Source organism: Sciurus carolinensis, unplaced genomic scaffold (assembly GCF_902686445.1).
Source record: "Sciurus carolinensis unplaced genomic scaffold, mSciCar1.2, whole genome shotgun sequence".
Classification (NCBI taxonomy): domain Eukaryota; kingdom Metazoa; phylum Chordata; class Mammalia; order Rodentia; family Sciuridae; genus Sciurus; species Sciurus carolinensis.
Window position 1 is genome coordinate 140,774 of NW_025920209.1, and position 72,089 is coordinate 212,862.

Consider the following 72,089-nt stretch of genomic DNA (forward strand, 5'->3'; position numbering starts at 1 on the left):
AAGCAGTATGGAGATTCCTCAGAAAACTTGGAATGGACCCACCTTTTGACCCAGTTATCCCACTCCTAGGTTGATACCCAAAGGACTTAAAATTAGCATACTACAGTAACACAGTCACATCAATGATTATAGCAGCTCAGTTCACAATAGCTAGATTATGGAACCAACCTACATGTCCTTCAACAGATGAATGGATAAAGTAACGGTGGTAAATATACACAATGGAATATTATTCAGATTTAATATATTATGTTAACTGATACTCAGAAAGACTCAGGAAACAATATAAGAGAATTTTGTAAAATGATACTTTTAAAAAAAAGAACATGCAAAGATCAGCTTCAGAAAGAAAACACTTGAAAATTGGTCAAGAGAGTCAAAGTTCTGGTTCTTGTCCTTTTCCATGTTATGTTGGCACCAAAGCAGGTTAGAATTAAGCCTATTTAAAGTGTTTATGTTCAAATATAGATTTTTGTTATTGTGGACATAAAGATTGCTATGATCTCAAAATAAACAGGGGATATAATAAAACTTTAAAAAGTGTTCCTTCTTATCACTTTATACACACTTTAAAATTCTATTTATATATAAATTAACAAAAAGTTAGTTTTCATGTCTCTGTTTAATATCTGGATTTTTTGTGGACTTGGATTGTGCTTAGTGCATTATTCTATATCAAATTCAGTCCAATATTGTGATTATTTATTTATTTATTTATTTATTTTTTATTTTTTTTACGTTTACATAGGGTAATGATGTTTATTTTATTTTTCCCCTCCCCCCCACCCCTCCCACCCCTCCCACCCCTCCCACCCCTCTTTTCCCTCTACACAGTCCTTCTTTCCTTCATTCTTACCGCTCTCCTTAGCCTAACTCTAAACCTAACCCTAAACCTAATGCTAGCCCGTCCCACCCCCCATTATATGTCCTCATCCGCTTATCAGCGAGATCATTCGTCCTTTAGTTTTTTGAGATTGGCTTATCTCACTTAGCATGATATTCTCCAATTACATCCATTTGCCTACAAATGCCATAATTTTATCATTCTTCATTGCGGAGTAATATTCCATTGTATAAATATGCCACAGTTTCTTTATCCATTCATCAACTGAAGGGCATCTAGGTTGGTTCCACAATCTGGCTATGGTGAATTGAGCAGCAATGAACATTGATGTGGCTGTATCTCTGTAGTATGCTGATTTTAAGTCCTTTGGGTATAGACCAAGGAGTGGGATAGCTGGGTCAAATGGTGTTTCCATTCCAAGCTTTCTGAGGAATCTCCACACTGCTTTCCAGAGTGGCTGCACTAATTTGCAACCCCACCAGCAATGTATGACTGTTCCTTTTTCACCACATCCTCGCCAACACCTATTGTTGCTTGTATTCTTGATAATCGCCATTCTAATTGGGGTGAGATGAAATCTTAGGGTAGTTTTGATTTGCATTTCCCTTATTACTAGGGATGTTGAACATTTTTTCATATATCTGGTGATTACTTGTACATCTTCTTCTGTGAAGTGTCTGTTCATTTCCTTAGCCCATTTGTTGATTGGATTATTTGTATTCTTCGTGTAGAGTTTTTTGAGTTCTTTATAGATTCTGGAAATTAGCGCTCTATCTGAGGTATGGTTGGCAAAGATATTCTCCCACTCTGTAGGCTCTCTCTTCACATTTCTGATAGTTTCCTTTGCTGAGAGAAAGCTTTTTAGTTTGAATCTATCCCAGTTGTTGAATTCTTGCTTTTATTTCTTGTGCTATGGGAGTCCTGTTAAGGAAATCTGATCCTAAGCCAACAAGTTGAAGATTTGGACCTACTTTTTCTTCTATAAGATGCAGGGTCTCTGGTCTCAATATTGTGATTATTTAATAAATAATATATCAAAGCAAGTAAAGCAACTTAGTTCTATCAAGTGTTATCTGATCTGATCATGTATTCCAATGACTAATCATATGTGCATTCAATACATATTCAAAATTTGGAATTTGGGGGTATAAATTTCTCCTGCACTGAAGGTAGAATGTATATTAATTAATGTAATCTTAAAACAAATCCATCCTTATCTAAGTTAATTGAATTCGTATTTCCTGACTGAAGGACCCATTCAAGGAGGTACGTCACGGAGATGTCTGTTCATGGGCCAGTGCGAAGACATACAATATCGTTAAATATGATAACGTATAGAGACATCAAGAATTATTAACAAACTAAATTCCTTTACTACAAAAACACGTGTATATAAAAAAGAGGTAGACAGATTATAGTAATTTTACTCAATGGAATTCATCAAAGTTCTAATGCCATGCATATTAAAATGGTTATAGTTCTAAAACATAGAGTAAAAACCTTAGGTATTAAAAAGAAATACAAAGCAACATGTGTGCACATTGAATGTACACTATATTTACTTTATAAGAATATCCTAATTCTTAGGGACACATAGTAACACTTGCACAGGAGAACTGAAGTGGGAATGGGAAGTGAGGACTGATACCGAATTAAGGTCACATTATTTTTATTTACTAAAGTTTAAAAAGTTGAGTGATACACATAGTATGAAGACTTTCTGAGTTTTTAAGAATTACTTTAGGAGCTGATCAAAGAGTTATCAGTCCACAGACATAAAACCTGGTGTAAACCACTTTGGGAAATGTCAAATGGTGACATTATGGGTGACTAAATCATGCATCCAATAAATAGTATACTTAAATCAGATATGTGAGTAGTGGCCAACAAAATTAATAATGAAGGAAAGAAGCTGAATCATGGCAACAGAATTCCTCAATAGGGAGTTCAATGGAACTCAGGATAATTAACATGCACCCAAGTGGCATTGGTGTCATTCCCACAGACTTTGGGAATAACCAAGAACTTTCTTTCAAGCCCCCAGAGAATTACAAAAGCAGACTTACTTATCAGTTTTCCTTACTGCAGTTAAGTTAGCAATCAAACAGGAGAATTAGAACCTGTTTCTTATTTTAGGTGAGTAGTTGGAACTGGTCATCATGGTTATCAGATTAGCTCCAGTGATTGACACTGGTCTTCAGTTTCAACTATAGTCACAATTATGGTCAGCAATGTGAGACACTATACTTTGTCATACTCAATAATCTACTTGCCATTACTATGTTTTCTGGAATAATGAGGTGGTTTTAACACTATTGTTGTGTTTTTTGAAAGTGATAAGGGAATCTGTTTCTATTTGTTATTATGTCTACACTATACTGTTCTAATCAAAGAACATTGTAAGGAAGAATGTAGAGTGTGGATGCTGAGTGTAAGTGCCTCAATTACAAACAGCTTTCTGATAGGACTTCCAGCTATTCAGTAAACTAATATTATTATTTTCTCTTTCTGTTATGCATCGATAGAGTAGAATATGTGCCACAGCTAAATGTGGTCTACTTTCAGTAACATCATGTAAAACTGTATTGGTCACAGTGTAAATTCTCCCAAGAGCAGCTTCTTAAGGAAATATCTAAGTATATGATTTAATTTGTTAGTTGATTCTACTGCACCAGCACTACATGTTCATAAAACATTTTTAAAGGTATAAGGAAATATCAATGCTGACTACCCTTTTTTGACCATTATTAATTGTAAACATGCATCAAATTTTCATGCTGAATAATACAAAAAAATTTTAAAAGTATTGTTTAAATAAATGAACATATTGATGTTAAAATCAGAAAAACAGTTGTACATTTTTGTGTATGAGGGTGTGGTAGTAGTTCATTTTAGAAAGGAAAATAAGTATTCTTTTGGATCTGAAAATGTTTTATTATTATTATTTTTGTTGCTGCTGTCTTATGTGGATTCTTTTTAACTAAATGTGATAAGCTTGTAAAAATTTATTTCTGAAATTTTCATTTGTTTACATGTGCATTCTATTGAGTAATAAATTTAGAATACCAGAAAACAAATAAAAACAGCTAATCATGCACGTTCCTTATGATTATTTAAGACACTATGATTATCTGGTTTAAACATTTCTCCATTGTGTCCTTAGTCACTAAATTACAAAAACAAAATATTTAAAAAGAACTATCAAGATGTCCTACAGCATAACCTTTCCATTTCGAAGTTCCAGGTTGCAGTAGAGACAACCTAGAGGACTTGTGTAGAGGGCTCTAACATGACCTCAATGACATGGGAACCCCGCGGTGCACTCTGAGATTAGATGATATTCCACTGGTTTTGTGTGACACTTTCCAGTGCTCAGGAATCATTAACAAATTGCATAGCCTCTCCTCAGGGAGACTCTCAAAGGAGCAAAGATGCTCCATAAATTAGCGGACTATGTTAGGATCACATGCAGAGCCTGGAAACAATCCTCCTTGGAGTTGAGTAGCTGACCTGTTTCTGTGACTTCCCGAGTCCCAGGGACTCTTCATTGACGTAGCCACAGCTTTCGCAGTCTGCTTTGATAACCACAGTTTCTGGGCTAGTTCAGTATTTCAGACACCTGCGTTATACTCTTTGCTAAATGTTAAGTGTTTATATGCAAGTGGTTATTTGATATTTTGTAAATAGTAAAAAGAGAAACAAAAAATGAACTTCTGATAGTATTTAACAAATTAGGCAGATAGTATTTAAGAAATAGGCAGATAGTATTCAAGAAATTCCAACCTCAAGTTTCTGAGATTTTTATTTTCTTTCACTCAGATGCTCAACCAAGTTTTCAAATACGATTTTGTCATTTGTAATTAATCATATTTTTCCATAAAGTTTTCCAGTTGCCTCTTAATTAAAAGAACTATGTCAATATTTTTGTTAGACTTGCATTATCTGTTTCAAACAGGCCATGCATATCACAGACTCACTGATGTCACCGAAAATATCAATGTCATTCATAAGGTGCCACTTTTAGTTGTGGGTGAAGCCAATGTAAAATAGTGAAGCACCTATGTTTCTACAGAGAATCTCCGTCACACCATAACATCTGATTTTTTGAAATAACATCAAATCAATCATGGAATGAAGAAATGCTTAATGAATCAGTCCTTTCAAAAATGCGAAGCAGGAAAATATATTTTGCTTACTATCAAGGTGTCTTTTCCACTTAATTTTTGGGGGGCTTCTTATAACAACATTTCCCCACTCATTTTTGAGGAACACATGAATGTGTATAAATGCACATTTTCATCTCTCATTTTACAATAATTGCCAATTATTTTTGAGTTGAAACCTATATTTGCTAGCATGCAGGAGGCCAACATGGTTCACAAATGATTGTACCTCTTTAACTGTCTACACTGCCCAATTTTATAAAGCAGGTGCTTGGGGAAAAAAAAAAAAAAAAAACACTTTAAAATGTCAGAACAAACCATCTTCAGCAATTAAACAAAATAATTTAGATGTAAATAAAATCAAATAAAAAGTAATTCTGTGAAAACTCTCAACATTTTTAGAGAAACAACTAATATATTTTTTCCTTAAAAATAGGGACACTAGTATTTATTAGCATGGATTTAAAAAAGCAACCCTTTCTTTAAACGCTCAGATTTTCAGATTTGGAAATGGTTGATACTGATTTTCATAGTCACTAAAGTATGTGTCTGAAGGCATTGTCATTGGAAAATTAATTCAGAGTTCCTCTATAGGCCAAGATGTGACCATAGTGAACAGGAAAGGACATCAGAAAGCCCCTGTTTCATAAGCCTTAATTGATGTGACATAATGAGAGCTGGTTGTTTACTTTCATAAATTTCTTACTGAATTAGAACAAGATGTATTCCATACTTCTATAATTGTGTCAAAATGCATTCTTCTGTTATGTATAACTATAAAGAACTCATAAAATTGTCTATAAAATATATATAAAAATATTTCAGTGTCATCAATCCAAGGATGCCCTGGCTTTTGTAATGCAACAGCATTAAGTCACATTTTATTATATGGGATGAATAAATTAATGAGGCAAAGTAAATTTCTTTTATTTTAAATTAGTCAAAGACATATTTGAATAGTAATGATCACCAGTGATTTTTAAGTGCTGAAATCCAATATACACAAATTATATTTACGATTAACTGATCATAAAGTGTGCTACCAAGTTTGATAGCATGAAAGTAAATGTGAGCAGTAGCCTCAGTTTGAATGGATATTTTAAATATTAGTAAAATATGCATTAGCTATAGGTCAATATTTTAACCATTTTAAAGTTTACGGTTCATTGCCAAAGCATTGCGCTGTTGGGTTTGATATTCTGCTACTCAACTGAGGACTTTTCAATGATATTAATAAGGGATAAGCATTTGTAACTCTCCTGCTTTATGATGGCTCTGTCAGTCATTGTTCAATATAAAGGTGGTGAAGTCTTCAGAGATGAGGAAAGCTGTGTGCAATTCTTTTTTATGATCTGGAAGCATTGTAGAAAAATGGGTTTCAGTTATTTTCTAAATGTTTTACCGAATTCATTCCAGTTACATTTTTCATGTTTCTATATAACTTGTGTTGCCCATAAGCGGGAAGTCATATCTAAAGTGCTGATTATATTCAAGATAAACACATTTACTAAGACTACTTCACAAGGTTCAGTGCAACTCACACCTCACTCCATCCAGTTGTTCATTATTAGTGATGCTAAATTAATTCTCAGATGACATGCTAGGAATAGATCTTTTTACAGATATGGTGACTGTTTTCTAATTAATAGGACACAGATACACACACACACACACACACACACACACACACAATTAAGTTCTAGCAGGCACAGAAGACAAATACAACTTTTCATTTGTGGATCTCATATAAGCAGAGAACAGTTGTCACTAGAAGCTCGGAAGATAGGAGGAACTGGTTCTGGCATTCTGTAGCATAGTAGGGTAACTGTGGTAGACAACAACTTAATGTGTATTTCAAAATAACTAGAAGAGTCTGAAGATTCCCACACATGAGAAAGGAAAAATGTTTGAACAGAGGAAAATGCTGATTACTATGAATTGATCACTACACATTTTGTTCATTTCTCAAAATATCATATTGTGCCACATAAATATGTCAAAGTATGTATCAACTTGAGGTTGGGGTTGTGCCATGGTAGAGCACTTGCCTAACATGTGTGAGGTACTGGGTTTGATTTTCAGCACCATGTATAAATAAATGAATAAAATAAAAGTCTATCAACATCTAAAAATACATTTAAAATATGCACCAATCAAAACACCAAAAATAAATAATAGGAGAAATAGGAGGTGGGCAGAGTATGAATATCATTTTCTAAATATAATGTCCCTCTTGATAATAAAATTAATTCAGTGAATTTTATGCTATTTTCCCAGTTATGTTTTGACCTTAGTTTATATTATACTAACGATGAACAATGCTGTGGTATTTTAGGGAATGGTGTGCAATTGTTTTCTCTGGATAGTCATGTTCTCAATTAACTATTTTTTTCCATTTTCTCAACATTCAAGATTGTGTAAAAGTCCATAAGTAAGCAATATGGAATGGTCTTACTTTTTTTGTGTGTATATGTGTGTGTGTATGTTTGTATACACATATGCAGAGTACCTATGCATAAGGCATAAACATGTATATAATACAGCTGTCATATGTAAATACATAAAGTACATGTAAACATCATCATATCTCATGGGAATCAATTATTTTATGTTTATCCCCAGTATAGGTTCCCTGAGTGGCCTCAATGGACAAGCACAACCTAACATTGCTGAATGAATTCATCCTAATGGGAATCACAGAACTCCCTGAACTGCAGGTGCCATTATTTGTGATTTTCCTCATTATATACATGATCTCAGTGGTTGGTAACTTGGGCTGATTTTCCTCACCAAAATAGATGCCCAGCTGTACACACCCATGTACTTCTTCCTCAAACACTTGTCTTTCACAGATCTTGGTTATTCAACAGCCATGGGACCCAAAATGTTAGTAAATCTTGTTGCCGAGCGACCCACCATCTCCTACTCTTGGTGTGCTACCCAACTCACCTTCTTCAGCGTGTTCATCAGTAGTGAAGTTTTTATCCTGTCAGCAATGGCCTGTGACCGCTACGTGGCCATCTGTGAGCCCTTGCTCTACACAGTCATCATGTCAGAGGCATTGTGTCATGTGCTGGTGGCAATGCCTTATCTCAACGGTGTCTTTTTATCTTTGCTGACCGTCATAAAAATTTTTGTTTCTTCATTTTGTGGACATAAAGTCATCAGGCATTTTTACTGTGATAGTCTGCCTTTGATATTGTTGCTGTGCTCAGACACACATGAAAATAGACTGATAATTCTAATATTATCAACTTTCAATTTGGTCTCATCTCTCCTGATAGTCCTTGTCTCCTACATTCTGATCCTTGCCACCATCCTCAGGATGAACTCTGCAGAAGGCAGGTACAAGGCCTTCTCCACGTGTGGGTCTCACCTGACAGTGATAGTGGTGTTTTATGGGACTCTCTTCTTTATGTATGTGCAGCCTAAGTCTAGTCATTCCTTTGACACTGATAAAATGACTTCTGTATTTTACACTCTGGTGATACCCATGCTGAGTCCCATGATCTACAGCTTCAGGAATAAAGAAGTGAAAAATGCCCTACATAGAACCTGGAAAATGTGTGCACATATTCTCTTTAAAACAATATTATAGGATATGGTGACAATAAATTATGTAATAGCCAGTATACACTGTAACTTGCATTGCTTTAACATTATACTGCTGTCTCTATGGGACAGCAAGAATCAATATGTAGTTGTCACAGAACAGAGAAGCATTAATAATAATTTTCAAACCAAAAGTTTTCTGTAGTAAATGACTAATTGCGGCTTATACTTCAGATATTAATTTGTATTTATTTTAAAATCTAACTTAGATGCCATTCCCAGAAATTCTCAAGATAGCCTAAATTCTTCTCCTCTCTTTGGGTAAATTTTATTTTAAAGTCAAAGACTTTCTTTGTTCACTCTTTGTAGGTTGATCTACTACAAACCAAATACCTTATACACAAAGATTGATGCGTTCAGGAAGCATGCATTACTAACTCGCTTTATGAAGCTTAGAGGAAATTCAATGGGAAGTGACTGATACAGTGTTTTAGATGGTACTGAATAAAATGAAAATAGAATTGAGAAGTAGCAGGATGACACTCACATTTTTTACTTAAGTTTGTTAGGGAAGCCAGTTGATCAGTTGACTTTCAAAGGCAGAGTTGAGTGAGTGGGATGTATTCATAGCCAAGGGCAGACTGCTGCAGGGTGAGAGCTCCATTAAAGCAGAATTCCTTAACACTGAGATGATTGTTTCATTCAGGAACATCAGCAAAAAGATGGCTGGAGTATAAAATATGATTAAGAAATGGGAAGCAATGATAGATATATGATGTAGAACTGACCAAGTGATACCATCTAGGCTATTGTAAAATTTGTCCTTTATTCTGGTGGATAAAATACACTATGTATAAATTTTAGCTTTGAGATGCAATCTACCTTTGGATAAGGAATAGCTGGACTACTGTTAAATAACAGACCAGAGAATACTGAGGACTGAAAACAGAAAATCCTGTTGGAATTTATTTATAACAGTTTCAGAAGTGGATACAATCTTAGGCCAAGTTTGGAACAGGAATGAAAAGGGATGAGAATCTTGACATTAAAAAAAAAAAAATTCAGTAACATTTGCACACCTTGATGTAGGTGTGAGAATATTGGCAAAGAAGACTATTTTTAAAAGAATATTTTCATGGTGTACCTTGATATATTTTGAGTATTTCTTTCTGCTACCAATCAACACAGAGAAATGGAAACTTAGTTTAGCCTCCCAACAAAACAAGAAAAACAAAAACAAAGCAGAACAAACAAATGAACAACATATATCGTACATTTATTTTTAAAAACTGACACCAGGCAATTAAAGGCAGTTTCTTCAAATGGTAAAAAACAAATGAAATGAGTACTGTTATTTCTTGGCTTAAAAATGTCTAAGGGATGACTAGAAAAATACTGAGCTGAAGATACAAAGTGGAGAGCCTGATAAGAACAAGCCAGTTTGAGTTCACAAAATAATAATAATAATAATAATATTAATAATAATAATACATAATGCATCAGAGAGAGAGGGAAAGGGCATCCCATTTTGGGATAATCATCTTCAATTATTCATCAGGTGACTGATTATCACATGCACACGGCAACCACCAAAGATTGAAGAGAACTAATCTAAACATTGAAGAGAGCAGTGTCCAACACTCATAGGCAATATGAAAGGGGGAATTACATATAGCACTCAAAAAGATTTACTCTGTTAGAGCAGTATAATTTGCCCTAGAATAATCACTGCTCTAGACTCATCTAAGAAATCATGAAAGCAATATCCAAAAGGATTAACTTGTTTCCAACTGACTGACAAAGCTCAATTATATTTATAAAATATAGAATCATTCAACATACACAATTAATAACCACAAAGTGTTGGACATATTTTATTATTTTCAAGCATATGAAGAATCTGGAAAATATAAAGCATGCTGAGCCAAATAATGAAACATAACTGACCAAGGGAGCTTGGGATGCAGCTCAATATACAGCACTTGCCTAGCTTGTATGAAGACCTCACCTAACACACACACACACATACACACACACACACATAAACACACACGTGACCAAGAACTGACACATATTACTACTACCAAACAAAAGTATTTAATTTGTATGACATTTATACCTCCAATATTGCTAGGTAGAGACACAAAGGATATTAACAATAGAAATTGAACTGTGAGGGATAAATGTAGAATGCACAAGAAGAGAAGTGTATATGGTATATTTGCAGCAGATTAAGTGCTGTAGAAGAAACATAAGCAAGCCTAGCCTGTCAATACAAAAATGAAAATGTCAAAATGAAACCCAGGGAGCTAAAGGAATGTGAAGAGAGAGGGGAGAAACTATATGCTGGTTGACAACTTCAAGCAGCTGAGCACACTTGTAATTTACTTTCCTGAGAAGACTAAAATGATTTAACATAATTATAGGTGACAGTTTCATAAATGTTAAAAATGTGTGTGTATGATCATATCACAATGAATTCCACTCATTTGTATATATGTATATATATAAATACATACATATATGTGTATATATATATATACACATATATATGTGTATATATATTTCACTTATATACATATGTATAAAAATATATAATATACCAATTCAAAAAAATAAGTAAACAGAAAGAAGACCAACAGAGTTGAGGAAGGAAATTGAGAGAGGGCAAAGAGGCGGCAAAGGGGAAGTACCTCTAACTTAAATGGTGTAAATTATATTCTATGCATATATGAATATGTTAAAGGGAACCCAGTATTATTATTTGAGGATCTATTTGACTCTTTATATTTATATGTATATGGATACACCAATATTTGGGCCATACACATCTGCAGTCATTATATATATATATATATATATATATATATATATATATATATATATTTGGATTGCTTTCTTAATATATATTTGTATTGCTTTCTTAATATAAAGTGAACATTTTCTCTTCTGATTAATTTTGACCTGAAATCATCACACTTCTCAATACTATCATCTCATCTCAGAATTAGAATTTCATCAAATGAATTTGACAAAATTCATCATATTAAAAATATTGAAAAAGCTGGAGAAACTAGGGATACAGGGAGCTTACCTCAGCATTATAAAAGCTATAGGACAAATTCAATGCCTATAGCACACTGAATGGAGAAAGGCTGAAAGCCAGAAAAGTAAAAGTCAAAGTTTTCTGTATACTGATGACATGATCCTATGCAAAGAAGACCCAAAAACTCCACCAGAACCCTTCTAGAACTGGTACACAAATTCAGAAAAGTAAAAAGATGCAAGACCAACATCAATAGATGAACTGCTTTCCTATGGTGCAATAATGAATATGCCGAGAAAGGAGTCAGGAAAACTCTCCCATTCATAATAACCTCAAAGGAGAAAACAAAAAATCTTCGGAATAAATCCAATCAAGGAATGAATGACTTCTACAATGAAAACTATAGAACACTAAAGAAAGAAATTGAGGTAGAACTTAGAAGATGGAGAGACCTCCGATGTTCTTGGATAGACAGAAATAATGCTGCTCAAAAGGGCCTTACTACCAAAAGCACTATACAGATTCAATGCAGTCTCCATCAAAATACTGAAGACATCCTTCACAGAACTGCAAAATGGAATTCAAAACTAATTTAGAAGCATAAAAGACCCAGAAACCAAGACAATTCTGAGCAAGAAGTGAGGCAAAGGTTTTACAACTCCTGATCTCAAGTTAGGATACAGAACCATAGTTACAACAGCAGCATGATATTGGTACCAAAGCAAACATGAACAATGACATAGAAAGAAGACACAGAAAGAAATCCACACAGATGCAATCATCTTATACTCTATACAGGTGCCCAAACTATACTTTGGAGAAAAGAAAACATAACAGGTGGTTTTGGGAAAATTGGATGTCTTATGTAAATAGATTCCTGTCTTTTACCCTGAACAAAAGTCAACTCAAAGTTGAAATATTGACATTCTTATAGCTCACTCAGAGACTTTTGAAAGCACTGCTTCCTTTTGTACCAAGATGGATACTCTTTTTGTTCCTTTATCACATAAGAATTCATTTGTGCCCACATTCTTAAGTCACTGTAAATAACAATTATATACTGTACATTTCAAAGTTTGACAAAAGCACTTTGAAAGTTTTCACCACATAGAACTGATAAATGATTTAAAACATTATTCAATGTACATATTATATGGTAACCCATTAATAATGTGCAACATTTTATGGTTTATGTACCAGTTAAAATAAAGGAAAAAAAACTGTAATGTTCCAAACACTTTTGATTCCACTCCTGGTGCATTATCTTGCTTCCTAAGCTGCACCTTTGACCTCATAGGGAAGCCCCTCTGAAAGGTTAGTAGAAGAGATCAATCAGGTGTGGGTTAGTGATTCTTCTACCCACCTGATAGTGGGCAGCTACAGTGTTGCATCAACTTACTGGAACATCTCTAAAGGACAGTCATGAAGAAGAATCTTCTCAGCATGAGGAACATTGGGTAGAGCACTTTTTCTTGGAAGGGGAAATTGACAGATATGTAAGTGTATATCAAATCAAGTATGGTAGCACAGATGATAGCCTGGATGATAAAAGACAGAAATAATTTCACTTGTAAATTATAGACAACATAATGTGGACAAGAAATACAGGGATTTAACTCTCCGAAATAGTAAAAATAGGAAGATATTGGTGTCTCCTGTAAATACACAGCAAAAGGTGAACTAAGCAGAGAGGATTTTGATAAGCAAGTCTTTGGCATGACCTTCTCTATGGATGTCAGTTAACCTCTTTCCTCAGGAAAGAAGGTTCATGAACACAGTAGTATTTTAAATCTCAATATCGTAAAGACTCAGCCATAGTAGTAAGTAGGTGGGAACACCTTGAAGGGCTGAGGCAATGTTCTCCAGGAGAATAAATATGATCTGAATCAGCCCCAACATATGGTGCTTCTTTTGAGTAGACAGAAAGCAGTGGTCCAGGATTCAAGAGATAGTAACATTCATTATTATCCCTTGTGAACAGTAGCAAAATGTTTGGATCACATTCCTATGCTTTTATGCTTTAGTGATCAAGAGGTCTTAGATAGGGAGGAAGGAATTCTTCCCCTAGGAGATAAGGCAATTATTCCAATGAACTGGATCTTAAGACTCATTTGACCACTTTGGGCTGCTCATACCTTTGAATGCACAGGCAAAGGAATAAGTTACAATGATGCCATGGTGATTATTCCTGACTTCTAAGGAGGAAATGGATTCCTAATCCATAATGGGGGTAAAAGAATTGCAAAATGGAAGACATACCCAAAGCCTTCTCCTCATATTATAATGCCTGTGGTAATATGGGAACATATTAAAGTCAAAAGATAATTCCAACACTTTAATATGAATAACTACTAATATTCCAGACCTTTCATAAGTGAAGATTTGTATAACCCCAATAGGGAGGGAATCACCACCAGTTGAGGCACTTGTGGAAGACAAAGGGAATATTGAATGGTTAACAGAATGTAATTATAAATATCATATACTATAATTTATTAGTTATAGTAATAAGGGTTGTGATTTCCAGGAGTATTTCCTACTTTTCTTGTGATATGTGTGTTTACAAACACACATACACATATTTTGAGGCAAGTATCTGTTTTCATTAATTTTGTATCCCATTATCATTCAGTAAAAGGTGAATTGCCTTATATCCATCCATATTTAAGTGATGTTAGCTTTGCATCATAGTACATTAGGTGTGGGATATAGGTGGAAAAGCAAACATAATGGAAGTATGTTACCTCATCTTCTGGGAAAGGAATTCATGGGTTTTGAGTTGTAGGTGAGATTGTTAAACCATCTTAGGCAGAATTAGGATATTGGTATTGCCTTTAATTGGAGACAGAGTATGTTTTAAGAGGTTGCATATGGGAGTCAAATTGATGTGAGGGTTAATTTTATGTATTGAGTTAACTTGGCTAATGAATGCCCAGGTTGCGAACAAAATTGTGTTTGGATGTGTCTGCGAGGGGTTGTTTCTAGAAGATATAAACATTTGAATTGTTAGACGATTGAAGTAGATAGCCCTCTCTAAAGGGAATGGTATCAATTCAACTCACTGAGACCCTGAGTATAGCGAACAGGCAGAGGAAGGAACGTCTTGCTCTCTGCTTGAGCTGGGTCATCCATTTTCTCTTACCCTCAGCTATCCTTCCTCCCACCCCAAAAGCTTTTCATGACTTTAGTCTGAGTCTGAACCTGCTAGCATTGGCTTCCTTATTTCCAAGTTATAGGTTTGACTGGAACAAGACAGGCTTTTCTGTATCTCTAACTTGCAGGCAGTGACTCATGGGATTTCTCATCCTCCAAAATTGTGTGAGCCATTTCCTCATTAAGACTTCTCTCTCAATGCACATGGGTTCTGTTTCTCCAAAACACCCTCACTGATACACCTGTGGATAAAATTGTCTATGACAATTAGGGAACAAGTTCTAGAAATTCCGGTAAGCTCATTTAGGGATAAGCAGCAAATTGCTTGTCATTTATTCAGGGCTTCTCAAGTCTCAGAGGTTAAAAAACATCTATAAAATTTTCTCAATAGACCATGTGAGAAACATTTGACAGAGCCAAGATAGAGATTTCATTACAGGTAAAACACAAAATGTTTCACCTGATGCCATGTTTTGGAGATATTTACAAGTTTTCAATAACATTTGCAAATTTTAACTTTAATTTGATGTCAAAACCATAGCAAAATATTATTGTTCATTTTAAACTCTGTGATTTCCACCATTGAGTAGTGCCTTAGTAGAAATAAGTCCTTTCCTTTTCTATTATATTAATATGTTCATGTTATCATGAAGGTGATGAGCTAAATGCTCATAAGCATCCTTGAAAAATCATCATGGTACTACTTAAAACTCTTTAAGTTTTATTTGAATAATTTTATCTCTGACAGAGACCAAAACTGAGACCAATTGAAACATAGCTAGGGTGTTTTATTTTACTTTATTTTTTTAAGGTCAGGCTTATAAACCTGAAGGGATTCATTTGGATATCCTTTCCAATAGTTATTAATTACTCTATGTTTTTTTTTTGTGAGACTTTCAGAATATTGTCGCATTTAACGATTATTTAAGTAGATATGTGGATCTGCTTCTATCTTCACATCTTGAATAGTATAGAGGGAGTGTCTATCTCTCATTCAGCTGTGAAACAACTGGGAGGAGTTTTTTAAGTATTCATTATATTTTAATGGGACAATACTCAGAATGCTCTGAAATTTGCACAGCGATGTGACAAAAAGGAAATAGAATATTTTAGAGTATAATTTTAAAAATAGCAGTGATCAGTAATCATGGGAGATAATAATATATGGAAAAGTAGTTTCTTTCATTTCATTGAACTCCACAATCAGTAAGAAATAGCACTTTGTGCAATCTACTATTTTTTTTTTTTACTTTTCTTGCTTGCAAAACAAAAACAAAGAAAAGCAAGCAAAACTTAGATTTATATGTTATTTTGTTGTACATACTGCAGGTTTTTCTAATAATGTAATCTGACACACATTCCCAGATTTATTTATTTATTTATTTATTTTGGGCAGGGAGGGGTGGTGGTGCTGGCGATCAAACCCAGGGCCACACGCATGCTAGGCACTCTCCCTCTGGGCCTTGTGCCCAGCCCCCCAGATTTCTGATATAGGAATGGTGTATTCATTAAGGATGGATAGTATAGCAAGAGGTCTTGGGCAATATTTTAATTGATTTAGTTCAAGTAACATTTAATGAGCTCTATATTTAAGGTGATAAAATAGTGAATTATTTTTGCTTATAGTTAACTACAAGATTTCTGTTACTGCAACTTTCATTATAATCAGTATAATTTCTATTTCTTTCTCTACCTTCATTTATCTCTTTGGAATTATTTATACATTGACTCATTTAATTTCTATTCCTTCCTCTCAAAAATTATATATATATATATGTGTATGTGTGTGTGTGTGTGTGTGTGTGTATATACCTATATACATACATATATACATATAAGCACATACATATGTATATGCACAAGTATTTACACATGTATTTGTATAGATATATTTATATGTGCCAATATATATGTGTGAATGAATAATAAGTTCTAGGTAACTTATGTTACTTGCCCAATTGTTAATTGGTATATAAATAAAATACAGCATCAATGCTATCTGCATACTTGTATATATTCTGACATGTTCTTCCATGTAAAGTCAAATAATCCACACTGTGATGTTTTCTTATTAAGACACCTATGTGATATCTATCAATCATATTGAAGCTGAAAAACTTGTGGGCCTAAAGGCTTTCACAGGCCTCTCTTGGAGGAGAGGTTTCTATGCATTTTTGCAATACATGCTTGATAATATTTTATATCATCAAATTGAATATCTCATATTATCATAGATAATGCATAAATGTCACTGAGATAGAAATTATATAATTGACAAATACAGCACTATAAATAGTATACCTTTACACATATCCATAATGCACTAATTTGAAAAGCAATTAACAAGTCAAAAGAATCACTAATTGCACTTTAAATTATTTGAAGAAATTTAATCAAATTTATAGTCAATAACTAAATTGCCACAAAGATTGTTTATTTTTCCAAATATTTATTGAAATATGTGTATTTGATGTATTAAGCATGGGGTAAAAAGGAATCATTATACCAAAAAAATAGTGAGAGGATAATATAATAAACTCAAAATTTAATTTTGTGTTAACTTTTAAAATATATACATATATCTCCATTTACATTCTTCTACCTATCTGTATTATTGGGGTTTCTCAACAGTAGTCCTAATGATGTTTTGGGCTAAATATTGGATATAGTAAAATGTTTTACAGTTCAACTGCCCTCTAACCTTTGGGTACCAATTGCAGACCACTACAGAGGTGGAACAAGAAATATGCCTAGAATATATTCCTAGATATTGGAAATAAAAGCAGGTCAAACGGAACCACCAATCTGTCTGTGTGTATCTATAGTACCATGTAGATACATTTTCAATTTATAAATGTGCTTATTTTCAAATATCATAAATTGGGGAGTTAGGGTATGTCTTATTTACACAAGCTTACATACCAAAAATCTCCCAAGTCATAATTTAGAGGAGTTATTGACTGTGCTGATGTCTGTATCCAAATAGGTTCTGTGATAATCTTTGATGGAAAAGCAAAATCTCACATTGGTGAGTGAATTCATTCTGATGGGTATCACATCGCACCCTGAGCTGCAGGCTCCACTGTTTGGGCTCTTCCTCATCATCTTTGTGGTCACTGTGCTGGGCAACTTGGGCATGATCATCCTCACCAAGGTAGACCAGAGCCTGCAAACACCCATGTACTTTTTTCTGAGACACTTGTCTGTGACAGATCTTGGTTATTCTACAGTTGTGGGCCCCAAAATGTTAGTAAATTTTGTTGTGGATGAGAATACAATATCCTATTTTTTGTGTGCCATGCAGCTAACTTTCTTTCTTGTGTTCATCATTTGTGAACTTTTTATTCTGTCTGCAATGGCCTATGATCGCTACGTGGCCATCTGCAACCCTCTGCTCTACCCAGTCATCATGTCTCAAAGACTATGTCAAGTGTTGGTTGCAATTCCTTACCTCTACAGTATATTTGTTTCTCTTCTAATCACCATAAAAATTTTTGATTTACCCTTTTGTGGCAACAAGATTATAAGTCATTTCTGTGACAGTCTCCCCTTGTTATCTTTGCTGTGCTCAAATACACATGAAATTGAGTTAATCATTTTGATTTCAGCAGGGTTTAATCTGGTTTCATCTCTTGCGATACTCCTGTTTTTTTATCTACTCATCATTGTAGCCATTTTCAGGATGAACTCTGCTGAAGGAAGGCACAAAGCTTTATCCACCTGTGGATCCCACCTGACAGTGGTCATAGTGTTCTATGGGACTTTGATATTTATGTATGTGCAGCCCAAGTCCAGTCACTCCTTTGACACTGATAAAGTGGCTTCCATATTTTACACTCTGATCATCCCCATGTTGAATCCCTTGATCTACAGCTTGAGGAACAAAGATGTAAAGTGTGCCCTAGAAAGGATGTGGAAAAATTTATGTAATATTGTTTCCTAATATTCTCAATATGATTCTTATCAATTTGATTATGGACATAAAATTTTAGTCTGTGTGCATCCAGAGTCAGTGGCAAGAACAAATGCATTCAACCATATATCCATGTGTGGTCATATATTCTAGATTCTTTTACCTACTCTAAAATGATTGCTTTTAAAAAACAGCAGTAAAAGGACTGAGGATGTACCTCAGTGGTAGAGCACTCTCCTATCATGCATGAAGTCCTGATTCAATCCCCAGTACTTAAAAAATGAATGAATGAATGAATGAATGAATGAATGAATGAATGAAATGGTAACATATATTTACCTTCCCTGAGAGAGGTCAATGAATACATAATATGTATAATATGTCAGTATGTAAGTCAACATTATAGCACAATGGAATGTTCCTTGTGAAGAAAGCAAGCAAGGGAAGTGAGCAGGCTGAGTGGGCATACTGGACAGTAGGAGGTGCAGAGAGAAGTGGCAAGAGTTTCTGTGCATTTCTTACCCATCTTAATAAAATCCAGGGTTGCAATTCCACCTGTGTGTATGTGTTGGTATACATATAACTCCTTTCTCTTTTTTTCAGTCTTTGCCAGTTTTACTGGGGTATTTTGGAATTGTACCTGATGCAAGATGTTTACCTGTTGGGAAGAGTTCAAGTATTCATAGGAATTTGCTCAAATGCAACTATTCTGGATGTTGCAATTCCATTCTGTAATTGAAGTTCTCATTTCCACATATAAATCTATTAAATAGATACATTTTGTTTACCAGTAATCTGTGTGTCCTCATAGGCACCTGAATTTGTTTCAATCAGTCCACTTGGTTGGCATCAGTGGATGTACCAATTAAGGAAATATTTTTTGGTCATTCATGGAAGCCCTTGGGTTGGTACTTTTTTCTAAAGTGATTGTTTCTCTTTGATTTATGACTGTTTGTTTTCATGGATTGTAATATTTTCTTATTCTTGTAAAGCAAAAGTAATTATCATTGTTTTAATGTAAAGTTCCAGTTTTTCTCAGATTTTGAATTGAAAAGATGATTACATGATACTGTATTGTTTCCCTTTCATTGGGTTGCTATTTCTCTATGGGGATCAGTATCCTTCATGCACTACATTTTCATGCACATTCACAATTTTTCTGCATCATTTGATCATTTCACTTGTAAGAAGCTCAAGAAAACATCCCATACATAGATGGCACTTGAGGATATTTCCAATAAAAGTAAGGTTATGTACATAAGAGAGGATAAAGTTTTTTCCATCCAGAGTTGCTCCATACCATTGTCCATGTTTCCCCAGATACATTTTTCCTGTTTTCATTTTGTGTAATAGTTCTAGGACTTTATTGAATTTATCAGTTTGAATATTTGTTTACATCACTGTAATGAAATAAAAGTTTTCTGTGTAGCCAATAAAATTCGATAAAATATTCTTTTGGAATAACATTTACAGGTGTGTAGTACCTGGTTATGTGAGCATAATATTTTGAAATGGTTGATGCAGTTAAAATTAATTTCCAAAGTGGAGGTCAATACAATCTGTAATAGTAATGAATCATGTCTTAATTAATTTAACCTTCACATTAGCTTCACAGTAGTAGGTATGTCCTACTAAAAGTTCCATTTTTCATGAGGTTAAAATAGAGACTGAGAGTAGGGTGAGAAAATTGCCAGAGTTCACTAAGCTATTAGGGATTAAAACCAGCTTTCAAGGTCATTTTATCTCTCTCCACCTTATATTCTCTTAACCATCACTCAGCACTGTCTCTTAATTTGCTTCACTACTGTCACTTGGAAATGACAGAAACTAATATCTGACTTTTCCGGTGTCAGGTCAGGAGGACAAAAGGCAAAAGGATGAGTAATGAGTACCACTGGTGACTACAGTATATCATATAATCATTCCCATTTAGTTCAAAGTCTATGATTCAGCCAAATATGAAACAAACATAATAAAAATAACAGCACAATAATAAAAACAACACCAATAGAAAATGATACAGTACAACATACATAAAATTATTGGTGCGACATGTACATTGTATTAGGCATTGCAAGTAATCCAGGATGATTTTAAATATATAAGAGTATATGCAAAGTTTATACAATCATATAGGTTGGTGATAAGTTGTCAATACTTTTTGTTTACTTGAATTAAAAGAGTTTGTGTCCTCACCATATGCACACATACTCAAAAAAATTAAAGTAGTACACATAGTCACAATCATTAGAAGTCACTCATTCTATTCTATACAGAAAATAATGATATTCAAAAACTTTCAATAAAAGATTTATTATCTGTGTAAGCAATATAGGACAAAACAGTAGACCATTAGTTACTCTGGGTATTGATTGACCATTGGTGTAGTTAATTTGATGTTCCTTGAGTTGGATGTAAGAAAGTGGAACCCACTATTACATATTATTTTCATAAATATAAATAAATAAAAATAAATTTTAGAAAGTTGGACAAAGGAACTGAACAAGCATAAATCAAATAAGGCATAAATGGCCAATAATATATGAAAAATACTCAGCATCAGCAATTACTATGAAATGCAATGAGAGAGTAACTCATACCTATCAATGGTTATTCCCAAAAAATGAAAGGTAACAAATGTTATAAGGACTTGGACAATACGAAATTCATATATTGTTGGTAGAAATGTAAATTATTACAACCATTATCAAAAATGGTGAGGAGGTTTCTCCAAAAATCAGTGATAGATATATCATATGACCCAGTAACCCACTTCATATATATCCAAAGAACTGGAATCAATATGTGGAAGGGACATTCTACTACTGTGGTGATTGCTGCTTTATTCACAATAGTCAAACAATGGAAACCGCTGTGTTTATCAGTACATGAATGAATAAAGAAAATGTGGTATATAAACATGAGGGAATACTATAGAACTTTAAGAGCAGGAATTCCTGTAATTTGGGGCAATATGAATACATCTGAAGGATAATATGCTAAGTGAAATAAGCCAGGCACAAGAAGACAAATAACACATGATCTTACTTAAACTTGTTATCTAAAGAAGTTGAACTTGAATTCACAGAAGTACAGAGTAGAAGAATGGTCATCATTTTTATCACTTTGTTTCACCTTTCTGTACCCCATAAAAATGCAATTATAATTTTTCAATAAAACAATAGTAATAAAAATTTCATTAAAACACACGTAAATGAAGATTCATTTTAACAATACTGGAGAATGAATAAACACTTATATCAAAATATCCAGGCATTAATTATAAAAATAAGAAACATATTTTAAAATGTACATTATAAATCACTGGAAAAATGAATTATCACACAGGAAAAAATGAGAAGGATACTCAAAATTATACTGAAATTATGAAATTGGTGGTATGTATTTCCTAAGAAATTTTGTCAGTGTCAGTAACTAGATTCTTGGGTTTTAACAATTACTTTGGAAAATAACAGGAAACTGGAAAAAAGATATAACATTTGTTCACAGATACCTGACTTTGTGCATGGGACAATGATCTGTGAGAGAAAGGGTACTTAACTGGTTCCTGACATGGGTTAGTGACAGGACATAAAGAGACATCAACGATTGTATTTGGATGAGGACACAAAGTCAGAACCAGCCAGACTAAAGTGCCTGAAGCTGAGAATGGAGTGGGGTCAGAGAAGAGAGTAGGAAATCTGTACTGAGTCTCTTTGAGACTTTGGATGACCACTAAAATACACATTATAGTGTAATTTCATAAAGCAAATTTTGGAAGAATTATCAGGAAGAGAGAAATTTCCAGAATCTTTGTGATGAAAATTACCAGGTCACATAGGATTAGAATGTATTTGCATTCTGGCAACTGATAGTGATGCAGTTTAATAGTAACTTAGGACATTCCCAAGACTGCTGCAGACTGAAGAATTCACCCAGAGGAAAGCAGTCACTAAACCCTATGTTAACAGAGTTTAGCATTAATCCTCAAAGTATGTATAAACTGACATGCTAATAAATAAACTGTCTGCCAAAACAAAACTCTACATCTTCTAAATAAGATTTGACACTAAGGTAATGAATGACTTCCGTTTTACAACTTACATTTTGAGGGAACTTATTGCTCAAGACCATTAGATAGAAATTTCACATGGCACCCATATCTTGTAAAGAACCAAAAGGCAAAGTGTGTGACAATCACAGCCACAGGAAAATTAAGAATGAATCCCAGACAGGATACAGAAAGAAAAAAGTAATATATATTATTATATTATTATTATGTCCAATTCCCTGCCCCTGGAACATGTATCACATAGGAGGAAGGTACTAGAAGCCTAGAATAGAAGAAAATATCAAGTGATATTTGCATTAACAATCATAGTTAGTTATTATTTATTTATCTCTTGCAGTACTGGGGACTGAACACAGGTCTTTGTGCATGTAAGGCAACTTCTCTGCCACTGAGCTACTTAAGGAGAGTTTGCAATCTCAGGCACACCATGTTAATTTCCTTCTCAAATAAAAATTATAAAATGATCAAATAAAATTGACATTCATAAAAAGGATGTATAAAAATACCCAATGTTGGGAGAAGTCCTAGTTCTTGGCTGGCAGCAGTGAACATCTCAAGCGTGTAAACTTGCAGGGAGGAGCCTTTTGCTTCTCCTACCTAGGAAAGTAAATAACTGCCCCAAGTTGACTCAGTGTTACCAAGGGAACCTGGTAGTCTGATTCCCCGTGGCACATTGTGATTGGGTAAGAAACCTACAAAATGTATAGCTGTTCCTGCAATAAACGAGTTTGCAGGCTACTCGCCACAAGCCTGCTTCCACCCAACTCCCGGAGTCTGGATCTTGACTCTGCACCCTTACCAGCATCTGAGCTAGCCTGGCACAGTAGACAAACTACAACCCACATCTCCATAGCATATCATAATGTCCAGTATAACATTCAAAATTTTTTGATATATGAACATACAGGAAAATTAGAACAAGGTTTTCTGTGCAAACAAAAGCTGACTTTACATTCTGTTCCTCCCTTCTAGCAGTGTTCAGTGACCCTAGACTCTTAGCTGAGGCTATGTGAGCTTTCTGGGGCCTGTAGTCCATTTATGCCCTGCATCAAAATCTATTTTGCACATGTGAAAGTTTGGGGTGGTGGAGAACTTTCTGCCACCTTTAGCAGAAACAAACTTCTCTTTTACATCCCTGCGAGATCTGTGTCAAAGAAACAAAAATGAAAGTTGAAACAAAAATGAAAGTCAATACAATACGACTTCTAGAAGAAAATCTGAAAAAAACTAGTTTTAATTACAGTGCATATAAAAATTTAAAGAGCAAAAAAAAACAAAAAATAAACAACAAAAAACAAAGCAAAACAATGTTAAATGGGCAAAAGTTTAGTAATTTCATAAAAGACCACAAATTAATGAACAAGTATCTGGAAGGCTATCACCATTGTTTGTTGTTAGTTATAAGACAAATAAAAATTCAAATCACAATGAGATATTCCCTTGCATTATCTCCCATTTCAAGTTTAAAATCCAAGAATACACTTCCTCTATCAAATATTTGCAAGAACACTGAGAAAATCAGAACTTGATACTTCACATTTGTTGGTAATGCAAATAAGTTTGCAAAACTGAGGGTTTCTTCTAAAATTGACTTTAACATAATCTAAATTCAGTGATCCTACTTTTAGACTCATAAATATAAACATTATTACACATATCAACAAATATACTTGTGTAGGAGAGTTCCCTAATAACCCAAAACTCAAATACTCATCAGTAAGAGAACAGTTACAGAAATATGGTACATTAGTAGCAAAACAAACTTGTGGATGAATTTCAAAAGCAATATACTGAATTAAAGATGCCAAATCAGTAGTAAGTTTTGTGAGATTTTACATGTATAAATTTGAGAAGAGTTAAAAAATATTTTGGGGAAAAGATCAAAATGTTTGGAGGGATTAAGATATTAGGAAAATTTCCTTAGGTTGGAGGCAGTGTTGGGCATGGAGAGCATAAAATATGAGGAAATTTTTTTCCTTGGTGTTAAAAATTTTCTTTATCTTGATTTAGGTGTCAGGTCAGGCAGTAGGCACAAATGAAGTGTATTTTTAAAGACTTCAACTTATGCAATTTAGATTCATTTCCAATTTCATGAAAATTCCTCTCAGTTCTTCTACAAATGAAAGTCATAGCAGATTTTATGTTTGATAAATTGGTACTGGACATTATCCAAAGGAAGTGAAACCTTTTCTCTGGCAATATGCCATTATGGTATCATGATCATTACAGGTTTGCCTTCTGAAAGAAAAGTCATATATGTTATTCATGTAGTATGAGGCTCTAATTCCAAATAGTCTAGACATCAAATATATGACTTCAGGCAATGAGTCATATATTTGAATATGAGAATAGTTGCATTTAATGCACAAGTATGGGGTAAGGGATATATTTTTAGCCTCATGTCTGCTGTATACTTTATCTGAGTAAGGATTTAAAATAAAAAAACTTACATTGTAGCTTTAATGTCATCTAAAATTTCATCATGACTTTGGACATGTTCATTTTACTGGTAGAAAGTCAATTTCAAAATATTTTCCATTGTTATGAATATCTTTAAAATGTTTTTGATCTTCATGAGAATGTACAGATCATTTATGTTGCTTTTCTCCTTTCCTTGAGTTGTCTCTGCATTTCTCTTTGGGGAATGGGTAGAGTGTCCCAGACTATCAGTGGGAAAATCAAGGCATTGTTCTGAATCTCTCACATGATTTAGGCACAGGAGTCTGCAAAGTGTATAATTTGTGGGAGAGGAATGGAATAGAAAGGGAAAATTTAAATGAATAGAGAAGCATTGGGTGACTTCGTATAGGTAAAAAGGATGGAATTGACTCATCAATCATCAATTTTGCTCTTTCCTTTGCCCCCTGCCCTGTATCAGAAAGGCAGAACTGGCACACAGAGAACTTAGATTCCTAGAACTGTCACTCACTGGCACGAAGTACCTCCAGGATCCATAGGCTCCAAACTGTGGGACTGTCTCTTGTCTTCCAGAGTTTTCTACCTGGTAGTCCTTCACACTAACACTGATAATAATTCAGGCTATCATATAATGATAATTCTATCCCAAATGTTTTTTGACTATTTTAAATTCTGAACACTATTCTAATTGAAAATCATGCTTATGAAATACAGTTGTTCATTGAGGAGAGGGTGAGTGTGAAGGTGTCTTAGGCAAAGCAACCTCCCCACCCTCGATCAATGCAGGTCCACTTTGTTGTTCTGACTGCCTGCATAGATTTATAAATGGCAAGGGAGTAGGTATCACAGAAATAAAGTGACAGTAAGATGTGATAAAATAAATGCTCAAATAATTCTTGTGCAAATTCATACATATCCAATCATTTCTACCTTGTTGTATTTTAGTGGAAATTATATAAAAAGTACATAAATTTAAATAATCAAAATGTCTGATTATTTGAAATATTGGCATGTTTCAGCAGAATTTGTTCCATATCTTTATGTCTAGAGCTTATACAATGGAGGGGTATTTTAACAAAGAAAAAACAAAATTATATATGTAAATTGAGACATAAGAATGAATATAAAAGATGAAAAAAATAATTTTTAAAATTTCAAGTAATTTTATAAATCTTATGAACTTTTAATACAAAATATATTTTATTTATGATATTTCAGACAAACTTCAACCTACAGTGTAGGAGTGTTCTTAGAGCACATAGTTATGCCAGAAGAGAAATTCAATGATAAATTCCATTGATTTTGAACTATATCTAATATGTGTATATTATTATTTATTATACATAATATGTAATTATTATTATACATTATATATTGTATATGCAATAAGCATCAAAATGTATTATCAATTAGGTACTCTTATATGAACCCCACAAATGCTTGTAGATCCACCCACGTGATCCTATATTACTTGAGGGTGATGGAGTGGAAATCGGCATACAAAAGAAGGTAACCAATCATGTTCAACATACATTATATTTGCATCTTTTACAAAGATATGGGATTTAGTGAGTGCATTTTTAAGCACTAGTAAAATGCTAGTAGTCATGAACTACTAGTGCAAATAAGGGACTCTAAAACTTCAGATTCATTAACTTCTTTATCTTTGCCTGCCTCTGTGACAGTATCAAAATCCTAGTCAGGTGGCAGTGGTGCACAACTGTAATCTCAGTGACTCAAGCTGGCTGTAGCAGTAGGATTAAAAATATTTGAGGAAGTTTTGGAAACCTGGTGAGACCCTACCTCAAAATAAAATTAAAAAGAAGGAAGCACAACTGAATTCCACCCCCAATACTAACAATAAATAAATAAATAAATGAATGAATAAATAAATAAATATTCCACAAGAAATCTCTGAAAAAAGTAGAAGTGCACAAAAGAAAAACTGAACTGTTTTTGTGTAATTGAAGCAATCTACTATTTCTATATTAATATCTATATGGATTTGCTATCAATGCATATGTTCAAAATAATGCTGGTATTATTTAGACTTTATATTATATCAGTGTATGTCTTTCATAAAAATCCCTGATAGGTTAAAATTGAATCAGTAGAATCTTCCATCCTTTATTTTAGTTTCAAAATGAGATGCAGCAGTAATTTGTCAATGAACTATTATGAAGAAAATTTACCACTGATTCACAAATATTATATACGTTTTTCAGCAACATGATATAAAACCTTATGACAACATCCCCACCTTTTTTTTTTTCCAGAAAACAGAACTGGAATTAATGGCAAAACAGAAGCTTACAGTGCCAACGGAATTTATTCTGATGGGAGTCACAAGGTGGCCTGAGCTGCAGCTTCCCCTCTTTGGGGTCTTCCTCATCATCGACACAGTTACAGTGGTGGGTAACATGGGCATGCTCATTCTGACCAAGGTGGGTTACACCTGCACACATCTATGTATTTTATTTTATTTAATCAAACATCTGACTTTCATTGACCTTGGCAATTCCATTGTCATTTGTCCCAAGATGCTGGTAAATTTTGTTGTGGAACAAAATACCATTTCCTTTTATGCATGTGCCACCCAGATGGCTTGCTTTATTATTTTCATCAACAGTGAACTTTCCATTTTTTCTGTCATGGTCTGTGACCACTATGTGGCCATCTGCAACCCTCTGCTTTACAATGTCATCATGTCTCAGAGACTCTGCCATGTGCTGGTGGGTATTCCATACCTCTACAGCACCTTTCAGACTCTCTTGTTCCCTATTAAGTATTTCACAGCAACCTTCTGTGGCCCTAAGGTCATCAGTCATTTCTACTGTGATGTTGTTCCCTTGTTACCTATGCTTTGCTCAGATGCACAGGAAATACAGTTGTTGATCATACTATTTTTGGCATTTAATTTGATCTCCTCCCTCCTGGTAATCCTGGTATCCTATATTCTGATTCTGCTTGCCATATGTCAAGTGCATTCTGCAGAAGGCAGGAAAAAGACTTTCTCCACCTGTGGGTCTCATCTGACAGGGGTGGTGTTATAATATGGGTCTCTACTTTTTATGTATGTGCAGCCTAAATCCACTCACTCCTATGAAACTGATAAACTGGCCTCTGTATTTTACACTTTAGCAATCCCCATGCATAATCCCTTGATGCATTGGGAACAAAGAGGTAAAAAAATGCCTTCCACAAGGTCTTTAAAAATCAACACAAGCATCATGTTTAATGTTCATTATGGACTCGTGTCAAAATAAACTATGATGAAGGAAATGTGATTTATAATATTCCTTTAATGTATCAAAGATACATAACATGATTTTTATAACTATACATAATGAAGTGATTAATATATTCATTGCCATTAAGATGATCATCATCTCATATAGTTATAGTATCTCCACTTCAACTAATTTGAATCATTTTTTTCTTAGTCAATTTAAGTGTTTGTCAATTTTGTTTATTTCTTTAAAAATTCAACTCCTAAATCTATTAATTTAATTTAAACACGTTAAGAGATTTTTGTGTCCTATCAGATGATCTAATCTGGAATCTGTTCTCTGCAGTAGGAAAGAATATACATTGTGCTTCTCAGAGATGGAAAGTTCTATATATGTCTGTTAGACCTGTCTGGTCTGAAATACAGGTTCAGGGAACTCAGAAGTCTCCAACTAAATTCAATACAAGAAGAAGTTCAAAAAGACCAATTAAAATCAAACAATCAGACATAGAAGATGAAGAATTCTGAAAACATCAGGAAAAATAACTGTTAAAAATATCCAGGGAGGTCAATAAGTCTATTGTCCATTTCTCATCAAAAATATGCCAGTCAAGGAGATAGTGGAATAATATATTTGAAGTGTTGAAGGGAAAGGAATAGTCAAAAAAATACCTTTTCTGGTAATGCTGCCCTTCATTAATTAGGGAAAACCCATAGCTAACATCAAACTCTTGGAAAAGATTTGAAAGCTTTTCCTCTCAGGTCATAAATAAGAAATCTTAGCCAAAGGAATTATGTGATAAAAAGGAATGTATAGTACCTAAAAAGGAAGGGAAAAAGGGAATGAAGGGAAGGAAAGAGTGAAAGTTTATCTCTTTGCAGATTCCATGATCTTATAACTAAAAATCTACAAATATTTTTATAAACACACACAAAGAAATTATTAGAGCTGATAAACAAATTTATGAAGTTGAAAGTCAAGAATTTCACATATACTTAACAATAATGTGATATATAATTCATCAAGCTTGGAGGAAAGGGTTTGAATGTTTTCTCCATAAAGAAATAATAAATGAGAAGACAGATTTGTTGAATCTAATTTAAATATTATGCAATGTGTATGTGTACAAAAACTTCAAATGACACCTCCTTAATATCCACATTCTCTGTTTTTGTGCATCAGGTAAAAATTTTGCCTTAATAAATTCACAAATAAAAATAAAAAATGCTTGTATAAACTATCAATTAACTAATTGAACATGATTTTCTTTAAAAGTCCTATATATGATGCATAATAACTATTTATGAGTAAACTCAACCAAGGAAGCGAAATATATGTACACTGAAAAATATAAAACATTGATGAAAGAAATTGAAAATGGCATGAACAAACGGAAATATATCCTATGTTCATGAACTTGAAGAACTAAATATTGTTAAAACGCCCATTACTTTTTATTTTATAAAAGAATGTTATTATGCCAATTAACTAATTAATTAATTATAAATGAGAAAGAAATAAAACTTTCCCCATCAAAAATTCTGAGGAAATTCATCACTGCTAGAACTGATATACAGAAAATTATAACGGGAAATATTCAAGCTGAAATGAAATGCTCCAAATCAATAACATGAGAACATATAAATGTGTAAAAATTACTGGTTAGGTCAAACATATAATTAAACTTGGAAAGTTTTTACACAGTAATGGTGATGTACAAGTTATATAACCTACATCATTACATTACTCAAAACTGAGGCTTAAGGTTAAAAGAGAAAACTTAAAAATAAGTATAAATACATTAAACTTTGCTGAATGTATAACATGAAAAGATGCTAACTGTGACATCAAAAACATAAAATGAGTGCATTGGAAGATGAGTGAAAATGCAGAACTTTTTATATGTGAGAAAACTTAGGTTGTTGTCAACTAAATAGAGACTAAATAGAGACATGTTTAATGTAAGTACTATGGTAACCACAAAGCAAAAACTTCTATTAGACATCTAAGGAATCAAGTGATAGAAATCAGAGCACCACTACACAATGCCATCAAACAACAAAGGAAAATAGCAAGAGAGAAAGAAAGGAACAAAGTTTCCACAAAATAACCAGAAAACAATTAATACAACTGATTATTAAACATTTATCCATTAAAAAGCAAGAGTGATTAAGAGACCAAGAACCTCACTTCGTTTTCAAGGATACACACAGACTAGAAGTGGAGGGAGAGAGAAAAAATATTCCCTGCAAATAAAAAAATAAATAAATAAAAATAAAAAAGAGCAGAAGTAGAAATGCTTATGTTATTAGAGTTCTTAGCCAGAGGCATGATTCTGAGGCCTGACTGAAGATCCCAACAGACTAGCTTTGGACTCCTGCCACCTGGAGAGTCCAAAAAGGGACACATAGTGTTAAGATAGGAAAGGAATTCATTATTCAGTGTGACCACACTGGGAAGTAACAGGACCCCAGTGTCCTAAGCTCTGTCTTCAGGATAGTGACGAGAGCTACCAGGTTATATATGGAATAGTCAGAAATGAGGGGCGAGAACTGTGCATAGTCGTCTGTCTTGGTCAAAAATAATAATTTTCTCAAGTGTGGTTCTTCCAGTTCCAACCAGCTCTGAGGAACTAGTTATTGCTTGAGTGGGTTCATCTGGTCTTGAAATGATTACTCCAACTTAGGTGGGCAGCCTCAGTTTCTAGATCTGGAAAATAATAATAATAATAATAATAATAATCTTAGTTCTCTTCTCTTGGTGTCTTTAGTCTTGAAAAGGAATGGGAGACATTAAGTAAATTTGGGCCCAGTTTTGACATTCCTTATATTATTAGCATGCCTATGTTAAAAACTGAGTAGAAATTTGACTCAAAGTTTAAGGTAGCTAAGAGAAAATTGAATGCCTAAGTGAGAGTCAGTGTTTGCATCCTTTAAGTCCTTTCCCACTTATAGAGTTAGGCATTGCTTAAAGATAAAACAATAAACGGAGAAATGTTTCATGGGAGATTCCATCATCATGTGAACATGGCATATTTACACACACCTAGATGGTAAAGCATACTACATACTCAGCCACATACATGGCCCATTGCTCCTAGGCTACAAAACTCCTGAACAAGTAATGGTACTGCATATTTTAAGGAATTATAACACGAAGGTGAAAATTGTACATCTGAACTTAACTAAATGGCTTCGTTTACACAAACTTTTCCACAGAGATGTGAGTAAGGTGTTGTGCAATGACATTATGAAGGGTCTGACTTCACTAAATAAAGAAAGCCTTCACATGTTTATAATCCTATGGGACCACCATATGTGTATATGTGACTGAAATGTTATGCAGTGCTTGGCTTATCTGACAAAACAGACTATAAGCCAAAAATAGTCACAAGCAGCAACAAAATGTTATTACATACTGAGGGAGGAATAATATAATCAAGAAGGTATAACTATTTTGAATATATATGCATTAAGCATTGGGAACCTAAATATATAAAGCAAATATTAGCAGAATGAAAAGAGAAATGGGAGAGCAATATAATAATAGTATTAAATTAAAATATCTCACGTTCAAGGATGGAGAGATCAGAGAGAATTTTAATAAGCAAATATTATATTTTTTAATACTCTAATACATATAATTATATTTTGTTTCCAAATCAAAACAGATTATAGTGCATACACACATAAATTGTACCCTCATATTCAGTTAAATGAAATTTATTTTTACTTAGAATAAATGTGATTCATTCCCAAATATTCCTTTAATTATTTCCTTTACCTCTTTAGCTTTTGCATTATTAATGCCATAGAACCTTACATATTTTCTAATGGGAATACTTATTAAAATCTGCATCAAAAGACTAATTATTTCTGTAACATTTTTAAAACTCTTTTATACCCACACTTTCCACATGTGTGTGTGTATATATATATATATATATATATATATATATGTATGTATATATGTATATAAATACTCAATCTTTTTTAGATTGTATTTTGTAAACCTAAAACAATAGTGTAAACAATTAGATTATTTTGAGGCAGCCTAAATTGGAGATGTATATTACCCATTCCCAAACCCCAAGTAAACTTCTAAAACTCATAAAAAAAAATTCAGCAAAGTAGAAGGACACATAATTAACACTTGTAATCAATTGCATTCATATACTCCAATGATGAATCAGTTGAGAGAGAAATTAGAAAAACCATCCCATTCACAATAGCCTCAAAAAAACAAAAAAACAAAAAAACAGACTGTGGAGATAGCTCAGTTGGTAAAGTGCTTACCTTACAAGCACAAGGCTGTGGATTCAATTCCCAACACTGCAAACACACACACACACACACACACACACACACACACACACACTTAGAAATTAATCTAACAAAAGAAGTGAAGGATATACACAATGAAAAGTACAGAACACTAAAGAAAGAAATTGGGGAAGATCTTAGAAGAAGGAAAGACCCAGTGTTCTTGCGTAGGCAGAATCAATATTATCAAAATGGCCATACTATCAAAAGTACTATCCAAATTCAATGCAATTCCCACCAAAATTCCAATGACATTCTTCATAGAAATAAAAAAATGCAGTCATGAAATTCATTTGGAAAAATAAGAGACCCAGAATAACTAAAACGACCCTCAGCAAGAAATATGAAAAACGAGGCAACACAATACCAGATTTTAAATTATACTACAGAGCTATAGTAACAAAACAGCATGGTATTGGCACTAATATAGGCTAAAAGACCAATGGAACAGAATATAAGCCACAGATAACTCACATAAATACAGCCAACTCATACTAGATAAGGCATCAAAAACACACACTGGAAGAAACCTCTTCAACGAATCTTTAACTTTAAATCTTTAAGTTTAATGTATATACATTTAAAGTAACTATGGAGAATGAAACACTCTGATATATAGAAACTTGCAATGTCTTACAATTTTTATTTTTATTCATTCTTTCCTCCTTTACAGGTCCTTTAGAATAGGGCCTGAATGATAATTTTTTTCATTCCTACAGTGAAAATCCACTGGATATTAAATAATGGATGAGGGAATTGTAACCCAAACAAGACAAAGAGATCAGACAGGACTGGATGGCATTAGAGTTCCAAAAGCCAGAGTTTAGAGTCAGTACTTGTTCCATATTTGATCATGCAGTAGAGACATTAGACTTAAAATCTACTTTAGCCTGTTACATATCTGCCTTGAAAACAAATCTCAAAAGGACCCAATTGATTAGTTTTAAATATATAACATTCTTTCAAAGGAGAAAAAAGTGCAGTACTCATTAATTTAAATATTCAGCATCCAACCAATCACACATCCTAAACATAAGAAAAAGCAAAAACTTATGACTCTAACTAACAAACATTTAAAATAGAACCCAAGACTACTCCAAGCATAATAAATAGAATCAAACCACTCCCAAATCAAAACACAATAAAATATCGGAAATCAATGATAAAGAGAAATTCTAAAACAGTCAGATAAAAAAGATAATTGCAAGCAGATAAATAAAAGATTTACCACCGATTTCCTGGAAGAAATAATACAAGTCATAATATATTGCCTTACATTCACCTATTACTATGTATCCTGCAGAAATATACTCAGTTAATGGATGTTTTAATACAGAATATTGCATAATCTTTTTTCTAGGAAATTTTTCTTTCATGTATTCATGTATCATTGTGTTAGACTGTTTTCCATTACTATAATGAGACACCTGAAATAATCAACCTATAAAGATAAGACATATATTTGAGTTCATATGTTTAGAGATCCCAGTTCAAGATGAGATAGTCCCATTGATTGGTTCCCCATTGTTTGGCTCCCTGATGGTGGAGCTGGATGGCAATGGCAGGAGAACATGACAGAGGAAATTGCTCACCACGTCACCCTGTGGCCTGGAAGCAAAGAGCAAGAGGAAGAATAAAGAAGGATTTTCACTCCCATCAAAGTCATGCCCCCAGTAACCTAAGGTCCTCCCACCAGGCCCCACCTCCGAATGATTCCACTACCTCCCAATATCACCAAGCTGGAGACATAAGCCTTTAACACAAAGACCTTGGGAAGCATTCAACAAAAACTATAGTGAATATATCCATACACACGTGTGTGACTGTGTGTGTGTCCACATGCCACACAGCTTACCTGAGACAATGATCCAAATTCAAACCTCAACATGCTAAATAATATCTTGAAGTCCTATCTTAAATCATCCCTGATAGATCAAAACAATTGCTTTTACATAAACTATTATAAACATACATACAATTTTGGAAAACACTAGTGAATGTTCTATTATTTTACCCCTACGAGTATTTGCCTATTGTGAGATAGGTCATTGGATCAAACTTGCCTAGGTAGAAAGTCTTTTGTGGGGAAAAGGAAACCTTCAAAGCTTTGATGATTCGTACCAATATGACAAATTTGAAATTAGAAAAGACAAATGTGTGGCATATTCTTCCTATAAAATATTTTTGGTATTAAAGGACCAGAGAGCTAAACCAGATGTCTAAGTGAAGGGTGATATGTGTTCCAGTTACACAAATATGTTTCAAAAGAAAAACATTCAGTAAGATTAACTGCATACACAATGAAAGGAATGAAAATATAAGGCATTAAGAATAGCTAGCGACGTGCAGTGGCACACGCCTGTAATCCCAGCCCTTTGGGAGACGAGGCCAGAGCATCCCAGGTTAAAGGCTAGCATCAGCATCTTAACAAGGCCCTAAGCAACTTGGAGAGACCCTATCCCCTGTATCAAAATCAAAATAAAAAGGTCTCAGGATGTGTCTCATTGGTTAAACTGGATTTGTTCTTCGTGCAAAAAATAAATAAATAAATAAATAAATAAATAGCTGAAACCATTGGAAAGAAGTTGGAAGGAAAATAACAACTCCAAAGTATCAAGACATATTAGAGTATTTAATATATTGTAATATTAGTACAGAAGTCAAAAATAAAGTAATGGAAAAGCAGAGATAGCACTGAATCAGAGTAATATTCTATAAATCAGTTTACTTACATTAAATACATTATCAGTATTATTTATTATTAGCATTACAATAGTGAATATGGCTATTCTGTATGGAAGGACAATTTACAGAATTTTACTTATATCACAGAAATGAAAATCACAATCGCTTAATATCAACATATTTCCATGTGCAATAATGTAATCTGCAATAAAGTAGCTGCTTTTGCCATGTACATTTTGCAATAGATTTTGTATATTCTTCAGTAGAAAGATGAAAATTGCTTTAGATTTTAAAACTAAGGCTTCCTGCATACTGATTGTGTCTGCATTGCCAAACATGAACAAGAAATTGTAAACTTCTCTAATTCTTTGAAAAAAATTCACTAGTTTTAAGTACCTGAGTTTTTCTATGATATCAGTAGCTAACTGAGGCTCTAAAACACAGACAACAATAGAAAATATGGTTTATTTTAATTTCCAAAATTAAATGTAACATTATTTGTAGCAATTTTAATAATATGTGGTCTTAATTCAATGAGAATTTGTGAAGTTTTCCAATCAGATAACCCATCATTACAGAACTGGAATGTGTAGGCAGACATTAAAGATAGACATTAAATCCATTAAATGATTTGAATTTTTTTAAAAATGATAAATATTTATGACCATTATATTTCTCAAGTCAGTTTCTGTGAAAGTTCAGTTATTCAAAACTTTTTATTCAATGTCTTCTATTGTATAACAATAAATAAGCCCACAGTAGAATACATTATTTTATTTGAATTTTTAATTAAATGGAAATGAAAATTGGTGGTTTAAAATTTTCACATTCAATTTCAGCCTATGTGTTTTAATGACTTCCCCTAGACTATTAGTTTATTTACCAAAATACAAGTCCCTTCAACATATGTTAAACCTTGACATTCAAATTGGTCCTATTTGTCTACCATAGCTGATCTGTCCAGTATAATAACCACTTGTGAATATTAAACAGAAACTTAAATTAACTAAAATTACACAAAACCTATTTTCCCATGATTGATAACCCCTGTTCAAGTTCTCAGTAAGCATATGTAACTAATGACCAGTGTTTCCTGCAGAACCAGTTATAATACATTTTCACCATTGTAGAAAGCCTTGTAAATTAGATAACCTCATCCTTTACCAATTAAATAACATTTTCTCAAGGAAGGTTTATATAAGTAGTTTTCATTTCCAAGCAGAATTAAGTATATGGAGTTTCCCATTAGAAATTTGAAATTAAATTTTATTTCTTATTCTGGTTATGGTTATCCTTAACAAAATTGAAGGTTATATTGGAAACAATTAAATGAGGTGATGTACAATTTAATTTAATTACTTGCAATTTTCTTAATAAACCTATGATTCTATCACATAAAAACTTCTGACTAGCATATCAAATACAACATAATTCAAATAGAGAAATTACTTTTACAAAATAAACTTACATGAAGAAAAATATTTTAAATGTTCACACTTAAAGGTTTCATGCTTTCTCCATGATTTCTTACTCTTTACTAAAAATTTGTGTCAATTAATAATGATATGTCCTCAAAGTTATCAAATATTGTTAAAGTATCTAATGGAAGATAATTCCAGGTACATAATTAAGAGTAAATTTAAGCAATTTATAATAAACACAAGAAACAACAAATAAGTAAAACCTTAAGATATTTTTTCTAAAGAAGAAGGAATTAGATGTCTCCCTCTGTCAATCTCTGTCTCTCTGTCTCTCTGTCTCTCTTTCTCTCTCTGTCTCTCTTTGTGTCTCTGACTCTCTCTCTCCATATATATTTTCAATCTCTAATGGGCCTTATCATAGATTGAGCATCATATGATGTAGCAGATGAAACTTTGGGAAACATTCTCTTTCTCAAGGGATTTTGGAATTCCCCATGAGTTATATCTATCCCTACAGGGTATAATTAACTAAAAGGCTTACAGACTTTAAACAAAAATGAAGCAAAATGGAGGGTTCTCAAATTTAGTAAATATAGAAACAGTTATGGAAAATAATTGAGTCAGTTAGACTTAACCCTAAGGGATAATGACTGACTATGACCAGATTAAGTACAAGCTATGTTTTATGAAGGTAAAGAAGATAGGGAACCTGAACCTACTATTAATAAGGGCTTTTAGAAGTGAGACACAAAATTAAACACACACACACTTGAGTACATGAGCAAATTTATGATTTATGGGTTACCCATTGCCCAACTGAGATGCCAGTCTACTTGTTTAGCTTAGCATGCTCAGTGTTGAAGAATTGCATCTGTCAAACTAATAGTTACATGTGGATAGTATACAGTAGATACCATATTGCACATTAGAAATTAAGGGGGTATCAAAATGATTGAACATTCATTTAACAACTAGAATTAACACATTCACAAAAACACTTGTATTAAAATATCTAGAAATGTGAATTGAATAAAAAGGAAATATGAATGAAAATTAATATTGAAAATATGAGGAAAAGGAGTAACAACCACAAGGAAAATGAGGAGAAGGCTAAACATTAGACCAATAGTGGAAATCAAACTGCAGTTCTGAGGGCTGGGATCAACTATGTAATTGGAATCATGAATTTAACAACTCTGCTGCCAAAAAAAATGGAAAAGTGAGAGAAAATATTTGTAATATGTTGTTTGAGACATTTGATGATTGTCAGCACAGTGCTACTCCATGTTAGAAAAGGAACACGTTTAAAAGATCCTGATGATGGATGGTGGTGGCACAAAACACAACAGTCGTGTTGACATGAAAATAAAAAATCAGATACACGCTTGTGGAAGTGCCCAGAGTATATGGAACTGAACGCTTCAGTGGAGTGACCTAGGCTAGGAAGTTTATTAAGAAATGAACATAGGAACTGCTTAAAACTTTGTATGATGCCAAACTGCACTTATTAATATGAGACTCTACAAGTCCAAAGTAACATCAACTTCAGGGAAAGAAAAATTACCAAGAACCTGTATGATGGGAACTACCAAACTCTAGTGAAGAGACTCAATGATGACTAAGTGCATTCAATGAGGACAGCAGAATTGAAAAGAAATGGCCTCAGAGGAGACAGTAAACTAAGCCCCACTCTTGTAGATCTCAACACTAAACCTCAACAGGGTTACTTTTATTGCATGTAAATAATCTCTTTGCTAAACAAGAAAAAAATTATGAGTCTTAATAGCCAAAGGTTTATAATGCCCAGCATCTGAATAAATATTTATTCGTATGAGGAAAAAGTAGGAAAATATTATCCATAACTGTAAGAAAAATCAATTACCAGAAAAAAGTCATCATTTCAGAGATGCTGAATTTAGAGTAAAACATTTTGAAACACCTATAGAATCATTGCTAGAGCTTCAGTATAACCATAGACATTGAACAGAGACAAAAAGTATAAGAAATAAACAAAAACTATTAGAGCAGAAGGTGATATTGGCAATAAACATTTCATTGTTCATCTGTTAAGAGTGGATTTGACATTGCAGGGAAAAATAGTGAATTCAAGCACAAGAAAATAGAAACCATCCACACTTTAAGAACAAAGAGAAAAAAGGAATCTTTTAAGAATTTCAAAATTTTACAGATATATGTAAAATACATTTCAGAAAAAAAAATTAGAATTAACTCAGACTTCAATAAAACTCTGTAACCCAGAATATGAAACCACATATTTAGGGGAAATAGTGCAGGGAGGGAAACAGGAAAGGAAGTTCCCTCCCTGGGGCCTATTGTTCATAGGCAATCCAGGAGTCATCTTGCAACTGCAGCACCTTGGAACCTATTGAAACTGAAACTCAGATCTGTGCTATTAATATTGACCTCCCCCCCTTTAAAGGCAGGTATTGGAAACCTTCAGGGACACTATAAATCTACAGAGTGGAAACTGTACTGCCTTAGATCTACATAGCTAGGTGGGAAGACACACAAACAACATGAAAACACAAGGGAATAAAGGACTCCAAACAAACCAACATGCTCCAATAATAGAATCCATTGACGACACAGTAGAAGAAATGTCAGAGAAGTGGTTCAGAATTTACTTTGTAAAATCGCTCCACAACTTAAAGGAGGGTATAAGGAGTGAAATCAGTTGTGTATTTCAGGAGGTGAAAGATCACTTCAATAAAGAGATAGAAATCCTGAAAACTAGAAGAAAACCTTGAAAGGAAGCAATCAATAAGCCAAACTGAAAATTCAATGGAAAGTATCACCAACAGACAAGACCACTTGGAAGACTGAATCTCAGGCAATGAAGACAAAATATAAAATCTTGAAAATAAAGTTGACCACACAGAGAAAATGATAAATTGTGTGCCATTCCTTCACCCAGACACAATGCCTGAACAGCAACTGCTAAAGCCAACTGAGTGGAGCTACTGTGACTACTTCTGGACTGATTAGAAGGAACCCCAAAGCAATGGCACCATGACTGGGCTCGAACTGATGATGCAAAATCAACTTAAAGGCAAACAGATGCAGAAAGAAATGTCCAAATTCATCTGATAGAGGATAAAGATTGAAGAAGAACGTGCTAAGAACTTGGTTAAGCTCTCTCAGAACTCCGTGGCTGTATAGGAGGAAGGTTCCCTGTGAGAAGCATGGACCTACGTGAAGAAAACCCTGGCAGATGAAGCAGAAGTTCATCTCAAGTTCACAATGAGATAGAAAAGTCCCTAATGAACTTCTGTGAGAACTTCAAGAAAGACATGAAAAAGTGTGACCACCATATCACTGACCTCCACAAGCAACTCACCAGTCGCTATGGAGGAGGCCCAGAAAACCCTCAAAGAGTGGCAGAGAGACCTACAGATGAAGACCCAGCAGTTGGAGATCAAGCTGAGCAAAAAGATGGAGGAGAACATCAAAAAGCCAGGAGGAAGTCCACACAGGCTGGCAATGACTTCATGCCCTGTGTGGACCTATACAATAGGGCCCAGTCCACATGGTTTGAAGAGATGGTGACCACCAGTTTGGAGTTGGAGTGGCTGGAAGTAGAGAGGGTGGAGATGATCTGGCAACATCTGTGCCGATACACACAATTGCGGCATGAGAGGGACATGTGCAATCAAAGCACAGTGGAGCCTGTGGACCAACTGCTTTGAAAAGTGGACCTAGCCACAGACAGAGAGCTGTGGATCAGAGAGCACAAAACAGGAAACATCCTATGGCCATGGAGATCTAGACACGCCTGTGTGGCCCTGGGGGAGTCCGTCTCAGGAGAGGGGTTGGGAGTCCCATGGAGAGGAGGTGGTGACTTCCATTGGGTGAAGCTGCCCTCCCATCCACTGTCCTGTCCACAGAGGAGAGAGAGGAGAAAGCTGTTGATTCCAGAAGGGTGATCTGGATGACCCAACTGGGAGATCCAAAATATGGATCTGCCAAGAAGACAGACCTGCAACTCTGCCCTTGTTTCCAAGACTGAAGTCCCCCAGACCCCATGCCTTGTTGTTCCTCTGAGAATAAACTGAGGCTGGAACATTGTGGTCCCTGTTGAGTTCCATAGGAGTAGCTTTCACACACTCGTGCCCTTGGATGCCTCAAGATCCATCCTCCAGCTTGGTCCCTTTACCTCTGGGGCTTTAGAAGATCAGGGAAGGGCTACGTCGGCCTCCAAGTCAATACCAGAATCAGAATCATGGAAAGAAGGTGACATTAGCTCAGTCTGCACCTAGAATCCTTTAAAGTCCTCTCTCTGTTTTTCTCATTATATACTGGGAGCCAAATTTGCCTTTTCTTGGCCACTTTTCATCCCCATGAGTCTTGGGAAGGCCTGTTTTCTGTTTTCCCAGACCAACCCTGCCAAAGGAGGTCAGGATGGAATTACCTCATTTAGCAAATTTGCCCCAAGGCAAATTAGCCCCAAATCAGAGCATTGAATCATGGTTCCTATCAAACCAGGTATCATCTCTGATGTCTGTGAAAATCCCAATCCACGCATTTTTCAGCTGCTTTCTCAAGGCAGTATCCACCTCTACCCTGCCACTCCTGCCCAGTCTTACTAGAGGGAGCTTTCCAAAGCTCTCAGTCAGCAAGACCTCCTTCAGCTGTGTGCATGTTTAGAAACTTTGAGAGATGGAGATGAACCAGCTCACCTCAGAAACCAAATAGGGGTCTGTCTACCATGGTGTTCTGTCCAAAACTGGACTATACTGACCACCACTCTCCCGGGTTGCTCACCATGGGTATAAGGGGGCTGGGTCAGTCCCATATGAGAGACAGGTTAAGGCAAGTTTTTGTCATCCCCCATATGGCTCCATCTGCTTATGCATGATGGAGTTTGGAATGCTGTCCTCCTATGGTCACTACAGACACTATCCAGGTGTGTCCTGCCACCTGGGTCTCTAACTCCTCTGAACTTGTCAGAGCCATGTGCCAAGCCCTCCCTTGGTGCCAGCACCCCCTGTCCCTCTGTCCACCTTCCCTGGAGAAGTTTGGGCCAAGTGTGACTTGGGAAACATTTCAACACTGCCACTGGGTTCAGCCCATCACTTCCTTTACTAAGCAAATGTGATCTCCAACATCTCAAACTAGAGAATCAGTCTGAGGGGACTGGGATGAAAAATTGGCAGAGTGAGTAAGGAACAGATTCTAGTCAGAAATTCACACTGTGAGAGTCCATCTTTCTTCATCTTTCCCATTGATGACTTTGGACTTGACCCTTAATAGGGGCAGAATTCTACCAGCACAATTAACTGATATTTCCCTCAGTTTTACATGCTAATAATGGATGACATTAATCTTGACTCTCTTGCCATCTCTTCCATTGAATCAGAATTGCTTTCTCATAGTTTATATTAGAATGATGTCCAATATACTAAAGCAAACCAGAAAAAGAAAGAAATTGCAAAGCAATATATTTAAAAGAGTAGAAATGACCCGAAGTATAATTTTTATCATTCAAATAAAAAATCTAAAAATGAAAAGAAAGATATGACTCCCTGATGATACTGGTTACTATCAAATAATTAATAATAAGTCAAAACATTGCAGAGATAAGGAACAATTTTTGAGGAGAAAATAAGCAATTACCAGAGAGAAATAATCAGGCAGATTCTGAAATGCATTTCCACTAAAGGAATGAGTAATTTTCTCAGTTTTACTACTTGTACTTTGAGGGGACATCTAGTCTAGACAACTTGAGAGCAAGCTCATATAAAATTCAGTCTTTCTGAATTAATGAATGAGAAGCAGAATTTGTAACAACCACACCACAAGGAAAATTTGGAAGAATCCATAAAATATACCACCAGACAAAGAGAAATACATATTCCATGTCCAAACCCTAATTTGCTGACGAGAAAACATGTAGGTGTGGGTAAAACCCTGCAGCCCAGAGAAGGCTAAATATGAAGGAATATTTATATTCACACTTACAGGTGAGAATTTGCATTCTGAGTAAAATCATACTAATTTTATCCTAAAGTTAAATAAATAAATGAACCGAAAACAAAAACAAACAAAAAACTTTTTAGAGTAATACATCAAAATTCAGACTTCTCCACAAAAAGACTCATATATCCAAGATAGAATCCCTAATTTCTTAACACGCAAATGTACAGGACAATTAAATCAAGGCTTTATGTGAGAGCAGAGCCTGATTCTTATTTCTCCAGAATCCTATTCTTGGGAGTGTTCTGTGACTCTAGACCTTGTCATATGGCTTCATTTTCTTCCTGGTTTCTCCTACCTGCCCCATTCCAAGCATCCAAATCCATTTTCTATATGAAGAAGTCTTGGATGGGAGGCTGTTTTCTCCTGACACCAGTTTTACAACATCTCTGCTATGTAGCACTGAAGGACAATGGAAAAGAGAACTAAATATGAACAGCAAAATGGCTTCTAGAATAAAATTCAAAGACTTAGATTGATCTAGAAAACTTATAAATATTCCAAAGATCAATCAAAATAACAGCCTTATTTAAAAATAGGTTAAAGTTTAGAAATTTTAGAAGTACAGACAAATGAATGACCAACAAGTATGTGGAAAAGTGTTCACTTATCACTGTTTCTATGTATACAATTTTTAATACAGAAATCATGAAAAAAAATGTCATTGTTACAAAGTAATCAGAGCTGGTGTCCACTAACAGAGGATTTTACTCTTGTTATGGTTATACTGAGCATTATTCAACAATGTTTGGATATACAGTGTATTACATATGTATATAATACAGATCATTGCATTGCAATTGATTTAATGAGGTATGGTATTACAACGATTGCCCAACTTAATATGATCAGCTGCTGTTTGAACTGTTGACTCATCATGAGTGAATTCAGTGCCACGATATCATGTAGGCCTCCGTGGAACTGGATAGATCAGTTTTGCTAGCTTGTTCCTTTGTTTGAGTTTTTCCATACTTTTTCCCACTGGGAAAAATGTAGGGATTCCTAGTTAATTATCAGACATTTAAAGCATATTTTTAAATCTCTCAGAAGATTTGGGCATAACGATCTGCAAGAATTACATGCTACTTCCTCAGGGAGCATCCCAGGGAGGGAGGAAAAACATAAATTCTTCCAACCCAGAGAAAAGGGATGCATAAACTGAGATGATTTTTGATTCTTCCGTAAGGTCAGTGGATAAGAAATGTCTTTGATCTTGATTACAAGGGCAATGGTAATTTCTCATAGACCATAGACACTCTTGGAAAGTGACAAATTATTGCTCAAATAAACCACAAAACATTATGATCTTTGTTAACTAGGGTTCCCTGGAGTACTCTGGTGTTTTAGAACACTAAGTCCTATGAATCAAACAGGTGTCCTAGACCTATTTGATTTGTACTAGTATTTGGAAGTCGGAAGTGAAAGTAAGTTAGAAATATTTGAAAAACTGATCACTAATCTCAATTATTAAAATCTATTAATAGATTAAATTAGATCTATCTACTAATTAGATCCACCAAAAGGATTTGCAGGTAAAGTATGGGATGCCCAGTTGCATTTGGATTTCACATAAACAAGAAATTGTAACATATAACCTACACAATATTCTTTTTTTGGGACATTACTAGAGATTGAACTCAGGGGTACTTGACCACTGAGCCACATTCCCAGTCCTATTTTTATTTTATTTAGAGACATGGTCTCACTTAGTTGCTTAATGCCTCACTTCTGCTGAGACTGGCTTTGAACTCTTGATTCTCCTGCCTCAGTCTCCAGAGCCACTGGGATTACAGGCCTGTGCCACCTTGTCCAGCCTACATAATCTTTGATGAGGGAAAAATATTGTTTTAGTATAAATATAACTGATGAAATATTTGAAAAGCAGTAGTTCAAGTATTCTCCAGGAAATAGTTTACAAATTTCAATGAGTCTCATAAAGTTGTATGCATAGATTGTAGATTTTTAGTTGTTTATATTTTCCTAATGGATTGCTTACCATTGATCACTTGGAGAAAAATCATTACACATGGAAAATACTATAACAATTTCAAGAGTTATAGAGTTGTGCAGGAACCACCAAACTTCACATAATTCCCAATGTTACCATGTCCAAAAGTGAAAATACCACTTATTTTCTTGACAAAAAAATGAGCAGAGTAAGATTCTAGACATTTTCAGAGTGGGAGATAATAGCAGATATGTATAGGCAAGAGAATAATTCTTAGTAAAATACTGAAGACTTGAGGGTGGCAGAATTGACAACAGGAGTTCGTAAACCTTTCTCCATCCACTGCATCCCACCTCCAATCTTAATACTCTGACAAGTCTCGTAAGACATTGATTTTTAAATAAAGTTGTCTAGGTGTATAATTCATATTAGTGGACAAGGACTAGACCTGAAACAACAGTGGAACTCCATGGAGACAACAGCAGACAACTTCATCCTGGAAGAAGGAGTGGACTCAGTTCAGCAATCTCCAGTATCACCCTCCTCTCCAGTTCTCAGTCCTTGAATAAGAAAGACAAATAGTCACCCAAAGTGAGCAATTCCTAGAACTGCTACAACCGCTGCACTGTGACTCTAGACTGTAGCTGCCTGTACCAGGCTGTGGTTTGGGGCATTGTGGTGAACTCCTAGAAGTTAAGACCTGATAGCTGAAAAGGTTAAAGCTGGCATTTCACAACATAATAACTTCTTTCCTGCATTTTATGACTGATTTATTTTTAAGGCAGTCATTCCTCCAATTAAAAATTATGCTAGTCAGGTATGGTGACACAGGCCTGTACTCCAAGCCACTCAGGAGGCTGGGGTAGGAGTGAGGTAGGAGGATTCCAAGTTTGAGACCAGGCTCAGCAATTTAGCAAGGCCCTAAGAAATTTAGCAAAACCCTGTCTCAAAATAAAAAAAAAAAAGATAAGAAAATCTGGGAAGGTGGCTCAGAGGTTAAGCAACCCTGAGTTCAATCCCTGGTATGTATAAATAAATAAATAAATAAATAAATAAATAAATAAAAAATAAATAAATGCTTATAGCATTTCAGCATTTCAGAGTTTCACTGAGGAAAAAGTAATCATGTCAGCAATCCAAGAGAATTAGGCTAAATCATCTGCATTATTTTAATCAGAGTAGTTCTACTATGTTTTACTGACTTTTCATGTCAATTTATTAAATGAATGTGGGGTATTATTCTCTGAAATATTTGAAAACCCAACAGTGGTACACTTTATACAATCTTCCTTAGAAAATTCCAGGAAATTTTATATTTAGTAATAACTGTTGAAATAAATGCTCAAGTAGTATAGTGCTTTATGAGATCTACAATGACCACACTATGGTATTAAAGGAAATATGGTATATAGAACTGAAAGCTCAAAGTCCTTGAATAATATAAGTCATATATTACTGTATTTCTACAATATTATATTAAAGGAAATAAAGTGTGTATTGAATTAAATACTCCAAATCCTTGAATAATATATACTATATATCTTTGCAGGAAGAGATTCAGATCATTTGTTTTTATAAGTTTACACTAACTTGAGGTTTTCCTTTTCAACAATGAAAAAAATCATGTGTGCAATTTAAGAAATGATTGTGATTATTTATACAAAGTAGAAAAAGAATTTTAAAATATCAATTATAAATGAACTAATGGTCAAAAAGATCATGAGATATATCAAAACAATTTTATTAATTAAAATCCTGGTACTTTTCAGACACTGGATAGTAGGAATGTCCTTTGAAGCCACTACTACATCACAATGGAAACAATTATTCAATGATAAATGTTATTGACTTTGAACAATATGACTAAAGTCAGTAACCCTCAAATGCAATGCAATTAACGCAATCTCCTTTAGCTGGACCCCACAAATGCTCTGCCATATTAATTGAAGAACCATGAAGAAGACATTAGAATTTAGAGAAAGTAGGCTGGACTTGTCATGGATTTCTCTGATATATTCACATTTACAAAGAAATAACATTTTGGGAGTGCATTGATAAGTGTTCTCCAGAACATTTGAATTGCATATGAGGAACCCTAATACTAATACCATGCAGTTTATGTTGTTCCTCTTTCTTAAGAATATAAAAATTCCAAAGAACACTCACACAAAAATAATAAATAAAAACTTAATAAAGAAAAACTGTAAAGTCATTTTCTAGATAAAATAAAATTTAAACTTTCTTCATCAAAACCTATATGGTCTTGTTTCAATGAATAAGTTCCAAACATTGAAGAATCTGTTGATTGTTTATACAGTATAAAAATGTGTTCTCATAGGAATTAGAAGGTTCTACTGTTGATTCTTTTTTAGTGTCAGATATATAAACTATTTTTCTCTTCCATGTTATGATTAAAATTTTCTTCCATCCTATAAATATTATTATTATTTTAGAGGACATTAAAAGAAATTGGACAAAGCTCTCTCTTTCCTCCCAGGAAAGAGAAGTATAGAGAAAACAGGACTAAATGGGCCAACAGAACCAAACCCTGCTGACTGAGTTCATTCTGACTGGAGTCTCAAGGCGGCCTGAGCTGCAGCTTCCCCTCTTTGGGGTCTTCCTCATCATCTACACAGTCACAGTGGTGGGCAACCTGGGAATGATCACTCTGACCAAGCTGGACTCCCACCTGCACGTGCCTATGTATTTTTTTATCAGGCATCTGGCTTTCATTGACCTTGGAGATTCCACTGTCATTTATCCCAAGATGATGGTGAATTTTGTTGTGGATCAAAATACCATTTCTTATAATGCATGTGCTACACAGTTGGCATTCTTCCTTGTGTTCATTATCAGTGAGTTTTTCATTTTGTCTGCTATGGCCTATGACTGCTATGTGGCCATCTGCAACCCTCTGCTCTACAATGTTACCATGTCTCAGAGACTCTGTCGTGTGCTGGTGGCCATTCCATACCTCTACAGCACCTTTCAGGCTCTCTTGTTCACTATTAAGATATTTACATTGAACTTCTGTGGCTCTAATGTCATCAGTCATTTCTACTGTGACGATGTTCCTTTGTTACCTATGCTCTGCTCAGATGCACAGGAAATACAATTGTTGATCATACTATTTACAGCATTTAACTTGATCTCCTCCCTCCTAGTTGTCTTAGCATCCTATATTCTGATTCTGCTTGCTATATGTAGAATGCATTCTGCAGAAAGCAGGAAAAAGGCTTTCTCCACATGTGGGTCTCATCTGACAGTGGTGGTGGTGTTCTATGGGTCTCTCTTTTTTATGTACTTGCAACCTAAGCCCACTCACTCCTTTGAGACTGACAAAATAGCCTCTGTGTTTTACACTTTAGTGATCCCCATGCTTAATCCCTTGATCTACAGCTTAAGGAACAAAGAGGTAAAAAATGCCTTCCACAGGGTCTTTAAGAATCAATGCAAGCATTGCGTTTAATATTCATTATGGAAGCATGTTAAACTAAACTGAGAAAGAAAGTGTTTTTTAAAATTGTTTCTTTATTTTATGCATTTAAGATATACAACAAGATTTTGATATATTTATCCATAATGAAGTGATCATCTCATATAGTTGAAATAGCTCCACTTCTGATTTTATTTGACTTTTTTTGTTAGTCTAGCTAAGGATGTGTCAATTTTGTTTACTTTCTTAAAAATTCGTCTCTGAATTTTATTGATTTAACTTAAACTTTTAAAAATATTTTGTGTCCTATGATATCATCTAATGTAGAGACTGTTCCCTGTGCACTAGAGAAGAATATGGATGCAGAATTCTCTACATGATTGTTGGTAGTATTTAGCCTAAATTATAGCTCAAAAATGAGTTCAAAAGTACACATTATAATCAGACAACCAGAAACAGAAGAGCAGACTACAGTGACACAGCCACATAGATATTTATAGCAGCACAATTAATAATAGTCAAGATATAGTGCAAACCTAGGTGCCCTTCAACAGATGAATGGATAAAGAAAATGTGGAAAATATATACCAAGGAATAGTACACAGTCATACAGAAGAACGACCTTAAGATATTTTCTGGTAAATGAATGGAACTTGAGACTATCATGCTAAGAGAAAGAATTCAATTCCAAAATTGGAATTGTTAGAGTGTTTCTCTAACATGTGGAAGCTAATTCAAAATAAGCTGTGGGACAGATTTTTTTAAAAGTGAAAGATAGAGAAAAAGGGGGGGTAGTGAGGGAATTTCATCAAAGTAGAGGAAATATCAAAAGAGTTGATGAAGGGGATTGAGAAGAAAAACAGGTATGGGAAAAGAGAAGAGCAGGAGAATGAATCTGACTGAACTCTCGTATGTGCATGTGTGGATGTGGCGCGGTGGGTCTTGGCCTCATTGTATCCACAGGACACAATGTTTTAATAAAATAAACTGTAAATGGATTGAAATGGTGTGGTGGAATGAGGGGGAAGGAATGGGGGCGGGAGCCATGTTTGGGACTGAATTGGAGTGAGTTGTGTTCTCTGCTTTCTTAATTATGTCAGGGTGGATCCTGGAGTTTTATATAACTGAAGAGAATTTTTTTAACAAAAGGAGTAGAAGATAAAAAATTCTGAAAGTATCAGAAAAAGAACTGTATAACAAAAATAAACAAACAAACAAATGGTGGAAGATCAATAAGGCTAAACTGACAAATTTCTCAGCCAAAACCTGGAAGTCCAGGAGGTAGTGGGATTGTAAATTCAATGTGTTAAAGGAAATACCACCATCAACCATGAATCCCCTATGTGGTAATTCTGTCCTTCAAAAATGAGGAAGGTTTTTTGAGATTGGCTTATCTCACTTAGCATGATATTCTCCAATTTCATCCATTTGCCTGCAAATGCCATAATTTTATCATTCTTTATGGCGGAGTAATATTCCATTGTATATATATGCCACAGTTTCTTTATCCATTCATCAATTGAAGGACATCTAGTTTGGTTCCACAATCTGGCTATGGTGAATTGAGCAGCAATGAACATTGATGTGGCTGTATCTCTATAGTATGCTGATTTTAAGTCCTTTGGGTATAGGCCAAGGAGTGGGATAGCTGGGTCAAATGGTGGTTCCATTCCAAGCTTTCTGAGGAATCTCCATACTGCTTCATTACTAAAAAAATAAAAAAAAAAAAAAAAAAAGGAAGGACCATAGATAACATTATTCTCTTGGAGAAAAGTTGAAAGCTTTTCCTCTAAGGTCAGAAAAAAGAAAAGGAAGCCTACTCTCACCACTTCCATTCAAAAGGGCACTTGAAAATATAGCCAGAGAAATTATGTGACCAAAAGGACTAAAGAAAGAAGTGTAGGGAGCTGGGCACCGTGGTGTGTGCCTATAATCCCAGCAGCACGGGAGGTTGAGGCAGGAAGATAGATAGTTCAAAGCCAGCCTCAGTGACTTAGCAAGGCCCTAAGCAGATCTAGGAGACTCTGTCTCTAAATAACATATTTAAAAAGGGCTGGGGTTGTGGTTCAGTGGTTAAGCAACCCTGGGTTCAATTCTCAGTACCAAAAAAACAAAAAAACAAAACAAAAAAAACAAAGAAAAGAATGAGTACAGAGAAGGAGGGTGAAAATTTTTTATATTTGCAGATTTTATGATGTTGTAACTAAAAGCCATAAATTGCACACACACACACACACACACACACACACACACACACACAAAGAAATTATTAGACCTGGTAAACAAATTAAGGTTGCAGGTCAAAAAATTCACATACATAAAGATAATAATGATGTAACCTATGTTTCAATGAACTAGGAAGAATGGCTTTATAAATTTTCTCTATAAAAAATAATAAGTAACAAGATAAATATGTTTAACCTAATTTGACTATTACACAATGTATATGTGCATCAAACCTTTAAATGATACCTCATTATATGTATATTATTTTGTTTTTATGCATCAATTAAAATTTCTACTGTCAATAAATTCATACATAAATTCAAAAACATTTTTAGAAGCTAACAAACTATTCAAACAACTTTTTCTTTAAAAATCCCATATAAAATAGCATAAAAAAACTACTGATAAGTAAATTCTACCAAGGAAGTAAAACACATGTATAAGGCAAACTATAAAACATTGATGAAAGAAATTGAAGATAACATAAATAAATGTGTTCTTGGAGTGGAAGCATTAAATGTAGTTAAATATGTTTATGTTCATTAAACTTCATAAATAAATGTAATCCTTATGTCTAGTAATAAATAGAAAATAAATCTTGGAGAAACAATGATTTCCCCATCAAAAATTTCTGAGTGATATAATCACCACTAGAACCGATTTACACAAAATGCTAAGAGAATCAATCTGAAATGAAAGGTTCCTAGTCAGTAATGTCATAGCAGACCAATGTATAAAATTCACTGGTAAAGCAAATATATGATTGAATTTAGAATGTTTTTACACAAAGCAGTGTTGGGTAAGTTATATAACCTACATCACTACGTAACTCATAATGAAGCATAAGGTTAAAAGAGAAAACTGTTAAAAACAATGATAGCTACATTAACATTTTTTAATTTTTTTATTTTTTACAGACTGCATTTTGATTCATTGTACACAAATGGGGTACATCATTTCATTTCTATGGTTGTACAGGATGTAGATTCATACCATTTGTGTAATCATACATGTACATAGGGCATGATGTTTGTCTCATTCCACCATTTTTCATACCCACCCTCCCTCTCATTTCCTTCCACATAATCTAAAGTTCCTCCATTCTTCTCTCACTCCCCACCTCCCACCCCCATTATATATCATCCTCCACTTATCAGGGAAAACATTCAACCTTTGGTTTTTAGGGATTGGCTTATTTCACTTAGCATGATATTCTCCAATTCCATCCATTTATGTGCAAATGCCATAATTAGAATGGGTATTATCAAGAACACAAACAATAATAAATGTTGGTGTGGATGTGGGGGAAAAGGCACACTTGTACATTGCTGGTGGAGTTGCAAATTGGTGCAGCCACTCTGGGAAGAGTGTGGAGGATCCTAAGAAAACTTGGAATGGACCTGCCTTTGACTCAGTTATCCCACTCCTAGTTTATATCCAAAGGACTTAAACTGGCGTACTACAGTAACGCAGCCACATTGATGTTTATAGCAGCTCAATTCACAATAGCTAGAGTGCGGAATCAACCTAGATGCCCTTCAACGGATGAATGGATAAAGGAACTGTGGTATATATACACAATGGAATATTATACCTTAACTTTCTACTGGATGGAAAGATGTTAACAGTGACATCAAAAACATGAGACATGCATGTGGGTGGAAGATGGAACTGCAGAGTTTTATATGAGAGACAAGTTGGTTTGTTGTAGCTGAATAGAGACTACCATAGCAGCACGTTTTATTTTACTCTCATGGTAACCACAAAGCAAAAACTTCTAGTAGACACACAAGGGATGAAGAAACAGGAATCCAAACACCACTACAGAATATCATCAAATAAAAAGGAAAAGAGCAAGAGAGGAAGAAAGGAAAAAAGTTTCTACAAAATAAGCAGAAAACAATGAACACAACTCAATATGAAACACCCATTCATAATGACTTTTTAAAAGTAAACTATCTTAATTAACCAGTCAATATGGATAGGGTGGCTGAGTGAATTGACTTATTTGTTTAGATTACCCCCAGAATACACTTCTTAGGAAATTGTCCAAAAGTTATGATTGCATTTGATTCATCAGGGATGTATTCTGAATATAGATCTCTAGTCTGTGTTTCTAACATTGATAATCTTAAAATAATGTTTCAAGTAGCATCTACAAGTTTTTATAAAGTAATATTATTCAAGCTTAATAAGTAGTGTTTTTACATCAAATCAGGTCATACATTTTGTTTCTTTTTCATTTTGAACCACATTGTATCCATAGGCAACTTGAAAGGTGTTATGCATGGTTTGAATGTGAAATGTCCCCTAAACACTTAGTGTCAAAGATTTTGTCCCGAGTTCAGCAATATTCCAAGAAGAGGCTTTTGGAAGAAATTGGATCACGAGGGCTCTGATCTCATCACTGTAGACTAATTCTTACATAGATTATATAGATGAATGGGCGAGTGGGAGCTGGGGCTTTATGGAGAAAGTGGTCACTGGCATGCTCTTAATGTTCTTAGTGAATGTCTCTTGTCCCTGGTGCTTTCTCTCTCTCTCTCTCTCTCTCTCTCTCTCTCTCTCTCTCTCTCTCTCTCTCTCTCTCTCTCTTTCTCTCTCTCTCTCTCTCTCTCTCTCTCTCTCTCTCTCTCTCTCTCTGTCTCCTGGCTGCCATAAGCTTACCGCTATCTTCTACTATTCTTTTCCATCCAGATATTCTGCAGAGAAATGCAGCCAGCTGCCGGTGGACTGAAACCTCTGAAGCCATGAGCCAAAATGAACCTTTCCTTCTTTAAATGGTTGATGACAGATATTTTGGTTACAACAATTAAAGCTACCACACACTGTATTTCTAATATGCAAGTAGGCTTAACTTTTACATAACCACAGATTGTAGTTAATGGGCCACTGAAAAAATATTTTTTGTTGTCACAATTTTCCTTTCAGCCTCACAGAGCACATTCTCCTTTTATATGTGTATATACAAATTATATATACATATATAGACACTTTTTCAGTGGTGAATGACACTTTTATATAGATTTTATGTTCTTTTTGATGTTTACTTTCTATTTCTGTGCATGATTTTCAGAAAGTGTTCCTGTTTTAAAGAACTTTTAAATTAACAAATATTATATTTTCTTTCACTTTTTTTATTTCCAAAAATTTCTTTTGGCAAAATTCAAAATAAAGCCTTTTTATTACAATTTTTGTTCTTTTTAGGTATATATGACAGTAGAATGTATTTTAGCAAATTATACATACACAGAATATACCTTATTCTATTTAGGACCTCATTCTTGTGGTTATACATAATGCAGAGTTACCCTCATCTTGTATTCAAATACAAAGATAGGAAAGCTCTGTATGATTAATTCCACTATTCTTTCTATACCTCTCTCCCCTCCCTTCCCTTTGTTCCCCTTTGTCTAATCAAATGGATTTCTATGCTCCCTCTCCAGACCTTCCCTTATTTTAGGTTAGCATCCACATATCAGAGAGAACATTTGGCCTTCGATTTTTTGGGATTGGCTTATTTCACTTAGCATGGTATTCTCCAATTTCATCCATTTACCAGCAAATGCCATGATTTCATTCTTCTTTATGGCTGAGTAATAATTCATTGTATGTATATACTACATTTTCTTTATCCATTCCTCATTTGAAGGATACCTATGTTGTTTCTGTAGCTTGACTATCATGAATTGAGCTGCTATAAATATTGATGTGGCTGTTTCACTATAGTATGCCAATTTTAAGTTCTATGAGTATAATCTGAGGAGTGGAATAGGTGCACACAACTCAACTTAAGTGGATCAAGGACCTAGGCATTAGACTAGAGATCCTGTGCTTACTAGAAGAAAAAGTAGGCCCAAATCTACATCATGTCTACTTAGGAACCAAATTCCTCAGTTAAACTCCTAAAGTGCAAAAATTAAAATCAAGAATCAATAAATGGGATGGTATCAAACTAAAAGCTTTTGTCACAGTGTAGGAAACAATCAAGCATTTAAATAGTGAACCCACAGAATGGGAGAAAATCTTCACCTCCTGCACCTCAGATAGAGCATTAATATCCAGGTTATACAAAGAACACAAAGAATTTAACACCAAGTAACAATTAAGCCAATTGACAAATGAGCAAAGGAACTGAACAAATACTTCGTGGTAGAAGAAATACAAATGGTCAAAAAATATATGAAAAAATGTTCAACATCTCTGGCAATTAGAGAAATGCAAATGAAAACTGAGATTTCAAAATAAAGTCCTAATAAAAAGAAGAAGAAGAAGAAAACCTGATTAAAATTCAAGAGGTTAACTTTCAAGAACACAGAAGACTGGAAGTGGAGAGAGAGAGAGATTCATGTAAATGGAAAACAAAAATAAGCAAGCGTATATGTTATCACAGTTCTTAGTTAGTGACTTGACTGGGGATCCAAATAGACCATATTGGGCCACCTGCCACCTGGAGAGTTCAATCGGGGACATACAGTGCTGAGACAGGAAAGGAATTCATTATTCAGTGTGACCATATGGGGAAGAAACAGGGCCTCAGTGTCCTAAGCCCTGTCTTTGGATAGCAACAAGAGCTACCAGGAAATATAGGGCATAGACAGAAACCAGGGACAAGAATTTTGCATAGTTAGGCAGTCTTGGTCAAAAAGTGACCTAATTGATCTTTACCAGCTGTTGGGGGCTGTACCATGCTCACATCAGCAGTGAGGAGGTTAGTTAGCATAGGCACACTCAGGTGATTTATCACTGGACTTATTCAGTTAAGTCCACACGCACAACGCATGCACAGGTGTTCCGGAGCGCTCCTGCTCGGGCCTGCTCGTTTTAACCCTTGCCATGATAGGGCAGCTGGCTCCTTGCCTGATTGCAACTGGCGTGGCCCCACCCTCCTCCTCCTGGAGGGAATATAAGCGGGCAGTGGGCGGGGGCACGACAGTAAGAGCAGCAGCTAGCAGAAAGAAGCGGAGTAGAAGCCACTAGCAGAAAGGAAGAAGAAAAGGCAGCAAACAGATAGAAGCAGCTTGCAGAGAGAAGCAGCAGGCAGCGGGGGAAGGCAGATCACAAAGCGGAGAATTGAGAACACACCTCTAGATCACAGATAGGTAGATCACAGTACGCGGGACACATCACTAAGAAGCATTTCAGGTAGACGCACCCTTAGGTCACAGGATGCAGGACGCACCTTTAAGAAGAAGCAGCAGAACTAAGAAGAAATAGATCTCTGATAAGTGTAGAAGCCTCTCTTTCTCTAAAACTTTCTCTCTAAGCAGTTTCTCTTACTGATAAACAAAGTTTCTCTTCCTCTAAGCAATTCTCTTCCTCTAAGCAAAGTTTCTCTTCCTCTAAGCAAAGTCTCTCTTCCTGATAAGCAAAGTTTCTCTTCCTCTAAGCAAAGACTATCTTTCTCTCAAAGTCTCTCTTCCTCTGTAAATTAGTGAATATAGGAAAAATAGTTTATTTCCAGGCACCTCCGATAAACACCTGCGCAATTGTTGCCGCGGGCGGCGACAACCAGCAAGTCTGGCTCTGCAGGGTCCAGCTGGCTCTGAGGAAATATTCATTGTTCAAGTGGGCCAGTTCCTGTCATAAGATGATGACTTCTACTTAGGGGACATCCTCAGTTCCCACCATGAAGGAATCGACCAGCAAGATTCTCTCATTCAAAACCCTGAAAATATCTTAGTCACTCTTCTCTTGGTGTCTTCAGTCTTGAAAGGAGGAGGACAATACAATCCCCAAAACACTTGTATTAGAATATCTAGAAATGTGAACTAAAAATAAAAATACGCATTAAATTGATATTGTAAAACATGCAGGGAAAGAAATAAGAATATCTGCTGGTGAAAATAAGAGAAAATTGGGAGAATATATGTGTAACATACATTTTGAGATGTTTGATGATTGTCAGCATGTTGCTATGCCATGGTAGAGAAGGGACCCCCTTACTTGATCCTGATAAGGATGGTGGTGGCACAGAAATGTGCAACATCATGTTGAGATGAAAACACAAAAATCAGGTATATATGTGCTGAAGTACCCAGAATATATGGAACTGACTGCTTCAATGGAGAGATGTAGGCTATGAAAGTGATTAAGAAATCAACATAGAACCTGTTTAAGACTTTATATGACTCCAAACTGCACTTACTAATATGAGACTCATAAGGTCAAAGTAACATCAACTCTAAGGAAAAAAAATTGCCAAGAACCTATGCGATAGGAATTATCAAATCCTAATAAAGAGACTCACTGTGCACTTAATAAAGAGACTTTAAGTGCATTTAATAAGACAGCAGGAGGGAGAAGAAATGACCTCAGAGGAAACAGTTTATTAAACCCCACTCTCATAGATCTCAACACTAAACAAGAAAAGGAGTAACATGACTAAGTAAATCAACCATCTGCTCAACACTGGATCAAAATGATTCTGAGACTTAATAATAAAATGTTTTTGAGGTCTAATATCTAAATAAATATTTATTTCAATTTATGTTGGAAAAGTAGGAAAATATTATCCATAACTATAAGATAAATCAATTATCAGAAGTAAAACTGTCATATTAGAAATGGTAGATTCAGTAGAAAAGAACTTTAAAACATTGACTTGCAAGGACTTCAAGGTAACATGGATATAAGAAAGAGACATAGAAATTATAGGAAAAACATGAATTGTTAGGGCTAAATGTACTATTGGTAAAAACCATCCCATTTTCAGTTTTTTTTAAGAGCAGATTTGACATTCAGAGGGAAAGTAATAAATTTGAACACAAGACAATATAAACCATTGAAGTCAGGGGACAAAAAGTAGTCAATACAGATAATAAACAATTGGGTCAGATCTGGAAGGTGAGGCTGGTTGGAGAGAAAATCAAATGCTGTCCTTTCCCTTTTCTCCTAAAACTCTTCCCCTCCTCTTGCTCCAACCTGTTGCTAAAGTAACCTGCCCCAGGAATTGTTCCTCCCTGCAGAGATTTGTAAAGGTTATTCACTGATAGATTCATACTGGTTATTACCTTATGACCTGGATCACTACCCTATTTGACCCTTCCGCTTGACCATATGCTTCCCACCTCTTGGTTCACCTTTGCCACTGGTTGTGTACATGGGATGGGGAGAGATAAGGGGGAAGGAGGCCATGAGAACAAAGAAAATATAAACTTTACAAAAGGGGCAGGTATCAGATATGGAAATGAAAAATCCCCATGACAATGTGGACTGGGAAAAGGGAATGAAAAAGAAGACTGTGCACTGACTGTCTTCATCTCCCGGGAAAAAAAAAATTCCATATGCTGACTGTAGACAGGGAGAAAGGTTTTATTATCCCTAAAGTGACAGTCTCTAAAAGGTAATAATCCCCTTCAGAAACAGATCCTCTGTCTGCAGACTCTCAATCCAGAAGGTTAAATTCCTAAACCCTCAAACTGAAACTTTCATTGATTGATTGAACATGCCCCCAAATCCTGACTGCCTAAGAAAAACTGATATGCTCACTAGACCACCTCACACTATAACCTGTGTAAACCCAGTCCTTTTCTTTGTTCAGTGACTCATTTCCACCTGGAAAGTGGGTTCACTGACTCCATTTCATCCCTACATCCCCTTTTCCCATGCGAAACTTCGTTCCTGAATAAATAGCTGAGATAATTCATGAGGTTCATATCCATCCTGACTTTTTGTACTAACATCAGGACACACTCACATTTTTGGATACCAACTCTGGGTCCCCTTCTCTGTGGACTAGTCTGTGTTATTATTCTTTTATATAAAGCTTCCTTGTTTCTCCAACATTCAAACTTCAGCACCTGAGGAAACAGAACTCATCCTCATTGGTAATACCAATACCACAGTAACACAGTAACAATACCACAGGTCAAGTACAGAGAGAAAAAAATGGATTAAAAATTTCAAAATTCATAAGGTGTATGTGAAATAAATCAATTAAGAAAAATGATACAAAATACTTTGTAATAAAACTTGGTAAGGCAGAAGAACGTGGAACAATATATTTACAACAGTGAAAATATACCAAATTATAATTTTTTTATCATGTTAACAAAAAAGTTAGAAATGAAAAGAATGATGATTTTCTGATCTTTCTGGTGATTATCAAATTAGTGATGATAAGACAAACTACCTCATTATCAAACAATGCCTTAGAAAAACAACTTGAAGTTACTAAAGAGAGAGAAAAACCAGGCAGATTCTGAAAAGCATTTAACAGTAAAGGAATGAGTGATTTTCTGTTTTACTACTTTGACTTTGAGTGAATGCCCAATCTTGACAACTTGCTTGCAATCTCATATAAACTCTAGTCTTTCAGAACTAATGAATCAGAAGCAGAGTGTGTATCAACCACATCCCAAGGAAAATTAGAATAAATCCCAGAAAAGATAGTCAGGAAGATGGAAATACATAGTCTGTGTTCAAACTCTAATTTGTTAACTATGAAATGTGCAGATGTGGGTAGGCCCAAAAGTAAGGAGAAGGTTAAAGATGAAGGTTTATTCATATTGCTACCAACAGGTCAAAGTTTATATTTTAAGTCAAATCATGCTAATATCTCTTAATGAACAACAATAACAAAAAAAAGCCTCTTAGAGTAATAGTAAAACTCAGTCTTTTCAAAACAATGCTCATAATATCCGTGATAGAATGCATAATTTCGTAATACACAAATGTACAGGACAATTAAATCAAAATTTTATGTGAGAGCAGAGCCTGGTCCTTATTTCTCCAGAATCCTTCTATTCTTGGGAGAGTTCTGTGGAGCTGGACCTTGGCATATGACTTCATTAACTTTCTGGCTTCTCATACCCATCCCAAGCATCAAAATTCATTTTCTGTATGAGTAAGTCATGGATGAGAGACTGTTTTCTCTTGAAACTAGTGATCGATAGCTCTGCTATGTAGCACTGAGGGATACTGGAGAAGAGGGCTAAATATGAACAGCAAAATGACTTGTAGAATAAAATCCAAAGAACTACTTTAATCTACAACACATATAAGCAGTCCAAAGATCAAAAAGAGAAATACAACCCTATTAAAAATGGGCTAAAGTTTAGAAGTTTCACAAGTACAGATAAATGACTAATCAACAAGTATATGGAAAAATGTTCATTTATTATTAGGTGTCACATAAGTAAGAAGTAAGACTATAATGAGATACCATTTTGTGCCAATTCTACTTCTAGTTTTAAAATTAAACATTAAAATTAAACATCTTTCAACACTTACTATTGATGATGATGGGGAAATTAACCCCTTCATACATAGATGTTGGTAAAGCAAAGTTCTAAAATAAGTGTGAAAATCTCACACTTTCTTCTGAAGATATTAAGATCTGGTAATCCAATTTTTAGATCTATAGTCAATTAATTTGTACTCTTGTGTCAACAAAAATACTTGCATAGGAGCTTTTATAGTAGACTTTTCATAAAGACCCAAAACTCAAATATCCACCAGTAGAAGACTGGTTAAGCAATGGCAGGATCTGCAAGCAGTAAAATGAATACAATATGGATGGATTTCAAAAGCAATGTGCTGAGTGAAAGAAACCAGAACAAGACTAATATTTCACTCTCATGATATTCAAGAACAGAAGAAAATAAGTCTAAAGGTCAGTATCTTAGAATAGAGAAAATATTGTTTCAAGCTCAGGGCATGAGGAAAATTTTCTAATGATAGGTGTGAACTAGCAACATTCAAAGCATGAAAGAACTTCCCCTGGTATTGACAATGTTCTCTATCTTGATGTAAGCACTAGTTTATAGGCACAAATGAAAATCTTTTTTAAAAAGATTCAATAATTTGTGCAATTTAGTTCCCTGTTTATATATGTAATATTTTTCTTAATATAGAAATCATAACAAAAGGACATTAACACAAAGTAATTGGAGATGGTGTTCATTAACAGTAGATTGTACTCTTGTTAAGGTTATATTGAATATTATCCAACAGTGGCTTCATATTGCAATTGTATTGCAATTGCTTTAAAGCAGTGTGCTATAACAATCACTATCCAACTATAGTATTTTCTGAGCCTGTGATCTGCTACCTTAACTGTTGACTCATTGTGTATAATCTGGGGCCATTAGATCATGTAGGCCTCTATAGAACTGTACAGATCATTTTTGTTGTTTTGTTCCTTTCTTTGAGTTGTCCCATACCTTTTCTCACTAGGGAAAATGTAGGGATTCCTGAATAATTATCAGGCATATCAAGGTAGATTTTTAAGTCTCTCCAAAGATTTGGGCATAATGATCTGAGTGAATTAGATGCTACTTCCTCAGGGAGCATCCCAGGGAGGGAGGAAAACCATAAATTTCTCCCACCCAGGGAAAAAGGATGCATAATATGAGAACAAGACAAATTGGTTCTTCAGTAAAGGTGAGTGGATAAGAATTGCCTTTGATCTTGGTCACATTGGTGATATCTCACAGACATAGACACAGTCTTATGGCAACTGACAGACGATTACTTCAAATACACAACAAAAATCATTATTATTATCTTTGTTAATTGGGGTTGCCTGGAGTACTATGGTGTTTTACAGTGCTAAATCCCTGACCTATCCTAAATTTTAGACCTATGCTAGTTCTTAGCAAAACACTGAAAATTTCAAGTACAACTGATAAAAGTAATTTAAAATCCTTTCTCCATCCACTACAACACATCTTGTATCTTAAAACCCTATGACAAGTCTTGCAAAATTTTGCATTCAGAATAAATTCATCTAAGTGTTAATTCATATAAATGGACAAGAACTGGACCTGATACAAGAGTAGGATTCAATGGAGACAAAAGCATACCTCTTCATCCTGGAAGAAGGAATGGACTCAGTTCTGCAATCTCTAATCACCCACCTCTCCAGTTCTCAGTCCTTGAATCAGAAAGTCAAATGGGCACCTACAGGGAGTGAGCAATTCCTAGAACTGCTACAGCAGCTGCAAGTTGGCTCTAGACTGTTGCTGCTCCAAGCATTGGTTTTGGACATTGTCATGAGCTCCCAGAAGTTACTACCTGAGAGTTAAAAAAAAAAAAAAAAAAAAAGGTAAAGGTGACACGTCATTATATAATATCTCTTTTCCTGAATTTTATTTCACTGATTTATTTTTAACTTCAGTCACTCCTCCAATTTAAAATAAGCTTACTGAGTTCCAGGTCTTCTCTGAGGAAAAAGTAAAGGTGGTAAGAAGGGAATCTAAGAGAATCAGGCTAAATCAATAATTCAGGCATTATCTTTAAGTAGAGCATATTTTACTGACACTTCATGTAAATTTTTAAAATGAATGGTGAGATAATTATCACTGAAATATTTGAAATGCACAGCATTGTGTTCTATAAATAATCCTATATTAAATTCCAGAAATTTGACAGTAATAAATACTGAATAAATGCTCAAGGAAATATTTCATGTGTTTATGCAATCAGTGATCTCCAATATTATTTTTAAAGGAAACAAACTATATGGAAAACTTAGTGAATAATATGAATCATATATTTTTGCATTTCTGAAGTATTATGTTAAAGGAAATAAAGTATATTGAATTAAACAGTTAGAATCCTTCACTAATATAAACTACATATTTTTGCAGAAATGGATCCAGATCACATGTTTCTTTAAGTTTATGCTAACTTAGAACTTTCCTTTTCAAAAATGAAATAAAAACATACCTGCAAGTTGAGAAATGAAAGTGAATATGTATGTAGAGTAGAAAGAAGAATTTTAAAATATCAATTGTAAATAAACTAGTGGTCAAAATAACCTGAGAAATATAATCATTTCTAATTATTAGTGAAAGTCCAGATAGTTTTCAGATACTGGGCAGGAGTTATGTTCTTTGAAGCCATTATTGTACCATGATGGGAAAGATTCTTCAATGATAAGTATTATTGACTTAGCCATATAACTATACCCAGTGAATCTCAAATACACTATAATTAACTCAATCTCCCCTTAGCTCTGCCAGTCAATGCTCTGCCATATTAATGAAAGAGCCATGAAGAAGATGTTGGAATTTAAAGAAAATGTGGGTTGAATTGGTGAGAGCTAACTCCCTTATGTTTACAACATTCATACAGAAATAAAATTTTGTGAGTGCATTGCTAGACTTACTCCAGAACATTGAAGTGTTGATTTGTAACCCTAAAACTTAAGGACTGTTCTTTTCATCTTGTCTCTTCCCTCTTTAAGAGTATTAAAATTCCATGAAAACTGTCAGAGAAAAGTGAATGTTTATGAAAAAACATTTTAGGGTCATTTTGTAGAAGAAAAAATTTATTGTCTCTTCATTAATACATATATGGCTCTGTTTTCAAATGCTATGCTTCAATCATTGTTGACTGTTTATAGTGCTTAATCTAGATCATAAAATGTATGTGTTCCAGATGAGTTTTTTCTTTTGGGAGGTAGGAGTTGATATTGTTCATGCTTATTTGAAAGTCAGACACAGGAATTATTTTTCTTTCCCATCTCATGAATAAAAATATCCATTCTGTATATAAATATTATGATTATTTTAGATGACACCAAAAGAGAGTGAATAAAATTCTGTTTCCACAAGGGAAACCTGGACTAAATGGGCCAACAAAATCTTACAGTGCTGACTGAGTTCATTCTGACTGGAGTCTCAAGGCGGCCTGAGCTGCAGCTTCCCCTCTTTGGGATCTTCCTCATCATCTACACAGTCACAGTGGTGGGCAACCTGGGCATGATCATTCTGACCAAGCTGGACTCCCGCCTGCACACCCCTATGTATTTTTTTATCAGACATCTGGCTTTCATTGACCTTGACAATTCCACTGCCATTTGTCCAAAGATGCTGGTAAATTTTGTTGTGGATCAAAATACCATTTCCTTTTATGCATGTGCCACCCAGATGGCTTGCTTTATTATGTTCATCATCAGTGAACTTTCCATTTTATCTGTCATGGTCTATGACCACTATGTGGCCATCTGCAACCCTCTGCTCTACAATGTCATCATGTCTCAGAGACTCTGCCATGTGCTGGTGGGCATTCCATACCTCTATAGCACCTTTCAGGCTCTCTTGTTCCCTATTAAGTATTTCACATCAACCTTCTGTGGCCCTAAGGTCATCAGTCATTTCTACTGTGATGTTGTTCCCTTGTTACCTATGATCTGCTCAGATGCACAAGAAACAGAATGGCTAACAGTCCTATTTTCAGCATTTAATTTGATCTCCTCCCTCCTGGTAGTCTTGGTATCCTATATTCTGATTCTGCTTGCTGTATGTCGAATGCATGGTGCAGAAGGCAGGAAAAAAGCTTTCTCCACCTGTGGGTCTCATCTGACAGGGGTGGTGGTGTTCTATGGGTCTCTACTTTTTATGTATGTGCAGCCTACATTCACCCACTCCTATGAAACTGATAAGCTAGCCTCTGTATTTTACACATTAGTGATCCCCATGCTTAATCCCTTGATCTATAGTCTAAGGAACAAAGAGGTGAAAAATGCCTTCCACAGGGTCCTTAAAAATCACTGCAAGGTTTGTATTTAGTATTCAGTATGGAATATTTTTATAAAAAAACATGAAAAAGGCACCTGTCACATGATAATACTTCTCAAAATAATTGCATTTCTTTTAGCTTGAGCAAAATCTAATTATAACCCATATTACTTCCCTTATGTGTACCCAAGCTGCCTCTCACAGTTTAGATCTTAATAAAATGTGACTTCCTTTCTGTCATTCCTCTCTTGTGATTTAATGCTTCATTATTGATTGGTTCATTATTCCACAGAACTTCACATTTTTGTTAAACACATATTAAACTATATATTTAATAAATAAACTGTATATTTGTTTCTGTCAATTGTTGCTTAGTGAGGTATCTTCCTTAGACTGTTTTCATTGTATTTTACTACACTAAACAATGGTATGAAAAAAATGGTTCTCTTTTAGATGGCATGGTTATTTTAGAGGCATCTTGGATAATATAATTTTAAAAATATTTATTCTGGTTATACCATCTTTTATTTGAAGAGCGTAAACCAATTGTACTTAAAGATTTAATAATCTTTTTGTGTATATTGCTATTTTCCCATGCTATATATGATAACATTATCTATATTTGTATTACAAGATCTTGAGTTTGAGATTAAGCTATGTATTATGAATACCCACAGTAATAGTCTACTTGGTTGCCAAAATAGGAGAATATCATAATAAAATGACATTTTGTACATGTGTTTTGTATACGACACATAGAAAATATTTACAAATTCTATTTTGATTGTCCTTATATTAGTTCTTGAAGTTTTCATATTGTAAAAACTCTTTTATTTGCTTCATATATGTATATTATATATCTGCCTATCTATCATCTCTCTCTTCAAGATTACTCACCTTAGTTCCATTGACAATTTGGGTTGAATATTATCTTCTGGGTATTAGGCTGTCTAACAGCATAACTAGCTTCTAAATATTATATAGCAACAAAGCAGAAGTTACACTATTGGTATAAAATCACCGAGGTAAAATCACTGTTATATTTATGCTTCAATCTCTTTTTGTATTGATGCATCTTTTCTGAGAGATGGTATTATTTTCAAATATCATACATTGGAAACCACATGTATTTTATTTATAATATGTTTTAAAACAATCTGCAAGATAATATTACATGAAATCTATTGTCTATGCTGATGTCTATATCCAGATAGGATTTCAGATAAACCCATATGCAATTTCACCATCTAACAATGGAGATAATATTCATTCTAATGGTCATCATGCATTGCCCTGACTTGTAGACTTCTTTTTTTCTGTCTGTTTAGTTCTGGACAACTCAGCAGGATCATCCTCACCAAGGTGAACTCTGGGCTAAAAATATGCACTTATATATTTTCTCAGTTACCTGTTTTTCATTGAGCTTTGTTAATCTATAACTTGGTAATGATGCTAATTTTTTATGAATAGAAATAAATTACAATATTTTTGACTTCTCAGCAAGATTTCTTTCTTGTGTTCATTATTAGTGAACATTTTAATCTGAAGCATATCCTCTGTGACCATCTTTAACATTCTTCTCTATAGAGCCATTTTGACACTGAGGTTTCTTAGGTGCTGATGACAATCCCCTAGCTCTACTGCACATTCGTGTCTCTTCTGGTCACCATAAAGGCTTTTACTTTATCCTTCTGTGGCACAATGTCATTGGTCATTTCTACTGTGACAGTCTTCCCCTTTTATCTTTGCTCAAATAGAAATTAGTCACAAAGTAAAGGAAAGTGGGTAATAGATTGAACAGTTCTGAAATAAATTATTGTGGCTAGGAAGTAGGTATTAACATTAGTTAACATGCTAAAAAAGAAATAAAGGGGATGATTCCATTTTATTAATAGGTGTCCCAAGAAGTTCATCAATCTTTGAGAAAATAAAAAACAGCAGAATTCTTATGAAAATGGCAAATTGCTAATGATTTGTAGTTGGGAGTCTATAAGGATGATGTACAAGGTAGAATCTTCTCAGAAGAAGCAAAGTCCTTGAAGACATTTATTCCCATAAACTTCTGCTTCTTTGAGTCATACCATTTTGTGTTAGCTTCATCAATTTGTAATATTAATTCGAGCACAAGACAATGTCCAACAAAATATACTGACTCTAATATTGTCAAGCTACTGAACTAACGAAAACAGAAACTATTACAATCCCAAATCATATTTTTTTTTGTCCAGTTAAGACATTTTCCTGAAGCCAGCATTTGAGAAATGGTCCATTGCCTGCATAAATAAAGCACTCCTAAATGCTACCATGGAGGAAGACAAAAACAGCACATGGAATTGTGAATGTTGGGCACCATGTTATTCTGGAATGTGCCATTTACATAGAACAAAATGACAGATTTGTTCTTCTCAGATTACATTATCATAAGGAGAGCATAGTGGAAAAACTTCTTGACATTGACATTGTCATTGATTTTTGGATGCCACACCATTAGCTCAGGCTACAATGGCAAATATAGATAGCATTACAGAAAACTAAAATAAAACATCTTCTCAGCCAAAGAAACAATCAGCAAATGAAAAAAAAAAACCCATGAATTAGGAGAAATTATTTGTAAACCAAATATCTGATAAAGGGTTAACAGTCAAAATATACAATAAACGCACAAAACTCAAAGTGAGAAAAACAAATAGCCATTTTTTTAAATAGGTAAAGGATCTGAATATTTATTTCGCCAAAATATACATAAAGTCACCAACATATATAAGAAAGGTGTTCAATATCACTAATCATGATAGAAAAGCAAATGTAAATCAGTGAGATGTCCCCTCACACCTACTAGGATGGTATTATCTAAAACATTAATGGTAACAATTGCTGGCAGTGTTATGGAGCAAAGGAAATCCTTGTACACCATTGCAAGGTGTAGCAATTGCAAAAACCAGTAGAGAGGTGTCTAAATACAAAAGTGATGTATAAAACACACTGTCTTTCTGATCTCAAAACCACAAAGAATCAGGATATCCACAGACACAGGAAATTTGGATGAATCCCAGGAAGGATATAGCCAATGAGAGAAGATCTATAATTGAACTTTGAATTCTGCACAATCCACTGACATTATTTTAAGTGTGGGTAAATTAAAGTAGCACAGACAAGGTTAAACTCATCCTCTGATGTTTGTATGATGTCCCCCAAGATAGTTTGCAATCTGAGTCAAACCATGTTAATTACTTCCATAACAACAACAAAAAAACTCTTCCACAAAACTATAACAAAATTCAAATATCTCCAGAGTTTAACTCAAAATGTCCAAGAAAGAATCCATGATTTCTTGACACTTAATAATTCAAGAATATCAAAATGAGACTTAAAATGGGAACAGAATCTGATTCTTAGTTCTGCTGCTGTCTATGGAAGATCCTGTACACCTGAACTTGGATCATGACTTTATTAGTTTTTTACTTCTCTTGCCTTTTCCATGCCACACATCCAAAACTGCATTCTGCCTGTGGTGGTCTGGGCTTGGAGAGAGTTTTATGTCCTCCTTAGTGGTCTCATAGATCATCTTTGTATATTTGGACAAAGACCTAAACATAAGGTCAATACAAAAATGTTTCTAGAAGAAAATCTGAAAAAGTAGTTTTATCTAAAATACATATAAAAATTCAAAAACTCAATCTAGAAAACCCAAATTAAAACGGGCATAGATTTAGACACTTTGAAAAGGAAAATTTGTAAACTACCAACAAGGATGAGGAAAAGTATTCATTATCATTTTCATAAGGTGAATACAATTAAAACCACAATGACATACTATTTTTCTGCTAATTCTCATTTCTAAATTTAATATTTAGAAAACTTTACTAAATACTGACAAGGATATGGAGAAAAAAAATGGAACTCCAACATAGTTGTTAATTATGCAAAATGTTACAACAGATTTGGAAACTTGTCAATTGCTTCTGAATTTTATATATATATATATATATATATATATATGTAAATATATACACACATACATATATATTTATATACCTTATAATCTAGAAATTCCATACTTAAATGTATAACCAAGAGAAATTAATGTATTTTTCAAGATGTAAGCTTATATAAAAGTATGTATACTAGATTTACCATAATAATCAAAAACTACCTATTTTGTAAGGTGCTGGATTAAAAATTCGTTTGATATTTATACAATGGGGTATCATTCAGCAATACAAACACAACATGAATGAATGTCAAAACAAATATGCTGAATGAATTAAGCAAAATCCAAAGCAGATACTGTGTGATTTCATGAATATGAAAGTGAAAGCAGAGAACACAATCTAGGAACAAAATTCAGAGAAACCATCGCCTGAGGATGGGAGAATATTGTTTGACGGTTAAGGTACGTGTAAACTTCCCTGTGATGGAAGGTCTATGGTGTGGATGTTAAAAAGCACAAGAGAAAACTATTTAGCATTAAAAATAATCTATTGGGCTGGGGAGATAGCTCAGTTGGTAGTGCTTGCCTTATAAGCACAAGGCCCTGGGTTCCATCCCCAGCACCCCCCCCCCAAAAAAAAGATCACAAACAAAAATAATCTATTATCTTGGTGCCAGTATTAATATATCTAATCTTATTTTGTCAAATCATAATTTAGTTCAAAAAAGTTCCAAGGTTCACTATGTATAAATTTTCCCCAATTCTTACACATATGCAAGTCAATAAGGAGAAACCATGCATAAATGTTGTGAGAGATAGGAGAGATAAGCGATGTCATTCTGCAGATTTCACTCTCAACATGACTATACTGAACTTTTTCCAACAGTTGTGGAATTACAGCTCAGAAAATTCCACTATTGGGTAGACATCAAGTTAAAATCCATTGCATGATGACAACTGTTACAGAAAGAAAATAAAAGGTACCATTTATAAATTAATTAAGCATTATTTTCAAACCTTTAGTCTTAATTTATGTAAATTAAAGAAAATTATATAATTTGTTTTGCTTTAGGTGTCTTTTCTATAAGGTAATGGCAATCTCTAGCTCACATGAATCAGCTATATTGCACATTTTTAATCCAGTGCCTACTACCTATTTTATTTGAAAAATAAGTTGAAGAGAAAAATTCTAGGAGACAGTGATAATTTCAAGATGGCTTTAGAATTGTTCCATTTTGCATGGATAAATCTGGTGTCAAAAGTATTTTCTATGATTATGCTCATGTTTTCCTCCAAGTAAGCAGTTGCCTTCAAGTCAGTCAAGTCTCCAGGGAACCATTCAGATCATTATGTTGTTTTGCTCCTTTCTGTGAGTTTGTCCTATACATTTTATCACTGGGGAACATGTAGGGGTGTCATCAAAGCTCTTTTTATTTTTTTTTAAGTCACTTAGATAATTTCAATATAATGAATAGAACGCATTACATGCTATTTCCCCAGGGAACATCACAGATAAGGAAGAAACCCATAAATCCTTCTCATACAAAGAAACAGTAAGAGTTATTTAGGAGAAGAAAATCTGATTCTTCATTGGAGGTGAGTGGATAAGAATTGTTATGGACTTGCATAATCACTTGGGTTTGGTATTTTCCTATTACTCTCAGATTCTAACTGTATGATCAATGACATACAGTTGACATGGATTCATTCAATTCACTACAAAAATTCACTATCTCCCTTGTTATCTGCTGTTCATTGGATGAATTTTTTGTTTTCAGGGCACAAAATTCTAGGAACTGAAAAAATGTCTTAGAAGTATTTTACTTGTGAGAGTTGGATGTGTTATTTAAATATTGCAAGTGAAAAGTAAGGGAATCTATTAAAAAAAATCCAACACTGATTTTATCAATTGGAATCTTTCTAAGATCAGGATATCCTGATGAAATGCCAGATGTCCAATTTCATCTGATTTTGAGATAAATGAAAAATAACATTTACTGTATATATTATGAAATATTTGATAAATAAATCATTTTAATATGAATACATAAAAACACATTTTTTAAAAAGAACCTTTTAAGATGAGCTGTTCTATGGTGATACTTTATCAAAAGTGCAAATACATAATGAAAATAATAGAATGATTTTTAAGAGTTATGAAGTTATGGAGAAACTCCTGAATTCCAGATAATTCCTGGTACAAGCATGAATAAAAACTAGAAGACCAGTCCTTCCTCTGCATAACTTTTGCATCTCTCTGTCCTAATGGTTAACCTAATGTGGAAATACTGAATATATATCAAGATATTCAGAGGAGACTAGAGATGTTCTTGCCAGGAAGAAATGAAAGGTAAAGGAATCCAGACATTTTTGGAGGGATGTAATAATTGGCACTGAAAATGGAGAAAGATTTTTTTTAAAAAGCAAAATATTGACTAGTTTAAAGTGACTCAATTTTTTCCTAGCATCCTCCCATTCCTTATTTTGAATTAACATCCAGATATCAGAAAAGGCATTCTGACTTTGATTTTTTGGGTTTGGATTTATTGCTTAGCATGTTTTCTTCAAGATGGCAATATTTGTAAAATAATAATAATAGTAATAATAATTCAACTTTTTTCATTTTCTATCCCCCAAAATAATAATAATGATAACTGGCAAAATTTAATCCTGCAAAGTCCTAAGACTGGTACTGGAAATCTGAATTTCTTCGCTCAATCCACTGTATTTTCTATTCCATAGTAAACAACTAAAATAGTAGACTCTGTGACCCTGTAAATTCAAAACGACCTTTTCAAGGACTGGGGATATAGCTCAGCAAGCACAAGGCCCTGGGTTCAATCCCCAGCACCGCAAAAAAAAAAAAAAAAAAAAAAAAAGACTTTTTCAAAAGGAGGCAAGCTTATGGTTCTTGTTCTTGGGTGAGGAAGGGACCTGAAACTAGAGGATACACAATGCAGAAAAAGCAGAAACTCATCCTGGAATATGGAATGGAAATGACTCGGCAATCTCCAGAGTCACCCTCCAGCCCAACCCCAACATAAACAGATTCTAGCGCTGCTGCAAATGCCACCAGGTGGAAGGATCTGGATTGCAGCTGCTCCAGCCTACAGGCCTGAACATTTTGGTAGGTTCCCAGAAGTTTCTACCCGACAGTTGTGCAGGCTGACCTTGGCATCTTGCTAAATACTCACTCTCTTCTGCATTTTATCTGAGTCTGCTGATATTCAATTTATTCTCAAGTGGAAACTCAGCTACACAGTTCTGTTTTCATTGAGAAAACTCTGAATGTGATAGGAAGAGAATTCAAGATATTAGTCTAAAATAGGCTCTTTATATTTAATCAGATCAGTTGTATATTCTTTTATTGACTTTTCATATTAATTTTGTCAATACTGAAATATCTAAAAGTAGGGAGTTATGATCTCAAAATATTCCATTATAAAATTCCAAAAATAATTTAGCAGTTACTAATACACAATATAATAAATGCTCAAATATATATCTTAAATTACCCGTAGACCCTGTCATCTTAATAGTGTTAAGTAAAATGAAATAAAGCACATAAACCTTAATACTCAAAATCCATTTATATAGACCTAAGTGATATATTTTAACAGCAATATATCAATGTGTTGTGTGTCTTAAAACCTGTACTAATCAATTAAGGATTTTTTTTTCAAAGAAAAAGTAAAATTACACACGACTTGAGAAATAACTGTGATTTTGAATAGAAAAAGAATGTTAAAGTTTCAGTATGAATAAACCATGGCTTAAAAACCACATAAATATGTAAATATATTAACTTTATTAATAAAATTATAAGGACATTCAAATGAGTGTTTTTAATAACACTTTGTACATTCTGATGTACAATACATTGATTAATGTCATTAATTTTGAACCTTTATATATACTCACAAATCCCAATGTACACTAGTATCCTTATCACAATTGCCTGTTAATTGGACCCCATAAATGCCTGGAGACATGTTAAAGCATCATGTTATTTGTTAAACTGTCATGGAGTGGAAGTCAGAATGGAAAGAGATAGTGAGTTTAATTGATTGTGGCTAACATGTCTTGCCTTTACAAGTTTGAAAAAAATATATCTTTGTGAGTTTGTTGATAAAAGCCCATACAGGGTCTTCAAGTAGAAATGAGGTATCCAATGTTTAAATTTAATTTGTTTCATGTTTCTGATCCTCTATTTTTAAGAGTACCGAAACTCCACAAAAATTGTCTAACAAAATGGAATTATATGAA

General features: G+C 34.4%; 3 protein-coding genes and 3 pseudogenes across 3 annotated transcripts; all 6 read left to right on the forward strand.

Moving 5' to 3' along the window:
* The first annotated feature begins 7,652 nt into the window (after window positions 1–7,652).
* LOC124975029 (olfactory receptor 8K3-like) lies at window positions 7,653–8,605 on the forward strand (annotated as a pseudogene).
* Window positions 8,606–17,762: 9,157 nt separating this feature from the next.
* On the forward strand, window positions 17,763–18,701 carry LOC124975066 (olfactory receptor 8K3-like). The gene has a single exon (XM_047537946.1). It carries the CDS (start codon window positions 17,763–17,765, stop codon window positions 18,699–18,701), a length of 939 nt encoding a protein of 312 aa, XP_047393902.1.
* Window positions 18,702–27,455: 8,754 nt separating this feature from the next.
* Window positions 27,456–28,399, forward strand: LOC124975030 (olfactory receptor 8K5-like; annotated as a pseudogene).
* Window positions 28,400–39,759: 11,360 nt separating this feature from the next.
* LOC124975031 (growth arrest-specific protein 7-like) lies at window positions 39,760–40,763 on the forward strand (annotated as a pseudogene).
* A 6,525-nt stretch (window positions 40,764–47,288) lies between these two features.
* Window positions 47,289–48,230, forward strand: LOC124975032 (olfactory receptor 8K5-like). The gene has a single exon (XM_047537927.1). It carries the CDS (start codon window positions 47,289–47,291, stop codon window positions 48,228–48,230), a length of 942 nt encoding a protein of 313 aa, XP_047393883.1.
* Window positions 48,231–63,001: 14,771 nt separating this feature from the next.
* LOC124975033 (olfactory receptor 8K5-like) lies at window positions 63,002–63,943 on the forward strand. The gene has a single exon (XM_047537928.1). It carries the CDS (start codon window positions 63,002–63,004, stop codon window positions 63,941–63,943), a length of 942 nt encoding a protein of 313 aa, XP_047393884.1.
* The last annotated feature ends 8,146 nt before the right edge of the window (window positions 63,944–72,089 follow it).

What these genes read in the sequence shown, in the direction of transcription:
- LOC124975066 (XM_047537946.1), top strand. Translation starts at nt 17,763, where the DNA reads ATGGAAAAGCAAAATCTCACATTGGTGAGTGAATTCATTCTGATGGGT.
- LOC124975032 (XM_047537927.1), top strand. Translation starts at nt 47,289, where the DNA reads ATGGGCCAACAGAACCAAACCCTGCTGACTGAGTTCATTCTGACTGGA.
- LOC124975033 (XM_047537928.1), top strand. Translation starts at nt 63,002, where the DNA reads ATGGGCCAACAAAATCTTACAGTGCTGACTGAGTTCATTCTGACTGGA.